This window comes from Nicotiana tabacum, chromosome 6, assembly GCF_000715075.1.
Source record: "Nicotiana tabacum cultivar K326 chromosome 6, ASM71507v2, whole genome shotgun sequence".
Lineage (NCBI taxonomy): Eukaryota > Viridiplantae > Streptophyta > Magnoliopsida > Solanales > Solanaceae > Nicotiana > Nicotiana tabacum.
In genome coordinates, this window is record NC_134085.1 from 144,636,443 (window position 1) to 144,707,649 (window position 71,207).

Below are 71,207 nucleotides of genomic sequence, written 5' to 3' on the forward strand. Positions count from 1 at the left end.
CCCCGGAAAATGAATAAAATTACTATTTGTTTTCCAAGAAAATATTTTCACCACGAAAAACATTTTCCTTTATACCAAACACACCCTTTTCCACGGAAATCCATGCCTTTGACATTGTGAGAAAGGGTACAGTAAAAAAAATTATGTGTAACTCGTTCTTTTGCTTAACAAATGGATAAGACGGTGCTTAACCCGCTCCTTTTTTTTTTCGTCACTCATTCCGTTACTCGATCGTATTAACAAAGTAATGTAATTAGTAATAAATGGATTAATAATATAGCAATTATATAATGCGAACAATGATTATTTTCTTGCTGAATGTTTAGTTGGATATACGTATATATTACTCCTTCCATCCGAAAAAAATGTTTTTTTGGATTTCGAGAGTCAAACTTTTTAATTTTAACTATGAGTTCAGTCATAAAATCTTTAAGTTGTTTTTTTAAAATAAAAATATATTTTTGCGAACCACATTAAAAGTATTATAAGTCATAAATTTACAATTCAAAATATTTAAAAGACGTATGAAAAAATGATAGTCAACAGAATAACTCGTTTGATTCTTGAAATTCGAAAAGTATCATTATTTTTGGATCGGAAGGAGTAATATACAACGTGTACTATAAAGAATTTATTTGCTTTAAGCAAAATAACCTCTCTTTTTTAACTATTATGCGAGTTAACTTGGTCATTCTAGAATCATTAAAATATGTATTACTAACACCAACATTTATATATATATATATGTGTGTGTATTACGGTCAAACCTCTCTATAACAGCCTTGTTTGATCCGATACTTTTTGGCTGCTATAGTGAAGTGTTGTCATAGAGAATATGTTATAATGTAATATTAAAATCGATTTCGAAAAAAACTTAGCTTTTATAATGAATAGTTGTTATATAGATATGTTGTTGATGACGTCCAAATTCACTACTAAAAAGTAAATGGATACAGTCGCATACAATATAATTTATCTAACTATGAGTCGGGGTCGAATCCTACAGAAAATAATATGTACGCAATTAGGCATGTAAGAGAATTATCACTTATTATGCTAAGTCAAACACTTAGAAAAGTTTGAGAAAATATTATAACTAAATGTGAAAATGAAAACTAACCTAGAAAGCAAGTAAAGTGATTAATGGTTACAAGTATGGATGCACGGAGAATTACACTCAAGTAACGATCCAATGTATTTTACGATTTTATAAATATAAGCGAGTTTATGTTAATTAGCCTCGGGTAATAATTCTATATTAGCATATTTCAAAAGACTAACAAGACTTCCTAATTGAATTTTTTCTAAAACAATTAAGAGATTAAGCACACTCTAATATGACTACAAGTAGTTCAATCCTATCCCTAGGTAGTGTTCTGAGGCCTTGAAAACCTCATTTAGAGTCACCTCGATTTGTGTGCGCAGTCCGGGCGCGTAACCGGAAAGCTTAAATATGAAATTCTGTGGAAAATGATAAAATTTGGTTATAAAATGAGTTAATTTGACTTCGGTAAACGTTTTGGGTAAACGGACCCGGACCCTGATCTGACGGTCCCGGAGGGTCCGTAGGAAAATGTGGGACTTGGGCGTATGCCTGAAATCAAATTCCGAGGTCCCGAACCCGAGAAAAGAATTTTCAAAGGAAATTTTTTTTTGAAATTGTTTAAGGAAATTTGAAATAAAATTTGATTAGAACATGATGGTATCGGGCCCGTATTTTGGTTCTGGCGCCCGGTACAGGTCTTATATATGACTTAAGACGTTTCTATGGAATTTGGTGAAAAATGGATGTCATTTGACGTGATTCGGACTTAAATTGCAAAAAATTAATGTTTAAAGAAGTTTTTAGAAAATTTCATTGATATTGAGATTTAATTTTATGTTCATGATGTTATTTTGATGATTTGATTACACGAATAAATCCGTAAAATATTTTTGAAGTTTTGTGTACACTTGGTTTGGAGTTCCGAGGGCTCGGGTGAGTTTCGGGTAGGTTTCGGAGTGTCTTAGGCCTAAAAAAACAGAGTTGTTGCAGGCCCAGAGGGGTGGAGGACCTCTGAATAGGCCAGTGCGGTCCGCACGATATGGACCGCGGCCGCGGAGGGGCTTGTGCGGCCGCACTAGATTATGTGCGGTCCGCGGTGAAGAACAAATTCACTGGTCCAACTTCGGAAGCCTATATCTTGTGATCTACAAGGAATTTTGAGATGATTCAAAAACAAAAGTTGTAGCACTTCGTGTCTAGTTTCCAGAAAGATAAATAATTTATAATTTGGATATTTGTAGAGAAAGTTATGGCCAAAATACTAAGATTTTGTATGGTACGCACAGGGCATCTGAGGGCAGTATATTTAGACGGAATTTTCAGTTATTTTTCAATTTTTAAGACCCCAAAAACATAAGAGGCAATTTTTCAAACAACATTTCTTCTCCAAATCAATTGTAAGTCGTTTTTAACTAGTTTTCTTCAATCATTAACATCCTTTTAACATGATTTCAACTTCAAATCAATGATTTTCATGGGGGAAATTGTGTGTTTTGGGTAGAACTTAGGTTTTTCAAATTGGGAATTTGGACCTCGATTTGAGGTCCGATTTCAAAACAAATTATATATTTGAGTTCGTGGGGGAATAGGTGATCGGGTTTTGGTTCGAACCTCGGATTTTGACCATGTGGGCCCCGGGGTGATTTTGACTTTTAGGTAAAACTTTGGAAAATCTATTTTTCATACATTCAAATTGATTCATTTAGTATTTATTAATATAATTAAGTAACTTGTGGCTAGATACGAGCGAGTTGGTGGTGGAATCAAGAGGTAAAGCGATAGTTGAGGCTTGAATTGCATTCGTGACATCGAGGTAAGTGTCTGGTCTAACCTTAACTTGAGGGATTAGGAGTTGAATCATATTTTCTATTTGCTTCTTGTTGAGTACGACGTATAGGCATGGTGACGAGTATCTATACGTTGGTGTCAAGCATGATCGTGACTCTTAGATTGATACTTGTTGTATTCTTGAATGTTACTATGGTTGAAATAGTGAGTAAATCCTTGATATTGAGCAAAGACTTAGTTTGTTTATCTTGAAATCTACTTATGATTGAGAAATGGTGGTATTTGAGACGAGTAAGAGTTGAGTTAAGATTGGTTATAGCTGATTCTCCCTTTTCGGGACGTATATACTTGTACTGCTGAGTTTCCTTGTCGGGATAGTGTAGTCTATTGTTGATCCTTTGTCGGGACAGTTAATTATGATTATTGGTGACTGTATAGTTGGAACGGGCTGCGCGCCGCAACAGATATTATATCGGATCGGGTTGCACGCCGCAATAGATATTATATTGGATCGGGTTGCACGCCGCAACAGATATTATATTGGATCGGGTTGCACGCCGCAACAGCTATATATATATGTGGATCGGGTTGCACGCCGCAACAATGTTAAATGATAAGGTATCGGGTTGCGCGCCGCAATAGTATTATTATTGTATCGTTGTAGATATTGAGTTGCCCTTTCATATTTTATTAAGTTTTTGTTGGTCTTGATATGTTTCCCCGAAGCATGTACCCCCTCCCATTTTTAATTGCTCATTCCTATTTATTTTTCGCCATATATTATATAACTGCACAGGTTTATCTGGAGTCTGGTCCTAGCCTCGTCACTACCCCGCCGGGGTTAGGCTAGGCACTTACCAGCACATGGAGTCGGTTGTGCTGATATTACACTCTACACTCTGTGCAAATACCGGAGCGGCACTTGATCATCAGTAGTAGGGGAGCCAACCTTCAGTCTACCGGGACACCGAGGTAGTCTTGTAGGCGTCCGCAGGCCCGGCGTCTCCTCTATCTTTTATTGTGTTTTGTTATCTCATGTATCCGAGACAAACAATGTTATTTTTCCTTCAAACTGTTGTATGTAGTACTCTTAGTAGTCCGTGGATATTGTGACACCAATTTCTGGGTAGAGGCATGTGTTGACTTTCGAAACATTTTGGTTTTATATCTATTTAAGACTTCCGCTTAAATCTCATATTCCGTTGTTATTTAGATGTTTATCACTTGTTAATATAAGTTGTAAAAAAAGGATTAAAATAGAAGAGTTAAAGATTTCTAAGTTCGTGGCTTGTGTAGCTTCTACGAGTAGGCGACATCACGACTCCCGTGAGTAGGAATTTCGGGTTGTGACAAGTTGGTATCAGAGCTCTAGGTTACATAGGTCTCACAATTCACGGACAAGCTCAGTAGATTCTGAGGGATCGGTACGGAGACGTCTGTATTTATCCCCCGGAGGCTATAGAGTTAGGAAAAACTTCATATTTGTTCTTTCATGACGTGCGGTTCTGTTTCTCAATGCTAATTGAATTTCTACTCTGTTCTTTTGCAGATGGCAAGAATACGCGCTTCCTCATCTACTGCTCAGCAGCCCGATCCCCCAGCAGCAGCTCCCATGAGGGGCAGAGGGCGAGGCCGTGCCAGAGGCTGAGGTAGGGGTAGAGCTCAGCCCCAAGCAGCAGCCGTAGTAGCGGAGCCTCAGGTTGACTTTGATGACGAGCTTCCGGCCCCAGCAGCTCCGGTGGGCTCAACTCAGGTCCCGGAGGGATTTATTGCTACCCTAGTCCTTCAGGATGCTCTTGTCTGATTAGTAGGCCTCATGGAGAGTGTCACTCGAGTGGGCTTGCTTCCTGTAGCATCAGCTGTCTCTTAGGCTGGAGGAGGGGCCCAGACTCCTGCTACTCGCACTCCGGAGCAGGTAGCTCCTCAGATTTAGACTCTAGCAGTTCAGCTAGTTGGAGCAGTTCAGCCGGGTGTGGTAGCTCAGACCGGTGATGGAGCGGCTATGTCTGTCGATGATTTGTGGAGGCTGGATAGGTTCACCAAGCTCTTCACTTCCACTTTCAGCGGTGCATCTACTGAGGATCCCCAGGATTATCTAGATAGCTGCCACGAGGTTCTCAGGAACATGGATATTGTTGAGACCAATGGGGTTGATTTTGCTATATTTCGCTTGTCTGGATCCGCCAAGACTTGGTGGAGGGATTATTGCTTAGCTAGACCAGCCGGATCGCCAGCCTTGACTTGGGAGCAGTTTGCACAGCTATTTCTGGAGAAGTTTCTCCCCATTACTCAGCGAGAGGCTTATCGGAGGCAGTTTGAGCGTCTCCAACAGGGTTGCATGACTGTTACCCAGTATGAGACCAGATTCATCGACTTGGCTCGCCATGCTCTTGTCATCCTTCCTACCGAGAGAGAGAGAGAGGGTGGGGAGGTTTATTGATGGTCTTATTCAGCCGATTCGCCTTCAGATGACTAGGGAGGCTGGGAGTGAGATCACTTTTCAGGAGGCGGCCAATGTGGCCCGTAGAGTGGAGATGGTCCTGTCGTAGGGAGGTGGTCATGGGTCGGATAAGAGGCCCCGTCATTCAGGTAGATTCAGTGGTGCCTCATCTAGAGGCAGAGATTCATATGGTAGAGACCATCCTCTTAGGCCCTTTTAGTCAGCTCTTCAGGTCTCTCACGGCACTTCAGGTAGTCGTGGTCTGCAGATGCAGTATTTCAATCAGTAGTCCTACAGTGCACCATCAGCTCCTATCAGAACACCGCCGCTCCAGAGTTTTCGGGGTGGTCATTCGGGTCGCCAAGGTCAGTCTCAGTTTCCTCAGCCACAACACTTAGGTGGATGTTTTGAGTGTGGTGAGTATGGTCATATCAGGAGGACTTGTCCGAGGTTGGTGGGTACTCAGTCACAACAGTAGGGTTCCCGTGCTATGGTCCAGGCACCAGGTGTTCCACAGACCGCCCAACTAGCTAAAGGTGGGGGTATAGGTGCTAGAGGTGGAGGTAGAGGATTTAGAGGTGGAGCTTAGGCCGCTAAAGGTGGAGGCCAACCAACTGCAGGCCATCCTAGAGATGGAGCCCAGGGTGGTGGGGCCCAGCCCCGATGTTATGCTCTTCTAGCCAGGACCGAGGCTGAGGCTTCGATGCGGTTATCACAAGTACTATTCTGGTTTGTGATAGATATTCTTCAGTGTTATTTGATCCAGGGTCCACCTACTCGTATGTGTCATCTTATTTTGCATCGTATCTGGTTATGCCTAGTGATTCATTGAGTGTCCCTGTTTATGTGTCTACACCGGTGGGTGATTCTATTGTAGTTGATCGAGTCCATCGTTCTTGTATTGTGGTGATTGGGGGTCTTAAGACTTGTATAGATTTGTTGCTTTTAGACATGGTCGATTTCGATGTTATATTGGGGATGGACTGGTTATCACCTTACCATGCTATCTTGGACTGTCATGCCAAGACTGTGACCTTAGCTTTACTGGGTATGCTTAGTTTAGAGTGGAGAGGGACTCCTTGTCATTCTACCTGTAGTGTTATTTCTTATGTGAAGGCTCGGCGCATGGTCGAGAATGGGTGTTTGGCCTATTTGGCATATGTTCGTGATTCTAGTGCCGAGGTTCCCTCTATTGATTCTGTGCCCGTTGTTCGTGAGTTTCCTGAGGTATTCCCTTCAGACTTTCCGAGTATGCCACCCGACAGGGATATTGATTTTTGCATTGATTTGGCTCCGGGCACTCAGCCCATTTCTATCCCGCCGTATCGTATGACCCCGCCTGAGTTGAAAGAGTTGAAGGAATAGTTGCAAGACTTGCTTGAGAAGGGTTTCATTAGGCCTAGTGTTTTGCCTTGAGGTGCGCCAGTGTTGTTTGTTAAGAAGAAGGATGGGTCGATGAGAATGTGTATTGATTACCGGCAATTGAACAAGGTTACAATCAAGAATAAGTATCCATTGTCGAGGATTGATGATCTGTTTGATCAGCTTCAGGGTGCCAAGGTATTTTCAAAGATTGATTTAAGATATGGCTACCATCAACTGAGGATTAGGGCATTCGATAAGATTGATTTAATATCTGGCTACCATCAACTGAGGATTAGGGCATCCGATGTCCCTAAGACAGCTTTCCGCACTAGGTACGGGCATTATGAGTTCTTGGTGATGTCATTCGGGTTGACAAATGCCCTAGCAACTTTTATGGATTTGATGAACCGAGTGTTCAGGCCTTATTTGGACTCGTTCGTGATAGTCTTCATTGATGATATTTTGATATATTCCTGCAGCCAGGAGGAGCACGAGCAGCATCTCAGAATGGTTCTTCGGACTCTGAGGGATAGTCAGTTATATGATAAGTTCTCGAAGTGTGAGTTCTGGTTGAGTTCAGTTGCATTTCTAGGTCATGTTGTATCAGTAGAGGGTATTCAGGTTGATCCGAAGAAGATTGAGGCAGTCAAGAACTGGCCCAGACCAGCATCAGCTACAGAGATTCGGAGTTTCTTGGGGTTGGAAGGCTACTATCGTCGGTTCGTGGAGGGATTTTCATCCATTGCAGCCCCGATGACCAGGTTGACCCATAAGGGTGCCCGGTTCAGATGGTCGGATGAGTGTGAGGCGAGCTTTTAGAAGCTCAAGACAGCTCTGACTATGACACCAGTGTTGGTTTTGCCCACAGGTTCAGGGCCTTATACAGTCTATTGTGATGCATCTCGCATTGGACTTGGTGCAGTGTTGATACAGGATAGCAAGGTCATTGCCTATGCTTCACTGCAATTGAAGATTCATGAGAAGAACTATCCGGTTTATGATTTGGAGTTGGCAGCCATTGTTCACATGTTGAAGATTTGGAGGCATTATCTGTATGGCGTGGTATGTGAGGTGTTCACGGATCACAAGAGTCTTCAGTATTTGTTCAAACAAAAGGAGTTGAATTTGAGGCAGAGGAGGTGGTTGGAGTTGTTAAAAGATTATGATATCACCATCTTATATCATCCGGGAAAGGCCAATGTGGTGGCCGATGCCTTGAGTAGGAAGTCAGCCAGTATAGGCAGTCTTGCTTATATTCCGGTCAGTGAGAGACCGCTTGCTTTGGATGTTCAGGCCTTGGCCAATCGGTTCGTGAGGTTGGATATTTTTGAGCCTAATCGGGTATTAGCTTGCACGGTCACTCGTTCTTCTTTATTGGAGCGTATCCGTGATCGGCAGTATGATGATCCCCATTTGTGTGTCCTTAGAGACACGGTGCAGCGCAGAGGTGCCAAGCAGGTTACCTTAGATGATGATGGAGTTTTGAGATTGCAGGGTCGAGTTTGTGTGCCTAATATGGATGGGCTCCGAGAGTTGATTTTAGAGGAGACCCATAGCTCCCGGTACTATATTCATCCGGGCGCCGCGAAGATGTATCAGGATTTGCGGCAGCATTATTGATGGCGGAGAATGAAGAAGGATATCGTTGCATATGTAGCTCGGTGTTTTAATTGTCATCCGGTTAAGTACGAGTATCAGAGGCCTGGTGGTTTATTTCAGAGAATTGAGCTTCCCGAGTGGAAGTGGGAGCGGATCACTATGGATTTCGTTGTTGGACTCCCGCACACTCGGATGAAGTTCGACGTAGTATGGGTCATTGTTGATAGGCTGACCAAGTCAGCGCATTTTGTTCCTGTGGCAGTCTCCTATTCATCCGAGAGGTTAGGTGAGATCTATATCCGGGAGATTGTTCGTCTTAATGGTATGCCTGTGTCTATCATTTCGGACCGAGGTACGCAGTTTATCTCACTTTTCTGAAAAGCAGTTCAGCGAGGGTTGGATACGCAGGTTGAGTTGAGTACAGTATTTCATCCTCAGACGGACGGGCAGTCCGAGCGGACTATTTAGATTTTGGAGGATATGCTTTGAGCTTGTGTCATTGACTTTGGAGGCTCGTGGGATCAGTTTTTGCCTTTAGCAGAGTTTGCCTACAATAACAGCTACCAGTCGAGTATCCAGATGGCTCCTTATGAGGCGTTATATGGTAGACAGTGTCGGTCTATGGTTGGATGGTTTGAGCCGGGAGAGGCTCGATTATTGGGTACGAATCTAATTCAGGAGGCTTTGGACAAGGTCAGGATTATTCAGGATAGGCTTCGTACAGCTCAGTCCGGGCAAAAGAGTTATGCAGACCGCAAGGTTCGAGATGTGGCTTTTATGGTTGGAGAGCGGGTATTGCTCTGAGTGTCGCCTATGAAGGGCGTGATGAGATTTAGGAAGAAGGGCAAGCTCAGCCCTAGGTTCATCGGTTCGTTTGAGATACTTGATCGAGTGGGAGAGGTGGCTTATAGACTTGCATTGCCGCCGAGCTTATTAGTCGTGCATCCAGTGTTTCATGTGTCCATGCTCCGGAAATATCACGACGATCTATCCCACGTGTTAGATTTCAGCATTGTCCAGTTGGACAAAGACTTGTCTTATGAGGAGGAGTCGGTAGTTATTCTAGACAGGCAGGTTCGTCAGTTGAGGTCAAAGAGTTTTCCTTCTGTTCTTGTTCAGTAGAGAGGTCAGCCTCCTGAGGCATCAATCTGGGAGTCTGAGTCCGATATGTGGAGCCGTTATCCCCATCTTTTCCCCAACTCAGGTACTCCCTTCTTCTGTTCGTTCGAGGACGAACAGTTGTTTTAGAGGTGGAGAATGTGTCATCACTTGTTTTAAAACAAAACTTCCGTGTTCTGAGGCCTTGAAAACCTTATTTAGAGTCACCTTGATTTGTGTGCGCGGTCCGGGCGCGTAGCCGGAAAGCTTAAATATGAAATTCTGTGGAAAATAAAATTTAGTTATAAAATAAGTTAATTTGACTTCGTTCAATATTTTGGGTAAACGAACCCGAACCCGTGATCTAATTATCCCGGATGGTCCGTAGGAAAAAATCGGACTTGGGCGTAAGCCGGAATCAAATTCCGAGGTCCCGAGCCCGAGAAAAGAATTTTCAAGAAAAATTGTTTTCTGAAATTATTTAAGGAAATTTGAAATGAAATTTGATTAGAACATGATGGTATCGGGCCCATATTTTGGTTCTGGCGCCCGGTATAGGTCTTATATATGACAAGACGTTTCTGTGGAATTTGGTGAAAAATGGATGTCATTTGACGTGATTCGGACTTAAATTGCAAAAAATTGATATTTAAAGAAGTTTTTAGAAAATTTCATTGATCTTGAGATTTAATTTGATGTTCATGATGTTATTTTGATGATTTGATTACACGAATAAATTCATAAGATATTTTTGAAGTTTTATGTACACTTGGTTTGGAGTTCCGAGGGCTCAGGTGAGTTTCGGGTAGGTTCCGGGGTGTCTTAGGCCTAAAAAAAATAGAGTTGTTGCAGGCCCAGAGGGGTGGAGGACCTCTGAACATGCCCGTGCGGTACGCACGATATGGACTGCGGCGGCACTAGATTCTATGCGGTCCGCGGTGAAGAACAGATTCACTGGTCCAATTTCGGAAGCCTATATCTTTTGATCTACAAGGAATTTTGAGATGATTCAAAAACAAAAGTTGTAGCCCTTCGTGTTTAGTTTCCAGAAAGATAAAGAAATCACAATTTGGACATCAATAGAGAAAGTTATCGCCAAAATACTAAGACCTATCACTGCAGAACACAGGAAGCCTGTGCAACCGCGGTTGATTTTGTTCGGTCCGCACAGGGCATCTGAAGGCAGTATATTTAGACGCAATTTTCAGTTATTTTTCAATTTTTAAGATTCCAAAAACATAAGAGGCGATTTTTAAAACAACATTTCTTCTCCAAATCAATTGTAAGTCGTTTTTAACTAGTTTTCTTCAATTATTAACATCTTTTAACATGATTTCAACTTCAAATCAATGATTTTCATGGGGAAATTGGGTGTTTTGGGTAGAACCTAGGTTTTTCAAATTGGGGATTTGGACCTCTATTTGAGGTCCGATTTTAAAACAAATTATATATTTGAGTTCGTGGGGGAATGGATAATCGGGTTTTGGTTCGAATCTCGGGTTTTGACCATGTGGGCCCGGGGGTGATTTTGACTTTTGGGTAAAACTTTGGAAAATCTATTTTTCATGCATTCAAATTGATTCATTTAGCATTTATTAATATAATTAAGTAACTTGTGGCTAGATACGAGCGAGTTGGTGGTGGAATCAAGAGGTAAAGCGATAGTTGAGGCTTGAATTGCATTCGTGACATCGAGGTAAGTGTCCGGTCTAACCTTAGCTTGAGGGATTAGGAGTTGAGTCCTATTTTCTATTTGCTTCTTGTTGAGTACGACGTATAGACATTGTTGACTAGTATCTATACGTTGGTGTCAAGCATGACCGTGAGTCTTAGATTGATACTTGTTGTATTCTTGAATGTTACTATGATTGAAATAATGAGTAAATCCTTGATATTGAGCAAAGACTTAGTTTGTTTATCTTGAAATCTACTTATGATTAAGAAGTGGTGGTATTTGAGACGAGTATGAGTTGAGTTAAGATTGGTTATAGTTGATTCTCCCTTTCCGGGACGTATATACTTGTACTGCTGGGTTCCCTTGCCGGGATAGTGTAGTCTATTGTTGATCCCTTGCCGGGACGGTTAATTATGATTATTGGTGATTGTATGGTTGGAACGGGTTGCGCGTCGCAACAAATATTATATCGGATCGGGTTGCACACCGCAACAGATATTATATTGGATCAGGTTGCACGCCGCAACAGATATTATATTGGATCGGGTTGCATGCCGCAACAGCTATATATATGTGGATCGGGTTGCACGCCGCAACAATGTTAAATGATAAGGGATCGGGTTGCGCGCTGCAACAGTATTGTTATTGTATCGTTGTAGATATTGAGCTGTCTTTTCATATTTTATTAAGTTTTTGTTGGTCTTGATATGTTTCCCCGAAGCATGTACCCCATCCCATTTTAAACTGCTCATTCCTGTTTATTTTCCGCCATATATTATATAACTGCACAGGTTTATCTGGAGTCTGGTCCTAGCCTCGTCACTACCCCGCCGGGGTTAGGCCAGACACTTACGAGTACGTGCGGTCTGTAAGCACGTGATTTTTGCCCAATATGAGAATTACTCCCAAAAAATTCAAAAATAAAATGATTCTTCTTTGGTGCGCAATTTTGTGATATTTTATGACATTTTTGAATAATTATTTGTATTTGTTTGTGCATGTTTATTTGCTAAATTAATAAAAAATACAAAAATATGTCGCATTTTGCATGTAGGATTTAATTCTACAATTTTTTAGTAATTAAGTTTGTTTTACAAAAAAAAATTTACAAAAATAGGCATTGTTTGCATTTTTAGCATTTAATGTCCAAATATACAATTTTATGCTTAATTATTACTTAATTGTGAGTTAATTGTTATTGGGAGTTAATTTGCGCTTTTATAACTTAATTTAGTTCTTAATAATAAGTTAAGCATTTTTATAATTTAGTTTTAGAAAAAATAAAAGAAGAAAAGAGAGCGAAAATATAAAGAAAGTCGGAATTGGGCCTCTTCTTCGATTTCAAGCCACAGGCCTAAAAATGGCCCAATCTTCCCAAACGACCCAGTCCATTTCGAACTGGGTCGACCCAGTCCAGTACCAACAACCCAACTCCCCCTCTTCATCCTATCATTTTTCATTTTTACAAAACAAAAAAAAAAGGCCAAAAACCCTAAAACTATACTAAGTCATCCGCCACCCCCCTCATTTTCCTTCTTCTTCCTCAAGCTCCAAAACACCCCATCCATGGCTGCCCCCCCACAAACCCCAGCCTGCAACGTCGACCACCCTTCCCCACAAACACCCCCTCACCCCGTCACACTCACGCACACACGCACCAACAACTCCATAGCTGCCCTCCTCCATCAAGCTTAGTCATCGTCGAGTTTGAGCTCATCCATGGCTTCCCCTACTGCGTTCAGCTGCTTCCCCTTCTTGCTGCGTTCAGCTGCTACTTCTTCTTCGTGTTTTCGTCGTCAACACGTCGAGCTGCTGCTCCGTTCTCCAAACAAACAGGCCGCCACTGCTGCCCGTTTCTGCTCCCCGCGGCTACGGCTTCACGCCGCTTCTGCCGATGCTTCTTCTCCCGACGTCCTCCTCGACAAATTGATGTTGCTGCTCGTCGCGGCAGTAGCTGCTGCTGTTACTCCTTTCCTCTTCGTTTCGTCAAAGTTCGAAGGTTTTTCGTTGAGTCGAAGCCCGGACAAATTTGTTTACAATCGAGTTCGTCGTTGATTCATCTCCGGTTAGTTATTTTTGAGTTTTATTTTTTGTCCATATTTCATTTTATATTTCTCGAAGTTAAAATCGTTAAATATTTGATCCTTGTTTTGTTCGTTGTTCATCGTTGAAATAATTTTCTAGTGTGTTCATGTGTTTTGATTGAATTAATTTTCAGATTTCAAATGGAAAGTTAATTAGTGGTTTTTCATGTTTATTTCATGTTTGTTTTATTGTTTAAGTAAGAATTTGTTAGTTTGATATTTGTTAGATTCAAATTGAAATTTAATTGATTATTTCTTCAATTTGTTTCATGTTGTTATATATGTTCCAGAAATTATTAATGTTGTTTGAGTCATTTAAATCCGTCATGTTTGTTGTTTTAAAAAAAAAATAGATTCATTCATGTTCATACTTTGTTTGGATGATCTTGAATCCGAATTTTATATAGTTTGATTTCTTGTTTATCATTTATGATTATTTCTTGAATTGGTCTCATAATCTTGTTTAAAGTTTAATATAAGAATTGTTTGTTGTAATGTTGTTAGAGTAGTTGATTTTAAGTTCAATAATATTGAATTTAGAAATCTAAATATACTTGTTTGTTGTTGTTGTTGAATCCGAAAATAGGATTGTTTGTTGCTAAAATATTGTTCAATCAAATTTTAGTTGTTCCTTGTTGTTCAATTTGTGTTCATGTGATTTGTTGTTGAAATGTTGTTGAAATCATGTTCATGTGATTTGTTGTTGAAATGTTGAAGAAATCATGTTCATGAAATTTGTTGTTTGAACATTGTTAGAAATTAATCATATTGTCTATATTTTGGTTAAGTTTGATTAATTGATGTGTTATAGTTGATGGGTAGTTTGGTAATTTGTAGTACGTTCAGGGGTAGTTTGGTAATTTTCAGTAAGGTCAGAGGGGTAGTTTAGGAATTGTACATTTTGTAATTTTTTATGTGAAGCATGGGGACAAAATGAAATGGGGTGGGTTGTGATATAGTTGTTTAATATAAAGGGGGGACAAGACAAAATTTAGTGGGGGGAATCTTGTATTTATTTATGTTAGGCATGGGGGACAAAATATAATGGGGTGGTGTGATATGTTTATTTAATGTAATGGGGATGAGTGGGAAGATAATGGGTTTGGTAGACAAAAAGTATTAATTTTAATTGATTGAAAGATTTATGGGATGGGTTATATATAGGAAGTCTTGAAACAAGATGATAGAGAAAAATACACACACAGATACGAGAGAATACAGAAGAGAAAGAACGAATCTGAACAGAAAGAAAATAAGAGAGAGAAAAAAAAGGCTGAACATTTAAGAGAGAGAAAATTCCGAAAAAATATTTAAACTTTCAAAAAAAAAACTAAAAAAAAAATCTTTTGATTTCTTTCATTGTTTGAAATCAGAATTAATTGTTGTTTCATCAAAGCTTGAAGCTTTTGTTTTTGGGATTACTACTTCACCGATTTGCAAATCCGGTTCCTGGGTTACTGTTGCTGGACTGTTTGTTGCTGCACTGTATTGTCATTACTACTGCTGATTCTTATCTTCATTTTCTTTTGCTTCCAATATCAGGTACACAACTGACACGCTGGTTATTGTAATCCGAAATATGAAGCATGAATACAAATGAAGAATAGAGTGTTAAATTTTTAATTTAGTTTTAATTTTTTTTGTATTGTATTTAGATTATTCATGTATTATTATTCTGTCAATCACTGTCATTTGGCATAATTAGACATGTTATAGCGATATATTAAATAACGCCTTAACCGGATTATTAGGAAATATATTCAAGACGGATTACTAATTAAAACTGTTTAATAATCAAAATAGAAGAAATAACGTAAAAAAATGGCGTTATTGAATCAGTTTGGCAAAAATTGATTAATTCCTTATTCATAAGGTTTTTTGTCAACATTAAGTTAATCGGAATCATGTAGTTAATTTCAGTTAAAACATGAATTAGTTTGCGAATCAAGTATTAGGACATGATGTGAATTAAAACAAGGTTAGTTAAGTTTAAATTGTTTAACTTTTAGAAATATGGTTTAGTAATCAAGTTTTTTTTAATTTTCAGTATTTGTAAATAATTAATTTCAATAAGCTTAAGTCATACTAACAATATGAATTTTAATCCAACTATGGGATAATTAGTTTTTATTTTTATTTTTGACAATTCCATGTTGTTTGAAATTATAATTTTAGTAATATTACTTTCCATTAATAATTGTTTTAAATTAGTAATTAATATGTTATTTTTAAGTATGTAGAGATTGACTTCATAATTATAGACAAACTTAGTAATAATAAAGACGTAGTCATTAAAGAGTATTCGTAAAATAAGGGAGGATCTCGCTAAAAAATAAATAAATATAAATAATACAAAAAATTGCAGTCCTCCAATCTTATTTATTTATTTAATATAAGAAAATATCTAGATTCCGAGATGGACGATTTAGTAAAATTCACAGTCCTACCTAATAGTACCATAATGCGTAGTATTTTGGCGCATATTTAATAAGGTTATTTTCTTAAATACGGGTGTACATTTATGTAACCCAAATCACGATCTTGACGAAGTCAAAATGCGTCAACAAATCACGTGTGCACTGGTTGTGGCGTGGTTCGAGATGCGTTTTCGCGACGTTGCAATTTTGTATAAAATAAATAATGATAAAAGCAGTTTTAAAAGTTAAATTTGCATATAAGTTCTTAATTGTTTAAAAATCAGATAAATGAGCCAAATATGACAATTGAGCGACCGTGCTAAAACCACGGAATTCGGAATGCCTAATACCTTCTCCCGGGTTAACAGAATTCCTTATCCGGATTTCTGGTTCGCGGACTGTAATACATAGTCATTCTTTTCCTCGATTCGGGATTAAAATTGGTGACTTGGGACACCCTAAATCTCCCAAGTGGCAACTCTGAAATAAATAAACAAATCCCGTTTCGATTGTCCTTTAATTGGAAAAACTCCCTTCACCCCCCGCGGAGGCAGAAAAAGGAGGTGTGACAGCTCTGGCGACTCTGCTGGGGATAAGAGTTCCAGAACCACTGGTTCAGGGTTCAAGAATTCGAGCTTAAAATAACTGTTATAGTTGGCTTTATTTTTTATCTGATTTTTACATGATATATGCCTAATGTGCTAAATGATGCTTTTACCGCTTTAATATTATCTGAATTGTGTATATAAAACTGCTACGAAACCCTTCTTCTTTCTGAGTCTTCCGAATTTATGGTGTACACGTGCGCGTGACCCACCTTTCTGTTAGAAGTCATACCAAATAAAACAAAGTTGGGACAAGTAACTAGGCCGGGTAGACTTTCGTGCTCCCGGTACGTTGCCCCCACTTCGGCTCAAGCTGTCCACTTGGGTAAGCCAGGGCTAGAACAATATGCCTCAGGTTTTTCACTTAGAATAACTCAGCTTCATGCCGGATCCCTAGTAGGAACGTTTGTTTGCATCACGTGCATTTGACTTTGGAGGCTCAACACAGGGGTTGGGTCTGTCTAGGACAAGTATACCAAAAAATGAAAATGACCATCTTGATGCATCTTACTTGTTGCTACTTGCGCATTTATTTGATCCGGATTTGTGTGTTGACTGACTTTTGAATATCAGGAATAATATTTTGAAATTGAAAAAAAAGAAATAGCGGTTAGGGAATTGATTGTTTATTTTTTAAAAAAAAACAATGCCCAAATACTGTCAAAACTCTGCCGAAATTTTGAAAAAAAAATGTTTTATTAGTTTGTTTTACTAAAAGCAAAGGAAAAATAGAAGGAAAATAAAAAAGTCGTTGTTCTATCTTGTTTTTTTTTTTCAAAAAAAAAATAGAAAAAATATATAGTTTGTCTTGCCATGAAAATGAAAATAAAAAAGAGTCTTATTTTTTAAAAATATTTTTTTTATTTATTTGTTTATGAAAATGCAAAAAAATTAAAAAATAAAAAGAGTCTTTCATTATTTGTCACAAATATATATATATAAGTCCAAAAATATATATATATATATATATATATATATATATAAGTCCAAAAAGTTTTTCTTTATTTCCAAAATATATATGTATATCTTTATTAGTTGCAAAAAATATTTGTCTTGCCAAAAGTCTAGAAAAGTTTTTTTTGACCCCCAATTTTCAAAACAAAAAATCCAAAAATATTTTCCATTATTGACTTCTTTAGAAAGTTTTTTTTAATTATTTAAAAAAAATATATTAAAATAAAAAATTCGAAAATATTTTGATTCTTCTTTCAAAATTGAAAAGAAAATTCAAAATTCAAAAAAAAAATATTTTTAGAAGCATTTCTTTGATTAAAGGTAAAATTCCGAAAAATATTTTCTTTTTTCTTTAGAATAAGAAAAAAAAAACAAATGAAAATTCAGAAAAAATATCTTAGAAGTCTTTCTTTTAAAAAGAAAATAAAAAAAAACTTCCTTTCCTCTTTTAAAGTAGTTCTTTCACAAATTCAAAAAAAAAAAAAGAAGTTAGTTCATTTCCTTATTCTTGATCAGCCCGAACTATGCGGGTTTGATTCTCACCGGATGTGAGATACGTAGGCAACCCTCATCGAGTCCAACCCCACCTTTTGCTAAAAAAACAAAAAAAAACATGTCAAGATTTTTAATTTTGTCATAAATAAGTCGGGTGATGTCCAACCTCCCCTTTTGCAAAAAAAAAAAGCAAATTATATATATATACATATATGCGTGTGTGTGTAAAATTTATTTTCATCATAAAGAAGTGGGGTGACGTTGTTTTTGCCAAGACATAGCCGAATGTTCCCGAAAGGGACGCCGGAAGGCTGACTTTGCATAAACAGCCACTTTTTGGGTCATGTTTAAGATTTGGTCCAGTTGACCCACACAGCTTTAAAAATCTTCGTCCCCGAGACGTTGAAAGGCCGTGTTTGCAATGTTGAGTTTTCTATTTTTGAAAAATGATAAAAAGAGTCATAAATAAGTCAGGGTGGTGCTGTTTTTGTCAAAAATAGCCGAATGTTCCCGAAAGGGACGCTGGAAGGCTGACTTCGCATAAACAGCCACTTTTTGGGTCATGTGTAGGATTTTGGTCCAGTCGACCCACACAGCCTTAAAAATCTTCGTCCCCGAGGCGCTGAAGGGTCGTGTTTGCAACACCAGGTTTTTATTGTAATTTGAAAGAAAGAAAAAAAAGTCAGCGGTAAGGTGAATACCGTTTGAGCTTTTGGTCAAAATAAGCCGAGCTAGCTTCGACAGTGTCTTAAACCGTTCTTGCCGAAATAGCCTTAGAGTATCTTTCAGTTGTCGAAAGGCTATTTTCGTAAAAGAATGGACAAGTTTGTAAAGTGTCATAAAATAATCCTCTCCGGCCTCAAAATTTGGAAGGGGCCACATTTGCAAAAAATAACCGTTTGGTTGCATTTGTCAAACGGAGAAAGGAAGCTGGCCGTTTGTTTTTGGAGTTTGTAAATCTTTTAATTAGAATATGTGGGTTGTTTGATTTTCGAGTTTGTAGGTCATCTTCAAACCTTTGAAACCCAGTTTATTTTAATATGAAAATTGAAAAAAAAATGATTAGTATTGTTTATCTTTTATTGGTCCGAACTACGCGAGGTCTGATTCATGCGGGGTCATGATACGTAGGCAATCTCCATAAGATTCGACCACAACAAAATAAAAAGGGTGGAATGGAGGGTTTCCGAAACACTTGAAAAGGCACGAGTAAAAATACAGCCGGGAGGATGCACGCGGTAGAAAAAAAACATGTTAGAAATGGTTAACTGCCTAAGAATATTACGTTCCCCAATATGCAATTGCAATATCTGTTAAAACTCTAACGCTAACAAGTTTGTCATTTGTCCAATTCCAAACAGTTAGTTGTTAAAGCGTATTGGCACCATACCATTATCAAACAAGATCAAAAGGGATTATACCAGAAAGCATGACTGGCTCAGAAAATAGTGTTGAGTCGGAAAGGACGGCACATCAGATGCTGAAGGAGGCGATGGCCAATATAGAAAAAATGAGATTGGAAATGCATGAAATGCAGCTAGCCATGGCTAAGGCGCAAAAGGGGCCCGAACCACTCGTCACTCCTACTTCTCCACCGGGACACACACCGAAATACCCTTCACCCGGCCCTTCAACGAGCTTCCCCGTTGCCCAATACTACCAAGGGGAAACTTCCTATAATCCCCAAGCTCCACCACCCAAACAAAACCCTCCTCCGCCAATCGTCCCCGTCTTCGGGGCACCTCCGCCAGCCACGCTGCAAAGATCCTCCAGCGAGCCGGTGTTTCAGGCTCACGATACGCAATACTATCCCCCTGAGCCCACATTCCATGCACCAGAACCCCATACCTACAACCCGCACTTAGAGGTACCGGCAGAGATCGAAAAGCCGGTTAAAGTCCTAGAACAAGATGAGGTGATGAGGAAGTTCAAAAGCCTGGAGCAGTCCTTCAGGAACCTGCACGGATTAGGCAACTAGGTCAGCGTGGCCTACACGGATCTATGCCCTTTCCCGGACGTCCAACTCCCGGTTGGGTTCAAGATGCCCAAGTTTGATTTATATAAAGGGCACGGTGATCCCATGGCGCATTTGCGGGGCTTTTGTAGCAAAATGAGAGGGGCAGGCGGCAAAGATGAGGTACTGATAGCTTATTTCGGTCAAAGCTTAACTGGATCGGCACTGGAATGGTATACCCGGCAAGATTCCAGCAGATGGTACACTTGGGATGATCTGGCGCAAGCTTTCGCGGGTCATTTTCAATACAATCTCGAGATAGTCCCTGACCGTCTCACATTGCTGAGGACCGGGAAGAAGCCCGGGGAAAGTTTTCGCGAGTTCGGGTTCCGCTGGAGAGAGCAAGCGGCCAGAGTTGATCCTCCCATGAGAGAGGGAGAAATGGTGGACTACTTCTTGCAAACACTGGATCCAACTTACTTTGGTCACTTGGTGACGACGGTTGGGAAATCCTTCAATGAAGTAGTAAAGATAGGGGTCATGATAGAGGAGGGTCTGAGGTCTGACAAAATCCTGAATTACTCGGCACTCAAGGCAACGATCCAGGCTATTCAGAGCGGCATGGGAGGTGCGCTGGGAAGAAAGAAGAAAGAAGAAATTGCCACGATTGAGGCAAGCAGTTGGTCCAGGTCTGGTAAACCATACTACAACCAACCCAGACCCCACAGACCAAACTACCCATACAGCTCACCACAGCACTACTATCCACCTCAAGAACCATACTTCTCCGTGCACCAAGCCCAAACATACACTCAGCCTCCGGTTCGTTCGCAATGGCGCGCGCCGGCTCCCCAGAACACACATACACCACCGCAAAACACCTATCCACCACCAAGAGCCTACAAGAACCCTCCAGGGGCAGGTTTCCGGGGAAATCAGGCTTTTAGAAATGAAAGAATACAAAGAACATTCACTGAGTTGGGGGAAACCTATACTGCCGTGTTCCACAAATTAAGGCAGTTAGGCTTGTTGAGTCCTGTTGAGCCCAGATTGCCAAATCCCCTTCCCAAAAATATGGACCACTCGGTAAGCTGTGAGTATTGTTCGGGGGCTCCCGGACATGATACCGAGAAGTGTTGGAAGTTGAAACATGCAGTACAGAATCTTATTGACACCAACAAGATTGAGGTTCAGACACCAGAGGCACCCAACATCAATTAGAACCCGTTGCTGGCACACCTTGAAACCCACATGATTGAGCAAGTGCACGAAGGAGGGAAGCTAAAGAAACCCTCACAAACAGTGATGACGATCCGTGTCGGTTCAAAAGAAATGTTAACCAGTGGAAAAGCGGTGGTATAGTTGGAAAAAGTGGATGCCAAGCCAGTTATGGTGTTGGGAAAAGGGTCCAACGAGGCAGATGTGCAGTTTGTGGGGTTGAAAGCAAAAATCAACAATTGAATGGCTACTCCTCTTCTTATACGAAGGGAGTCTTGGTAGTGGGCTCTGATTTTCTTTTTTGTTGTCTGGATTATTCCAGGGTTGTAATCCAGATCTTTCTTGTGCTCGCCAAAGTGTGAAACCTTGCTATCCCGTATTTTAATAAAGTGAAAGTTTTTTTTTCCTCATTCCTTATTTTGTTTTAATTTTTCTTCTTATTTTTCTCTTCTGAACAGTTCTCTTTCTACTGGTTCTAATGACATGGCATGCACGACGGATCTTCAACCTAGTCTAAAAAAAATCAATCTGATTTCGAACTTATAGTACAAGATTGTGATGATAAGTCGGAATACGATAAGGATGAAGCCTTCGAAGAAATTAACAGAGAGTTGAGCCAATTTGAAAAAAAGAGCCCAACTCAAATGACACGGAAGCCGTCAATCTAGGGGATGCGGATGACATCAGGGAAGCTAAGATAAGCGTCCACATGGAACCAAACATCATGGAAGAACTAATCAAAGCACTTACTGAATTCAAAATATTTTGCATGGTTATACGACGATATGCCGGGCTTAAGCACCAATCTAGTGGTTCAAAAATTGCCCACTGACCCGGCATTACCCCCCGTCCAGCAAAATTGAGGAAGTTCAAAACCAACGTGAGTGGGAAGATTAAGGAAGAAGTGACCAAACAGCTGAATACTAAGGTTATTCGGGCCGCTCGATATCCTGATTGGTGGGCTAATGTGGTGCCAATGAAAAAAAAAACAAAAAAAAAAGAAGAAGAAGAAGACGGAAAATCCGAGGTGTGTGTTGATTATCGCAATCTAAACAGAGCAAGCCCGATGACGCTTTATGATCAACAGATATTGAAGGGAAATGCGTCGACATGGCTATCAATTCTGACGCAGTTAAGAGATATTATGATTTCTTGTAATTGTAATTGTTGTTTGTTTGTACTTAGCATTTATCAGAGAATGAAATGACGGAGGCAATTCTTTCTTCTATCCAAACACTTTGACCTTTGCTTCCCCTTTTGAGCCTTATTTACTCTTTCATACCCCTCTTTTGGAACCAGTAATGAAAATGAAAAAAAAGTAATGATAATAAGAACAAAAGAAAAGTCACAAAAAAAAACAAAGGAATGGGGAACTACGTTTGACCTGATTCCTCAAAGAAGGATACGTAGGCGCCTCACGGCTCGGTCATAGTGTAACATAGTGTGCATAAGGTCATAGTGTAACATAGTGTGCATAAGGTAACATAGTGTGACAAAATAAAAATCCCCAAGCACGAAAAACTGGGGCAGAAGTTGGCGCTTGTAATTTTGGCAAGAAAGTTTGATTCCAAGAGTTGTACTATTTTACCCCTAAAAATTATTTCTGAACTTTTGATACCTCCTTCTCCTTTCAGCCATACACAAAAACCCCTATTGATGTCCAAAAAAGACCTCCCGATCAGTATCTAAGAAGTGCTAAGTCAATGCAAATGGAAGTCGGGAATAACACTCTGATCCCCAACAAAGAAGAAGATCATAAGCGGGAAATGAATTGATAGCCGAAAGAATCCCCAACAGAGAAAGTCATATCGGCAGCACTCCAATCCCCGGCTGAAAAATAAAATAAAATGAGAGAGTCTTATCGGTGAAGACCTTCACAAGCACCATAAGGCGACGGGAGTTGAGAGAAATGAGAGAGTCTTATTAGTGAAAACCCCTCTAAGGGCACTATGAGGCGACGAGACAAGATTGGCGGGAAGGATCCGCATTTGGCAAAGAGTTGAGTGCATGTTTATCCCCAGCAATATGAGACCATCCGAAAGGTTGATTGATACAAATAGACTGGGTTGATTAATCCAGAATGCGCGACATGATCATTGGAATCGGTTATATCATTCAGATAAGTTCTTTTCTTTCCTTTTCCCCAGCATTTGTTCAGAAAGACTTCTTCTTTTTCTATTTTTTGAAATCATCACTTTTTCATTTCTTGGTTTAAAAGACTTTACCTTCCCAGCAGTTTGTTTTTGAAAAGAATTTTCAGAGCCTACTACCAATTGCCAAAATGATGCAAAGCAAAATGCGAATAGGACATGCCAAAGATAAGGCGATAAAGAGAAAAGAAGTTGGTCGCAAGACTAAATGATGAAAGGGGCCTAGATCCCAATAGGACCAAATTTCCAAGGGAAGTTGGAGAAAAACAGGAAAACAACAGTTGAGAAAATTGTGGACCTAATTCCAAAAGGGCCCCCGGCAGATCATCGAGATGTAGGAGCATCCTCGACAGATTTTCGACCAAGTTCCAAGAGGATCGGACAACACAGAGTGGGGAAGGAAGAAAGGGAAAAACCATCCCTAGCAGGAGTGGCACGACCACTCACCATGTTTTAAAACTAACAAATTTTCTTTGATTTGAAACAGGAAAAGGAAATCTTATTAATGGCGGAAAAACATGCCACAAGGAAAAGCACCAAAACTGGGGCAGAAGATTTTCTGCCATTGTCGAAAATTTTCTCGGAGGAACGAGGAAATCAATTCAAGTTTTAAGAGATAGCAAGACAACACGATTCGAAGAAAAACAGTCGGAGGTAAGAAAATTCCAAGATTTTGAAAATGGGATCATCCGCCCTCGAATAGGATATTTTGGGTTCATCCGCCCTCGAATAGGATATTTTGGGTTCATCCGCCCTCGAATAGGATATTTTGGGTTCATCCGCCCTCGAATAGGATATAATGGGATCATCCGCCCTCGAATAGGATATTTTGGGTTCATCCGCCCTCGAATAGGATATGTTGGGTTCATCCGCCCTCGAATAGGATATTTTGGGTTCATCCGCCCTCGAATAGGATATTTTGGGTTCATCCGCCCTCGAATAGGATATTTTGGGTTCATCCGCCCTCGAATAGGATATTTTGGATTCATCCGCCCTCGAATAGGATATTTTGGGTTCATCCGCCCTCGAATAGGATATTTCGGGTTCATCCGCCCTCGAATAGGATATTTCGGGTTCATCCGCCCTCGAATAGGATATTTCGGGTTCATCCGCCCTCGAATAGGATATTTTGGGTTCGTCCGCCCTCGAATAGGATATTTTGGGTTCATCCGCCCTCGAATAGGATATTTTGGGTTCATCCGCCCTCGAATAGGATATTTTGGGTTCATCCGCCCTCGAATAGGATATTTTGGGTTCATCCGCCCTCGAATAGGATATTTTGGGTTCATCCGCCCTCGAATAGGATATTTCGGGTTCATCCGCCCTCGAATAGGATTTTATTTTTTAAAGTTGTTGAAATCAGGAGCCCCCTCTGAAGAACAGATTTCGGGTTCATCCGCCCTCGAATAGGATATTTTGGGTTCATCCGCCCTCGAATAGGATATTTAGGGTTCGTCCGCCCTCGAATAGGATATTTTGGGTTCGTCCGCCCTCGAATAGGATATTTTGGGTTCGTCCGCCCTCGAATAGGATATTTTGGGTTCGTCCGCCCTCGAATAGGATATTTTGGGTTCATCCGCCCTCGAATAGGATATTTTGGGTTCATCCGCCCTCGAATAGGATATTTCGGGTTCATCCGCCCTCGAATAGGATATTTCGGGTTCATCCGCCCTCGAATAGGATATTTCGGGTTCATCCGCCCTCGAATAGGATATTTCGGGTTCATCCGCCCTCGAATAGGATATTTTGGGTTCATCCGCCCTCGAATAGGATATTTTGGGTTCATCCGCCCTCGAATAGGATATTTTGGGTTCATCCGCCCTCGAATAGGATATTTTGGGTTTATCCGCCCTCGAATAGGATATTTCGGGTTCATCCGCCCTCGAATAGGATATTTCGGGTTCATCCGCCCTCGAATAGGATTTTATTTTTCAAAGTTGTTGAAGTCAGGAGCCCCCCTGAAGAATAGAATGGCGATTTGTTGGTTGAGGTCAGGAGCCCCCTTGAAGAATAGAATGGCGATTTGTTGTTGAAGTCAGGAGCCCGCCTGAAGAGAGGAATGGCGATTTATTGGTTGAAATCAGGAGCCCGCCTGAAGAAAGGAAAGACGTTTTTAAAAAAGGGTTGTTGAAATCTCGCCATCCAAAGAAAGGAATGGCATTTTTTGAAAAGTTGTTGAAGTCAGGAGCCCCCCTGAAGAATAGAATGACGATTTGTTGTTGAAGTCAGGAGCCCCCCTGAAGAATAGAATGGCGATTTATTGGTTAAAGTCAGGAGCCCGCCTGAAGAAAGGAAAGGCGTTTTAAAAAAGGTTGTTGAAATCTCGCCATCCAAAGAAAGGAATGGCATTTTTTGAAAAGTTGTTGAAGTCAGGAGCCCCCCTGAAGAACAGAATGGCGATTTATCGGTTGAAGTCAGGAGCCCCCCTGAAGAACAGAATGACGATTTATTGGTTGAAGTCAGGAGCCCCCCTGAAGAACAGAATGGCGTTTATTTTCCAAGTTGTTTATTGAAGTCAGGAGCCCGCCTAAAGAGAGGAATGGCGATTATTTTCAAAGTTGTTGTTGAAATCAGGAGCCCGCCTGAAGAGAGGAAAGATGTTTTATTTTAAAAGTTGTTGATGAAGTCAGGAGCCCGCCTGAAGAGAGGAATGGCGATTATTTTCAAAGTTGTTGTTGAAATCAGGAGCCCGCCTGAAGAGAGGAATGACGTTTATTTTTAAAAGTTGTTGTTGAAGTTGGGAGCCCGCCCATAGAACAGAGGCATACATTTCAGTCTTTATATTTCAAGCATTGAAGTTGGGAGCCCGCCCAGATAACAGAGGCATACATTTCAGTCTTTATATTTCAATCGCTGAAGTTGGGAGCCCGCCCAGATAACAGAGGCATATATTTCAGTCTTTTCATTTCAAGCGTTGAAGTTGGGAGCCCGCCCATAGAACAGAGGCATACATTTCAGTCTTTACATTTCAAGCGTTGAAGTTGGGAGCCCGCCCAGATAACAGAGGCATACATTTCAGTCTTTAATTTTCAAGTATTGAAGTTGGGAGCCCGCCCATATAACAGAGGCATACATTTCAAGATCAAGTCAGAGGACAATAAAACAAAGGGTTACAATAGGAATCCCCAGCAGGAAACAATAAAATTCCCCGGTACCGGGAAGCAGAAGGTTGCAACAAGAGGTCCCAGCACAAACTCAAGTGCATGTGTCAAAAAGAAGAAAAGCACCGGAAAAAATGCAAGCAGACAAGAAAGCAAGACAACAAGAAAAATTGCAGTCTAGCCTAGCTTCTTGTTTTCTTTTAAACACGATGTAACAAGGAGATCGGTAAGCAGTGGTAATAGCATGCAACAACAGTAACATTACAGTCCAACGGTAGTCCCAGCTACCAAAGCTTCCCAAACTACATTGACCTGATTCCTGTTTAGCCCAGGATATGTAGGAAACCTTTGAAGCAAAGGTTCGGTCAAATCTTTTTAAAAATAAAAAAATAAAAAAATGCTTCATACGGAGTACTCAGATGGGCAAAAATCGCTCGCTTTATCTTTGCACGAAAACCCTTCGTGTCTTCGAGCAAAGAGGGGCAGCTGTAAGCACGTGATTTTTGCCCAATATGAGAATTACTCCCAAAAAATTCAAAAATAAAATGATTCTTCTTTGGTGCGCAATTTTGTGATATTTTATGATATTTTTGAATAATTATTTGTATTTGTTTGTGCATGTTTATTTGCTAAATTAATAAAAAAATACAAAAATATGTCGCATTTTGCATGTAGGATTTAATTCTACAATTTGTTAGTAATTAAGTTTGTTTTACAAAAAAAAAAAAATTACAAAAAATAGGCATCGTTTGCATTTTTAGCATTTAATGTCCAAATATACAATTTTATGCTTAATTATTACTTAATTATGCGGTAATTATTATTGGAAGTTAATTTGCGCTTTTATAACTTAATTTAGTTCTTAATAATAAGTTAAGCATTTTTATAATTTAGTTTTAGAAAAAATAAAGAAGAAAAGAGAGCGAAAATATAAAGAAAGTCGGAATTGGGCCTCTTCTTCGATTTCAAGCCACAGGCCCAAAGATGGCCCAATCTTCCCAAATGACCCAGTCCATTTCGAACTGGGTCGACCCAGTCCAGTACCAACAACCCAACTCCCCCTCTTCATCCTATCATTTTTCATTTTTACAAAAAAAAAAGGCCAAAAACCCTAAAACTATACTAAGTCATCCGCCACCCCCCCCTCATTTTCCTTCTTCTTCCTCAAGCTCCAAAACACCCCATCCATGGCTGCCCCCCCCACAAACCCCAGCCTGCAACGTCGACCACCCTCCCCCACGAACACCCCCTCGCCCCGTCACACTCACGCACACACGCACCAACAACTCCATAGCTGCCCTCCTCCATCAAGCTTCGTCATCGTCGAGTTTGAGCTCATCCATGGCTTCCCCTACTGCGTTCAGCTGCTTCTCCTTCTTGCTGCGTTCAGCTGCTACTTCTTCTTCGTGTTTTCGTCGTCAACCCGTCGAGGTGCTGCTCCGTTCTCCAAACAAACAGGCCGCCACTGCTGCCCGTTTTTGCTCCCCGCGGCTACGGCTTCACGCCGCTTCTGCCGATGCTTCTTCTCCCGACGTCCTCCTCGACAAATTGTTGTTGCTGCTCGTCACGGCAGTAGCTGCTGCTGTTACTCCTTTCCTCTTCGTTTCGTCAAAGTTCGAAGGTCTTTCGTTGAGTCGAAGCTCGGACAAATTTGTTTAAAATCGAGTTTGTCGTTGATTCATCTCCGGTTAGTTATTTTTGAGTTTTATTGTTTGTCCATATTTCGTTTTATATTTCTCGAAGTTAAAATCGTTAAATATTTGATCCTTGTTTTGTTCGTTGTTCATCGTTGAAATAATTTTCTAGTGTGTTCATGCGTTTTGATTGAATTAATTTTCAGATTTCAAATGGAAAGTTAATTAGTGGTTTTTCATGTTTATTTCATGTTTGTTTTATTGTTTAAGTAAGAATTTGTTAGTTTGATATTTGTTAGATTCAAATTGAAATTTAATTGATTATTTCTTCAATTTGTTTCATGTTGTTATATATTTTCCAGAAATTATTAATGTTGTTTGAGTCATTTAAATCCGTCATATTTGTTGTTTTAAAAAAAATAAATAGATTCATTCATGTTCATACTTTGTTTGGATGATCTTGAATCCGAATTTTGTATAGTTTGATTTCTTGTTTATCATTTATGATTATTTCTTGAATTGGTCTCATAATCTTGTTTAAAGTTTAATATAAGAATTGTTTGTTGTAATGTTGTTAGAGTAGTTGATTTTAAGTTCAATATTATTGAATTTAGAAATCTAAATATACTTGTTTGTTGTTGTTGTTGAATCCGAAAATAGGATTGTTTGTTGCTAAAATATTGTTCAATCAAATTTTAGTTGTTCTTTGTTGTTCAATTTGTGTTCATGTGATTTGTTGTTGAAATATTGTTGAAATCATGTTCATGTGATTTGTTGTTGAAATGTTGAAGAAATCATGTTCATGAAATTTGTTGTTTGAACATTGTTAGAAATTAATCGACTTTTCTATATTTTGGTTAAGTTTGATTAATTGATGTGTTATAGCTGATGGGTAGTTTGGTAATTTGCAGTACGTTCAGGGGTAGTTTGGTAATTTCAATAAGGTCAGAGGGGTAGTTTAGGAATTGTACATTTTGTAATTTTTTATGTGAAGCATGGGGGACAAAATGAAATGGGGTGGGTTGTGATATAGTTGTTTAATATAAAGGGGGGACAAGATAAAATTTAGTGGGGGGAATCTTGTATTTATTTATGTTAGGCATGGGGACAAAATATAATGGGATGGTGTGATATGTTTATTTAATGTAATGGGGATGGGTGGGAAGATAATGGGTTTGGTAGAGAAAAAGTATTGATTTTAATTGATTGAAAGATTTATGGGATGAGTTATATATAGGAAGTCTTGAAACAAGATGATAGAGAAAAATACACACACAGATACGAGAGAATACAGAAGAGAAAGAACGAATCTGAACAGAAAGAAAATAAGAGAGAGAGAAAAAAAAAGCTGAACATTTAAGAGAGAGAAAATTCCGAAAAAATATTTAAACTTTCAAAAAAAAAAACTAAAAAAAAAAATCTTTTGCTTTTTTTCATTGTTTGAAATCAGAATTAATTGTTGTTTCATCAAAGCTTGAAGCTTTTGTTTTTGGGATTACTACTTCACCGATTTGCAAATCCGGTTCCTGGGTTACTGTTGCTGGACTGTTTGTTGCTGCACTGTATTGTCATTACTACTGCTGATTCTTATCTTCATTTTCTTTTGCTTCTAATATCAGGTACACAACTAACACGCTGGTTATTGTAATCCGAAATATGAAACATGAATACAAATGAAGAATAGAGTGTTAAAATTTTAATTTAGTTTTAATTTTTTTTTTTGTATTGTATTTAGATTATTCATGTATTATTATTCTGTCAATCACTGTCATTTGGCATAATTAGACATGTTATAGCGATATATTAAATAACGCTTTAACCGGATTATTAGGAAATATATTCAAGACGGATTACTAATTAAAATTGTTTAATAATCAAAATAGAAGAAATAACGTAAAAAATGGCGTTATTGAATCAGTTTGGCAAAAATTGATTAATTCCTTATTCATAAGGTTTTTTGTCAACATTAAGTTAATCGGAATCATGTAGTTAATTTTAGTTAAAACATGAATTAGTTTGCGAATCAAGTATTAGGACATGATGTGAATTAAAACAAGGTTAGTTAAGTTTAAATTGTTTAACTTTTAGAAATATGGTTTAGTAATCAAGTTTTTTTTAATTTTCAGTATTTATAAATAATTAATTTCAATAAGCTTAAGTCATACTAACAATATGAATTTTAATCCAACTATGGGATAATTAGTTTTTATTTTTATTTTTGACAATTCCATGTTGTTTGAAATTATAATTTTAGTAATATTACTTTCCATTAATATTTGTTTTAAATTAGTAATTAATATGTTATTTTTAAGTATGTAGAGATTGACTTCATAATTATAGACAAACTTAGTAATAATAAAGACGTAGTCATTAAAGAGTATTCGTAAAATAAGGGAGGATCTTGCTAAAAAATAAATAAATATAAATAATACAAAAAATTGCAGTCCTACAATCTTATTTATTTATTTTTTTTAATATAAGAAAATATCTAGATTCCGAGATGGACGATTTAGTAAAATTCACAGTCCTACCTAATAGTACCATAATGCGTAGTATTTTGGCGCATATTTAATAAGGTTATTTTCTTAAATACGGGTGTACATTTATGTAACCCAAATCACGATCTTGACGAAGTCAAAATGCGTCAACAAATCACGTGTGCACTGGTTGTGGCGTGGTTCGAGATGCGTTTTCGCGACGTTGCAATTTTGTATAAAATAAATAATGATAAAAGCAGTTTTAAAAGTTAAATTTGCATATAAGTTCTTAATTGTTTAAAAATCAGATAAATGAGCCAAATATGACAATTGAGCGACCGTGCTAAAACCACGGAATTCGGGAATGCCTAATACCTTCTCCCGGGTTAACAGAATTCCTTATCCGGATTTCTGGTTCGCGGACTGTAATACAGAGTCATTCTTTTCCTCGATTCGGGATTAAAATTGGTGACTTGGGACACCCTAAATCTCCCAAGTGGCAACTCTGAAATAAATAAACAAATCCCGTTTCGATTGTCCTTTAATTGGAAAAACTCCCTTCACCCCCCGCGGAGGCAGAAAAAGGAGGTGTGACAGCTCTGGCGACTCTGCTGATACTACACTCTGCACTCTGTGCAGATACCGGAGCGGCACTTGATCATCAGTAGTAGGGGAGCCAGCCTTCAATCCACGGGGACACCGAGGTAGCCTTGCAGGTGTCCGCAGGCCCATCGTCTCCTCTATCTTTTATTATGTTCTGTTATCTCATGTATCCGAGACAAACAATGTTATTTTTCCTTCAAACTGTTGTATATAGTACTCTTAGTAGTCCGTGGATATTGTGACACCAGTTTCTAGGTAGAGGCATGTGTTGACTTTCGAAACATTTTGATTTTATATCTATTTAAGACTTCCGCTTAAATCTCATATTCCGCTGTCATTTAGATGTTTATCACTTGTTAATATAAGTTGTAAAAAAAAGGATTAAAACAGAAGAGTTAAAGATTTCTAAGTTCGTGGCTTGCCTAGCTTCTACGAGTAGGCGCTATCACGACTCCCGATGGTGGAAATTCCGGGTCGTGACAGGTAGAATCTATAAAGTGAGGGTTAAAGCCTCAAGTTCTTGTTAATTAATCTTTCCCAACCCCAAATTATCTTTCCCAAAATTAATTCGAAGTTAATGAGCGAGTCCTAGAGTTAGCTAATCACTTTGGAAACATTAAAGAACAAGAATAATTAAATAAACAACAACTCACTTCATAATAAACAAAAATCGTTCAATACACAAGCACAACAAGATATTTAATCCATACTTTAAATATGAATATTCCCATAAACAAGATTCATGAGGTGGAATAAATACTACACACTTAGATATACAATACAAAGCAAGGAATGAATAAATGAACATAAATGGGTAAGAAATTCTCAACAAAAAGTTTCAAATCTTCAAAACCCAAGTGTGCGTGCAAGAACCCTAGCTTCAAAGCTTGTCTTCTCTAGTCTAAGGACTGAAAATAAGCCAAAGATCTGTTTCCAATAGGTTAGGTCGTATATTTGTGGGTTTGAAGTTGAGAAAATGTGAAATACCAAGACTACCCATAGTTGAAGCTTGTTGACCACACCTGCGGAAGTATCCTCGTAGGTACGGCTCCGCAGATGCGGATAAACTATCGCAGAAGCGAACTCTGGAGGGAAACACTAACTCCGCAGATGTGGACTTGCACGCGCAAATGAGCAATCGCAGATGCGTACTTTAAGCGCAGATGCGGTGAATCGATCACAGAAGCGGTTCCTACCTTCCAGGCCTTCTTCCGCAAATACGAACCATTCTCTTGTTGGTGCAAGGTCGCAAAAGCGACCAGTGTTCCGCATTTGCGGAATCACTGAAGGAATTTGCACTTGTTTTAATTTTTTTTGCTCAATTCCACTTCACTTGAATTCAAATCTCTTCATGCCATCATTTACCTGAAAATCCAGCAATGCACACCATAAATCACCTCATTTTATAATTAAAGGACACAAAAACTAAAGAAAAGAGACTAGAATAAATGGTAAAATCACCACTCATCAGTTGTTATAAAGAGGTCAAACTATATTCATAAGGAAAAAAAAAGAGCAATATAATATTTTATAATTAATTGTTATGAAATGTTATATTGATGTCTATAACTACTAAAGAAGTTACTCTCACTACTCTTCTCCGTTAACCTCCTACTTAGAGGTGTCAAACGTGCCGGGTTGATCCGGGACCGACCCAGTACTTAGAGGGTCGGGTGGGCTATGTTACTGGGGTTAGGGGGTTGGTCCGTTCACTTTAATTCATCTGGTTAACTGGACCGATCAAACCCAGTCAACCAAAATCCCTGTAGAACCGGTTAACCGGCCCGGCCTAGACCGGACCGGTTTAAAGGCTAGACTTCAATTTTTTTTATTTTTTTGTAAGGTTTTAGAGTCTAAGGCAATGCAAAACCTTTGAATTTACTCTTTTTTCGTTAATTTACTTGTTGTTAAATATAAACCTTTCAATTTGTAAGTTTGAATTTTGAAATAAATGTAGCACTTGCAATTTATAAGTGCAATTTTTTTCCATCTTCATTGTATTCTTTATATTTTTTACTTTATATTAATATAAATTACAATAGTTATACAAAATACAAAAAAAAAAAAACACTAACCCGGTTCGGCCCCTTGGACCCGTAACCCTTTACGGTTCATTTTTTACTCGGACGAACCCGAACCCGTTAAGCCCAATAACCCCTAGCCCGTAACCGGCCCGGTTCCAAACCCGTACGGTTCAAAATTTTCCCTACCCAGCCCGACCCGGCCCACTCGTTAGACACCCTTACTCCCACTATTTCTTACCATTGTGGTTGTAACTCCCACATCTCCATAACCTCCTCCATGATCTTCCCCCATGATCTTAATAGTTAGTACCATGTTTATGGCATCCTTGTGTATTACCTCAATATCATCCTATAAATAGAGGGTTTGTGCATCACATTGTACATACTTGAATACATGGAAGAAATAAGAATTTCTCTTTTCTCTATATATATCACTTAGCTTGTTTTTTCTTGTTTTATATGGTTATTTTGAGCTACATTTCTTAATACGTTATCTGTACGAGGCTCTAACTTTTCTGAGTTGGATAAATCCTTTTTTGGGAAAAGGTATGAGTTTGCATATCATTTGTTAATACTTAAAGGAAAGACGTTTTCTCCGTTTATGCTATATATGGGACCAACTATAAGTTTCTTTAAAAATGGCATTTGATTTACCGTCATTCAAATTACCCCAACACATTAGTCATCTGTGTATTTTTAATTAATTGAATCACGTGTGCTGATCCTAAAAATACTATAAAAATTATGTCCATGCTCCCAAGTTAGTTCATTATTCTTATTGATGACCTTTCATCAATTTGATCATTATCTAGAAACTTGGTGAGCGTTCTAAATAGGAGTACTTTGATTAATGTTTAGTATTTTCTCATTGACCATGACAATTATTATGATATAAGTTTATCCGTGAAAAAGACATTCATCATTAGGATAGCGTGACAAAAAATTTTGTAGTACAAAATCGATTAAGAGCCTGAAAGAACTAATTTGTTACTACCACGATGAATAAAATTATCTATGACATTGATATTGTAGTAAGTCTCAAAAAAAACTTTTTGAATTTCAAATATATTAGCTAAGTGGTTGGCATATTGAGACTATAAATGAAAGTAAGATTGAATATTTTCATATTATTATAATAATATGGGATAAATATAAAAGATTACCCGATTTTTTGTCTATTTGTGTTGTACGAGTATAAGCATGATGGTGCAATTACATGCCACAAGTAAACTAGAGGTTTAGTAGAACAAATATTAGTTGGCATGACTGGTTGGCCATCTCGGTTCAATTATGATGCGATAATTAATTGAGAATATACATTGGCATATATTGAAAAAATAGAAGATTCTTTAAGAATTCTGTTGTGCTGCTTATTCTCATGATATACCAGTTAAGGTTGGGATTGAATCCCTTGATTTCTGGAACGAATAAAAGGTGATAAATATATGGGTCCAGTCACCTGTAGAAATTGTATATATATATGAGCCCAGTCACCTGCCATGTGGACCATTTACTATTATATGATGTTAATAAATGCATCTATTGTATGGTCACATGTGCGTTTGTTATCAACTTGCAGATTGAATTTTGTAAGGTTGCTTGATCAAATTATTAGAGCACATTTTTAGAATGTAAATTATGATGATTTATCTTGATAATGCTGGTTTAAATCCAAGTTGGATTAGCAGAAATTGTATGTCTTCAATTATAGCTAAACCATTGATTATGAGAACAAAACTGTCAAAAAGACTTTTGGTATGAGGTGTCTTATTTAATATACAACACCACTTATACGCATCTAGCCAATAAGTTATGATAAATTCTCCCAGTCACAATTGGTTCAGAGTTAGGAACCAAATAATTTCCATCTAGAAGTATGGATGTGCTATATAATTTAATTATCCCACCACAATGCACAAAGATGGGTTCCCACTAAAGTGATGTTTTCATAAGGGAGTAAGATACGCAGTGCATTCTTTTTTCCCCTTACCTAAGGTTTTATCCCACTGGGTTTTCCTAGCAAGATTTTTAACGAGGCAGCAAACAATACGTATTACAAGATATGTGTACTCTTTTTCCTTCACCGAGATTTTTTCCCACTGGATTTTTTCTTAGTAAAATTTTAACGAGGCACATTTTTATAAATATCCACTATATAATATAATATTTCATAACATTAATGATAATATCTACGTGGAGATTAGATTTCCTCAAATCTCAACCAAACATTATATATCTTATACACCCAAACCAAAAGGCTCCAAACAACAACAATAACAACATACCCAATATATTTTTATAAGTGTGGTATGCCATATAGGGAGGGTAGTTTGTATACAATCTTTACCGCTATATTGTGAAGGTAAAGAGGTTTTCAAAAGACCCTCAACTCAATATAACAAAATCACAATAATTACGACAGAGAACAACGACAACGAAAGAGTAACAACAATAAGAAAAATAAAACGAAGTAAAGATAAACCTATCGATATAAAAATAATGAACACAAGGTAACACTAGTACTATAGCTAGGGAAGGAAGTACATGTATGAAAAGGAAATAAACTCGACCACTAACTAACCTATAACCTTAATCTTCGACCTCCACACACCCCTATCAAGGATCATGTCCTCGGTAAACTGAAGATGTGCCATGTCCTGTCTCATCATCTCTCCCCAATATTTCTTTGCCTACCACACCCTCTCTTTGAACCCGTCATAACTAACCTCCTCACAAGGGCATCAATGCTTCTTCTCTTCACGTGACCGAACCATCTCAGCCTAGCTTCATGCATCTTATCCACCATGCAGGTCACTCCCACCAATTTCGAATATTTTCATTTCTAATCCTATCCCTCATAGTGTGATCACATATCCATCTCAACATTCTCATCTCCGCCACCCTTAACTTCTGAACATAAGAGGTCTTGACTGGCTAACACTCCACGCCCCATAAAATATGATCGGTCTAACGACTACTCTGTAAAACTTACCTTTAAGTCTTGGCGACACATTTTTGTCGCATAAAACGCCGGATGCAAGCCTACACTTCATCCACCCTGCTCCAATACAATGTGTGACATCCTCGTCCATCTCTCCATCTCTCCATCTCCTTGGATTATAGACCCAAGATACTTAAAACTATCTTTCTTGGGTATAACTTGTGTGCCCAACCTCACTTCAATATCACCCCTCCCGAGCCACATAACTAAACTTGCACTTCAAATATTTTATTTTGGTCCTGCTCAACTTGAAACTTTTAAATTCTAGTACCTACTTCCAAACCTCCAGCCCAGCATTAACACTGCCTCGAATCTCGTCAATATTATTATTTTCTTAAACGAAAAAAAGATATTGATGCCATTTGTGATTCGGGCTTAATGAACCATTATACTCTACCCGGCCGGAAATCGGGTTTTTGGGAGAGCCGCTTAACAATGGCGGATTTACTTCTCTCCTTTCACTTGTCGGAACACTACCCAATAATAAATCCCTCCTCAAACATTCAACTCAAACCCTAACCCTAATTGTGAAAATTCCAAACTCACAAATTATAGTTCATAGATCAAACGAGATGGAAACTCACATGGCTCACCATCTGTTTGAGAGACGCCCCATATACAAGTCCAAAGCTCCTGCTGCCAAATGGTTCAAAGAATGGTAAGGAAAAAAGAATTTAAATGAATCTCAATTTCGCATTAATCACTTATTCAATCATATTTTTAAGTTTTATCAATTCCAGCTCCTTTGTTGTACCATATCTAGCCGGTCCTTGCCTGCACAAGCAATAATAACTACGAATTAAATTTGTTTTTTGTTTTTTTTCTTTCTAATTATAGTTAGATGTTATAGCTTCATCTTCTGTCTAATTGGGTTTGATTTCAGTCTGATGGTGCATTAATGGAGGAAATAGTTATAAGTAGCTTTATGATTATCCAAGGATATATCGAATCAATCAATCAACTAAGCCTCAATCTCAAAGAATTCATCATGGTTGAACTGGGTAACCTTTACGAAGCTCACATAGGGAATGCCAATTGTCAGGAAAAAAGCGTAAAGATGCTAAAAGGGAAGTCTTTGTGGTGAATAGAAAGATGATGAGATTCAGTATGAATCAGTTGTATTGTTAACTTGAATTTGCAACTTATTTGCTTGGAACTTTTCGTTAGAGGCTAAGGACCAATAATTCGTACATTAAAAGCTGCAATAGAGACCACAGGACAAATTGGTTTCTTTAGCTCCAAGCAAACTTGTCAGTTAACAATCATGTCAGGGAGGACTGGAGGAGCTACTACAAATTATAAACTAGAATATCACCTTGGATTCTGCTGCTTGTATTTCTAACATTCCATAACTGGCATGAACTTTTAGTAGTTCAGACATGTGTTTGATTTCATTTAACCTGTCCTTTAATTATCTCAGAGGATCAGTCATTCGTCACTGGGTGAGAAGAGTGTTTTTAGCCATGTAATTTCATTATAGTTCATACTGTGTTTTAATTCTCTTACTATTATCCTTTTTTCCCAGGGTCCCGCAAGATGTTGTAGCAACTGGTGGGAAGTGCTACCTCTTAAAGTGGGTGAATGGTTAGTTCAAATCTGAAAGCTCCTATACATCTTTTTTTAGTTTTATGTTGGTTCATTTTATTTTCTTTATTTTTCTGGATCTTTGCAGGATTTTTAACTGCTTTTTTTCGTCATATGCTGTGGCTTTTAGGTTGTACATTGAGTTTGACCTTATATTTCTCCCTGTCTACTTTCTTTATCAGAGGCCACATTAAAAGCTCTGAAGGAGAAGCCCAAAGAGCCAGAAGTACCCGTACCAGAGCCGGAGCCAACTACGGAAGTTCTTTTCCTTTGTAGCTATGATGGTTGTGGAAAGACATTTATTGATGCCGGGGCCTTGAGGAAGCATTCTCACATCCACGGGGAGAGGCAGTATGTATGTCACTATGAGGGCTGTGGAAAGGTAAGAGTATTGTCTTTGCATTAAGACTGCACTATATGCTATAGAACTTCAGGATGAGCTTGGCCATTTCATTTTATGATTTTTTTTTTGCAAAGAGCATCTCATTGTATTGCTCTTTCTTCTATTTTACTTATTTTGCTTTCATGACATTGTCCTCTGGTAGGGTTCAGTGGGGGAAAGAGATGGAACATGGAATTCATTCCTTGTCGCAAACTATATTACCTTTTTTATGTACCGTTCCTTTTAGAAGTCCGTAGTTCATATGGGGACTCTGTTTCTCGATGGATACCATAGGTTCTCCTTGAACTCATAAGATATTTTCGTAATGAGTTGGTTGGCAGAGGAGTTTATTGAAGTTGTATTATAGGAGTGTATTGTTTCATTTACAATTGAACCTTCTTCAACCATTTTTAGCCTCAGATTCAGTGTGTGTGCTAATCATGGGTAGATTGGATTTGTACTACTTTGTCATACTGTTTTGGATCAACTTAATCTTTTGTCTCGAGGAGAAAAAAATCCATCTTATTTCTATGATATGCAAGTTCAAGCATATGGTTCCTTCATTTATTTCTTGTGTTTTTTTTTTCTCTGAGTCCACTTGGGCTAGTTGTACAGGTCTTCAATTGTATCTCGTCTTCTTTTTGCAGAAATTTTTGGATAGTTCCAAGCTAAAACGGCACTTTCTTATTCACACTGGGGAAAGAGACTATGTATGTCCACATGAAGGCTGTGGCAAGGTAATAAATCATCAGCTATTCAAATAGTTCTTCCTGTTTATGTTTTCCCTTTACCCTATCCAGGGCCTCTCCCTCTTACCCACCAAAAGAAATAAAACGAAGAAAAAAAGATGACAAGAAGCGAAAAAGTGCGCCAGCTGGCCCTCAGGGATTTCTTGGTTATCAGGAAAAAGTGTTTCCAAATTCTCTGTTACTGTAGGAATTCTATGTTGTTTCTTCTTTCTTTCGGGATATATGTCCAGGAACACAGACATGCTTGCATGTATATGGGCATGTACACTACTATAGTTTTAGATAGCTTGTGCTATTTATTGTGTTTCGATTTTACCGATTTCCTTTGAAACCACTGCAGGCATTCTCACTGGATTTTAACTTAAGATCACACATGAAAACACACTCCCAGGAGAACTATCATATCTGCCCGTATCCAGAATGTGGAAAGCGATATGCACATGAGTACAAGCTTAAAAATCATATTGCATCTAGTCACCAGAAGGTTTGCAATTTCTCTACCACCCTTGTTTTGACCATGCAATACTAATACGGACTTTATAATTTCTCAATTTTGCCTCTTTGATCACAAACAAGGTGACACGTGTCCTGTTCTGTTCCAACTATTTTGGATTCTTAACATTTTTGGGTCAATTCCTCTCTGTAAACCAGTCTGTACTTTGGGTAATGTACACAAATAAAAATAACTTATTTCACATGCACATGTAAATGTAGTACTTTTTGAATATATATTTCTTTTATAAGATTTTCCTTGTTCATAATTTGCAATGCTTTGCGCGGCGGGGGTTTGGGGGGGGAGATAGAGAACTTTGGGTCCTTGTTGATATTTTCATATGTTTCAGATTAACCGCCACCCCTCCCTGCCCCATGTTCGCCCTTCATTTCCTTGTCAAATATCTTTAAAGGGAAAATACTCTTCTCACTGTGTAATCTTTTCCTTAATATGAATGTGTAGTTGGAACTTTGGTGTCCTGTCAATGGTTGGCTTTATGGCACTGTGAGCATACTGACCGTACTTATTAGAGAAGACAATAGTTTTGCAGGAATTTATGTCCTGTATTCCCTTGTGCATCACTAAGTAGATCCCAATTTGAAGTTTGACTTTTATGTTGACAGTTTCCTCTAATGATTTAGTAGATGTTTAAGCTAATATTTTCCTAAAGAAATGCCAATGTGGATGCACCTTTCTTTGCATCTTCTAAAGTAGCATTTGAAGCAGGATTTGACTATCGATTTTAAATCTTTTCATTTTGTAGAACTCTACACCAGATGCTCCAAAGTACACCCCACCTGTGGAGAAGCCAATGAAAACACCGAAATCTTCTTCAGCGGCGTATGCCTCATCATCGTCTGACCGCCCTTATAGCTGTCCGTACGAAGGGTGTGACAAATCTTACATCCATGAATACAAGCTGAATCTTCATTTAAGGAACATGCACCCTGGTCATTTTCCAGAGGATAATGCCAAAAATGCTCAATCTACAGCTGACAATGATATGGATGAAGGCAGTGACCAGGACGCGTATGCTGCAAAACGTGGAAACGGCAAAATTCAGAAACAGAGCAGGCCAAAACCAAGCTTAAAGCAACCACCTTTAAAAGTTGCACGCAAAAGCTCTAGTGCTTCTCCAGCCAATATCAGTATAGCAGCGAAGAAGCCCTGGCCTGTTAAAGAAGAGAACTACAATGAAGAAGATAGTGAAGAAACAGAAGAGGAGCGGGATGATGTTGGGGATGGATGGAGATATGGTGAAAACGATGACGACGACGAAGAGACTGAAGAAGATGAGTAGGCTTATTTCGTACATATTCGGGTACTATGTCTTGGGATAAATGGTTGTCACCGTCTAGAAAATGGAATAAGACCTTGTTATTGCTGTACAATCAATCCCTTTGACTTTTATGAAGCACAAGGTTTCGGTATTCGCACACCCCACCCTCTCTAATCCTCTCTCAGCATATAGTACATATGATGGAACTTGGAGCTTTGTGTTATTGTGCAAGCTTCTTACTCATTCAGTTATTTCATATATTGAAATATCCTATTTTGTTACGTACAAATTTGACCATATCGAGGACTTGAGATCCATAAATTGTCATACAATATAAAGTACTCTTAAATTAAAAGGAAACTCTATGTACATTTTAAAATGGTCAAAATATAGTTTAGACATTATCAATGAAAGATGCACCTAATGTCAATTTAGAAATAATAGTTAGAAATGTGGTCATAAATACACATTTCAATAGCTGTAAATGCTGTGTACTAAGTTGGCTACGACTACGAGTATTCGCAGATATTAAAAATTGACGAATTTTTAAAAAAAAATTAATTGAGAAATAGTTCAGATGAAATACTGATTTTTTTTTTATTTAAAAAAACTGAAATTTATATGCAAACAGACTTTATTATGGAGTATCAATTATTACCCTTTTCTGCTTCGAAAAAAAGTTTTCTTAATACTCCTCAGTCCTCACTATCCAACACTTTCATTGACAAAATAAAACCCAGCACGAAACACCTTCGCTTCCCTCTTCTCCGTCAGACCGTCACTATGCCACAAAGAGGATTTCATGCTAGAAAAAACTAAGTAGAATTTGCAGAGAAGGGTTTGATTTTCAAACACCACCTTCGGGCAGGTATAAATCCACTGTAGAATATCTCATCTTTCTATTTTTTGATTGCTAAGATTCTTGATGACCCTTTTCGATTTTTTATAAAATGCGTAGGTTTCAACCGGAATGAATAAAGGAGGGGTTGGTGGAAGTGGTGGAGGTGGCGGACCAACTGCTGCTGCTGCCGCCGCCGCAGCTCAAAAACAGAAGAGCTTGCTTCAGAGAGTGGATGCTGATATTGGCAATATTGTTGACAATTTTAGCTTCCTTGTTAACGTTGCGCGGGTATATATATCTCTATTTCCTTCAGCTTCTCCCTTTTCACATGTATACACACTAAAAAACAGATCCAAGATTTTTAAAACCAGTGGGTACTAAATACAGATAGCCCATTGCCCCTATGTGACAATGGGTGTAGACCTTTTCAACTGTTTATAGTTCTGAGTGTAAGGCCGAAAAGCTGCACCCTCACTGTATACTCATGATTTATAATTAGGTTGGTGCTCCATTAGGGTTGGAACTAGCACGCCAGTTACGGGTTCGGCTAACTTTAGCCTAAACCCTTGTCTTAAAAAAATCCGTTAAAAATGTACAAATTATTAATTCAAAACGCAATAACTTAAAAAGACAAAGAATTCTGAACCTTTTAGCTCCAAATCCGGGCTCCGCCTCTGGTCAAGGGCAAACACGAGACTTTTTCTCAGCGGAGGGTAATATTGGACCAAAACTTTAGTGGAGGACAAATTTGCTCAATTTCGGATAGTACATTGGCCAATTCGATCTTTTTCCCTTCTTATATTTACGTCCGTAAGACATAGAAATCTTGGGGAGAGATGATCAAGCAGGGACACAGTGCAGCTTGAGCTAACCGAGGACATGACCCTTGATAATAGGGGGTGGGGGTTGAGAATTAGGATATAAGTTTAGTATATAGTCGAGTGTTTCTCGTTGTCTTCCTTAGTGCAATAGTATTAGTGTTAGTATGGTATCACTTTTATCCATAGTTTGCTAGTACCACATATCTTGTACTGTTATTACTTGCCATCAGTACTTTTTTAGTTTGCTATCACTACATATCCTGCACTAATACTTGCTATTAGTACTTCTTTCATTTTCTCTTTTGCTATCTTGGATTTAGTTTTCTAATTACCCTTGTATTGTTATTACTTGCTATCAGTGCTTCTTCCATCTTTTCTCTAGCTGAGGGTCTACCGGAAACAGTCTCTCTGCCCTTCCGAGGTAGGGGTAAGGCTGCGTATATCCTACTCTCCCCAGACCCCACTTATGGGATTACACTGGGTGGTTGTTGTTGTTGTTGTTGTTGTTGTTGTTGTTGTATATTTACGTCCTTGCGGAATCTTAAACAGATGCTCGCCCACCCATGTGAGGAAAACCACAAAGATCTTTAGAATTTTTTTTCGTTTTTATCAGATATTAACTTACTTCTACAGAGCACTTCGTCGACAATTAACGGATTAAACTTCGAGATGGCATGAATTGGAAAAAGGAAAGAAGTGTGCAATTCTTTTTCTGTCATGAACACTTATTTTGCTGCCCATTTGTTCCATTTCAGCTCCAAAGGCCATTATGCTTGATTCAAAACTGTTAAAGTGAAACTAGAAGATAGTATACTTGTTTATCTTCTTGCAGGTGGTTAATATATTTGTTTACACTTGATGACAACTGCTTATAACAGGTGAATGATCCACCGGTCAGAAACTCGCAAGAAGCATTTATGATGGAGATGCGTGCATCTCGAATGGTGAGGATTTTTCGGTTCTCAGTTGTACATAGCTCTGATGTTCAATGAGATGTACATCTCAAATTACATGTGAATGTGCATACAAAAAGAATTCGTTTTGTATTACCAAGTTGACAATATTCATTGCAGGAAAAGTGGCCTACTGACCTGAATTTACATATTGCAAAAACTTTATCTTTTATCTTTTAGTACTCTTTTATTGAAATATGGCTGAACAGTGGAAACAAAGGCCTTCACCATGTTAAAATGGTTCTGTGAGTTATGGTGTTTTACTCATTATCCCCTTCTTGTTATACCACAGATACTTAGAATTCTCAAACTGGCAAAGAACCTAGCTCTTTGTCTTTTTTAAATGGAAACTCCACTTTGAGTGAAGAATTTAGGCTAAAGTTTCTGTGTTTCCTCTTAGCTTCGGTGCGTTTTTGTGAGTGCTACTCAGCTATCATCGGCGAAGAGCTTGTTCTCCTCTACGTTTCTGCAATAAGTAAGACTTGATGTGGGTTTATCCTTTCTGAGTTGATGCAAAGACCAAAACTGCTTTATGCTTGAATCAAAGCTGCTTTCAAAAACAGATTCTCCTATTCTTATATGCCTTTTTCTGATTTTGCACTTCCCTTGGTATCTCATATAATGGTATTGGATGCATAAACAACAGGTCCAAGCAGCTGACACACTGCTTAAGTTGGTGTCAGAGTTGAAGCAAACAGCTATATTTTCAGGATTTGCATCTCTAAATGATCATGTGGAGCAGAGAACAGAAGAATTTACTGAACAGGCTGAGAAAACTGAATGCATGTTATCTAGAATTGGAGAGGAAGCAGCTGCTAGCCTTAAGGAGCTTGAGTCACATTATTATTCTTCTGCAGAAAGAACCAGTAGTCTGCCTTCTTACAGCCAAGAAACAATGCCCTGAACATGGCTCTGCCAACATTGTTTCTTTCCCTTTGATTTTTCCTTTCTCTATTCCCGCTCCCAATCTATCATCTGGGATAATGTGGCAAGAACTTCAGCTGTTGCCCCCCATATTCTTGCTAAGTGTATTTGTCTTTCTTGAAGGGATAATTACCATGAGGTTCTTGAACAAACGATCTCTAATGATGAGAAATCCATTTTAATCCAACTTATTATTACTCCAAAGCCTTTTTCAAACGAGACGACATCATTAAGAGGTCATTTGGCTTAGCTGATTGTAAATAGCTAATAAGTTTTAAGTGCGGAAAAACACTTTTAAGTGCTAAAACTGATTTTATGAATAAGTAGTTATGTGTTTGGATAAAAGTACTGAAATTGATAATAAGCAGTTGAATGTTTAGTAAAAAGGTGTTGAAGCTGTTCTTTTATTAAACTGACTAAAATACCACTAAAGTTTTACAAATGATTATAAATTAAAAAGTTTATTCATAAAGAAAAGGACCAATGAATTGCAATAGCAACATTATTGCTTTGAGTATTTTATACGGATTGTTCCCTATTTTGATCTCGCCGTTACGTGTTTCGTCACAATTAACATGTGTTAGAGGGATTGTCAAGAGAATTGACTCAGGTTTGTTAAAAGTTATCTCTTCTTTCTTTTTGGCATGATCCATACGATACAAACGAAACGAGCAAATACACAACTTCCATAAATGATTCTATTCATATAAATACTAGAGATGTATATGTTCTTAATTCCCCATGTGTCCTATTATTCTATCATCTGTTCATGGGTCTCAGAAAAATATGTAAGTTGAAAAAAAAAGTTTATTTCATTATATTACTCAAAGGCATAATGATTTTATGACATTCCGAAAGATTTTATTCACGTACTTCTCATGCATTGCATTCACTTATATATGTACATTGACCCATGATCAAATGACGTTATATACGCGTATATATGTATATGAGATATGGGAAAAGGCAGAGGCGGATCTAGGATTTCTTGAACATGGGTGCACCATTAAAAAAGTAGGGAAAAAAAGTATTTAGTGGAAATCGATCCCTATTCCTTTGGGTGAATAACCCAATACTCAACCAAGTGCTTCAGACTTTTTGGAGCATGGGTGCCAACACATAATATTAGACAAATTTTAGAAAATACGTACATAAAATACCTAGTTTGACGGAAAGACCATTTTTTACACGTGCCTCGTGATTTGGGCTATACATCCTCCCCTAGGAAAAGGTTACGGCGTTATATCGCACCACCACCTGATCAGCTGGTATACGTTGATGATTTGCCCACAGTGGTTGAGATGATATGACGGGATGCCCTCAGAGGCTTGATGATGTTATGAACGCATATACCTATGCATGGCATGACATTTATACGCATATACATGACATTATGATATTAAATGATTCACAGAATTGTTTAGACATACATGTCGAGTCTTTTACTCCATAGTTCTCTCATGTCTATTATTTACTGATTTTCATTCCTTAAATACTCGGTACATTATTTGTACTGACGTCCCTTTTGCCTGGGGACACTGCGTTTCATGCCCACAGGTCCCAATAGACATGTTGAGAGTCCTCCAAGTAGGCTATCAGCTCAGCGGAAGATGTTGATGCGCTCCATTTGCTCCAAAGTTGCTTGTTTGGTCAGTATGATTTAAGCGCATATTGTTTGGTATGGCGGAGCTCTGTCCCGATCTTTATGTTAAGTGTGTACTCTTAGAGACTTGTAAACAGATGTCATGTATACGAATGCTTGTATGGCCGTGCCGGCCTATATTTTGAGTTTACAAATGATCATGTCGGCCTTATAGGCTCGTATATCACATGTATAAGTTTTTATATCAGGTTGGGTCGTCCTATATTGAGTATCCCCTATGTTTATTCTGGTTAGCCCATGATGGCCCGTTTGGCCCATTTGCCAATAAAAGTACAATAAGAAAGATATGTTATGTTGATACTCGGTTAAGCAAGGTACCAGATGCTTGTTGCGGCCCATAGGTTTGGACCGTGACATAAACAACCTTTACTTGATTCTAAAGAAGGGCTTAAATTTTATCTTTAATTTTATAACTAATTCATTTTATACATTGAATAGTGTATAAAATTCTAACACAACCAAGCTAGCCTACAGCAGGTTTGATTTTTCATAGCAAATTAGCCAAAGTATAAATAAATAAACATCACGCTATACGTATCTTAAATCATTTGGACGATTATCTTTTAGCAATTAAAGTAAAAGAACAGACAAGAAGGCATATAAACCAGAAGAGAATTTCTGATTTCCAATTAGTAAATCGATATTCTTTACAGATGAGAAACAAAACTGAACGGCACTACAACTGAAGGGTTTCTACCTAGTCTTAAAAACTTAAAATCAACTGCAGGTACACAACTAATGAGGGAAGCAGGTATGAGGGAACAGAGTTTCATAGGCAAAGCTCCATGTCAACAAGAGATCTTCATATACCGGGCCAATTTAATGGGACTTTACGTACTCCTGGACAATATGCAGACCCTCAGTCTCTTCCCCATAATCCTGCAAAATGATAGTAAGATTAACTAAGACGGAAAATCTCCTCTGTTTCCACAACTTATTAGGTTCTATTTATATTTCAGCATTTTTAAGACAGAAATCCAGCCCGAGTCATTTTCCTTTAATATATAAAGCCGAACTATACATGCTAGAACAAGATTATGATGCTTAGTAGTTCATGGATATACCTTCACAACAACACAGCCGCAGCCAACCACTTTCCTTGCTTTCCCTTCAGAGTCAATCTTACACAACTGTAAAATGGGCCCAAAAATAAGAATTAGAAAAGGACAGAACGTTCATACTCCAACGATTCATGACGCATGAAAATGCACATCAAGAGAAGTCGGAAGTTAATATTTTATCACCCCTCTAAGCCACTTAGAGCTAAAAAGTAGCAAGTGGCAAACAAAGTAAACTTACACCAGCCCATTCGCCAAGAGTTTTTGCATTCGGAACTGTGATCAAGCTGACATTGTGATCAGCACAGAGTGCTTTGACCAATTTGACATAATCTGGCTGGTCGCAGTCCTCTGCTAACACACAAAGCTGTGCTGCATGCTTCTCAATCACCTTTGCACCTTCATGTAGTCCCCGAGCTAGGCCTCCATGAGCCTTAGACTTCCTCAGCACCAGCTGCAAAGCAGTCATGATGTCCATGGGCTCTCCAAGTGCTGGAGCAGGAGTCTCGGCAACAGCAACTGCAACATCCTCGCTACAATCGAAGGGAATATTAAGTAGAGAACCTTATGGGTAAGTTAAAGGAAGTGAAAAACTAAAAGAGCAAAATTGATTAAGTAACTAATAACTTTCCAATGTGGCATGAATAATGGAAGAAAAGTAAAAAACCGATGTCCAGTTTCCGCGAAGGCAAACTGGAAGGGATATCCCTAACCATTAAGTGCTACATTACATGAAACTTGGGAGACAGTTTAACTTAGAATACCAAGTCCAATGTAAGGTTTGCCAGGGAATAAAGATACCTCCCTTGACTTTAAGTTTCAGAACATAAGCTGATTCACAAAATTTAGGACTAAACAAAAATATTTACATGATATGTAACAATGTCTGATACCAGCTGAGAACAGAAGTTGATCCAGCATTTATGGGATCTTTAAGACTTTTAGCATTGAACCCACAATATTTTTAAAGTTATGGGTTTATATCTACTATTTGTTGTAATTTTAGCGGGTTCAGCTGGTACCGGTACTCTACATCCGCCTCTGGCTGAGAACTATTTTTTTTATTGTTAGTCGAGAACTGTTATCTATGGCTCATTGTACAATTTTCGGAAACAAGGAAAGGAATGCCACTCCATATAAACCAAAGCCTTCATGGTGAGTCTTTCTACTTCGTGTGTTTTACATCTACTTAATAAAAAGATGGAAGGAGATTTCATGATATTCATGTTAAACAAAGGAAGGAGCTGATAAAGAGATGCTATGGAACTTGGAAGGATGAAGATGAGGGAGGAGAGGAAAAGAGAATGGAAGAAGAATTTCCTGGAGAGCTGATGACCATCTCAAGTCATTATCAAGAATTGAACTTGATAGGTTCCCTAAAACTATAGATTCTCCAAACTTATCCGACACTTACATACAAATCGCTAACCAACCCAAAAAGATTCCAAGCAAACACAGAACCTAATTTAAGCAACAACAACATACCTAGTATAATCCCACACCGTAGGGTCTGGGGAGGGTAGTGTGTACGCAGACCTTACCCCATCCTTGTGGATAGAGAGGCTGTTTCCAATAGATAGGACCTAATTTAAGCGTAGAAGAATAATTCAAATAGCACTCTGATAGACTATGTACTACACATACAAAAATAATTGCAGACTAAGTTGCAATAACTACTCGTAAAGCGATCAAATAGTTATATTAAGTTGTGCACTTCTGAGTTTTCACTTGTGTCTACATCATTACCAACAGAAATGACATCGACAGGAACATTTATTTATAATCAAGTAAACTAGAATTTGACAATAAAATTAAGGGAATTCATAAAATTCCACTTACCCTGACATTTTTCGAGCAATATGGTATACCAAAAGATCTGCAACCTGTTCCTCTCAAAGTAAAACACGGAACTTAGTCAGGTAAATAGAATCAATAATAGACTCCATAAACCCTCATCCCAAATATACCGTGCATATCCTGATCCAACATTTGGGTGCCAAATACTACTAATTTTAACAAGGGCTACATCCTTCGTATACATATATATTTCAAAATAAAATAAAATACCAGTCTCTATAAATCGAAGTGTGAAAACCCCAGAAATAATATTATGCAATGAGTAAAAGATCTAAGTTACGACTTCCCATAAAACAAAAAGAAAAACGAAACGTAAAAAAGAGATATAACTTTTTGCCAAGATTTAGAGATGGTAAAAAAGGGGGTCACCTCAAAGAATGTCGATGTTAAGCGCAGCTATTTGGCCTCAGTATTGGTGAATGATAACGGGATGAAGATTTATATGAGATGACCACTTTTGAACCCTAAAGCAGTGACACTCTAAATTACTAAACTACCGTTTTCGTAATTTTCTTTTAATAGTAGTATTAACATTTTTGGTTCCTTAGTTATCATAAATTTTAATTTAGGTCCTTGTAGTTATGACATATGACTAAGCATATTTAACAAGAATTTCTTCAGTTCATGGCTTTTTACGCCCAGCATTTGGCCTATACAAGTGGTCCACATCATCAAGTACATTTATATTCTTTGGCTAATCAAATTTATGAAGGAGTGAACTCTGTATTCTGTTGTTTTGGTTCGTGCTTAATGGTTGTGTGGTTGAATTATCATAGCAATGGAAGATACCATAATATGGTATCTTGTTGTTTGTTTTATGCTAATTGTTAAATGTTGAAAAGTTCTGGGCTTTATCTTTTCCTCCCGCGTATTTAAGATTTTTTTTCTAGTAGGTTTCTTTTTTTGAGGTGTGATAGTTTGTTATGTTAACTGTTTATTCTGAATTGAGAATACATAAATATCAAACAATTGCCAGCTTAGTTTGTTAACTTTGCTAGGGGAGCCTTGGAGCAATGGTAAAGTTATGTCCGTGTGATCTATAGGTCATGGATTCGAGCCATGGAATCAGCTGCCTACATCACACCCCTTGGGGTGCGTCCCTTCCCCGAATTCGTGCACCGGGGCTGCCCTTTTATTTAACTTTGCTACCCTCTGAAAATTACATGTGGGATGGGAAGGTTTTTATTCGCGACATCAACTTAACCTCTCTTGAAGTGCAACTTAGATAACATAATTTATTGGTAACTTCAAGAACAAAGTAATTAATGGTCTACAAAAGCATTTCAAGTCACTTAGTTGATCTCTGCAATAGGCTTGTAGCTGAGGCTAATATAAACCTTCTTCAACTTTTTATAAAACCTTTAGCTCTCCAATATGGTATCTTTCTTCTACTGTTGCCTCTGGAAATGTGTGAAGCGAGATCATGTCTGTAATTTTGCTAAGCCGTACCTTTGGATCTCATCGAATACTCCTTTATCAGTTTTGAGAAGAAAGAATCCTCTCTTTCCAATAGCTTTGCTGGTGAATCATATTCGGCTATTCTTCCTGTTCAGGGACAAGCAAAGGATATCATACAGTTAGGATGAAAAATTGGCAGTTCATTTAATTCAAGAGGATATAAAGACTTTAAATGTATTAAAAATCTTACCTTCATTCAAGACTAAGACAAGATCGCTATTAATGACTGTATGGATCCTGTGAGCTATTGTGATAACTGTTCGATTTCTGAACTCTTGACTGATAATCTTTTGTAACACTGCATCAGTTGCAGCATCAACTGATGCTGTTGCTTCATCCAAAACGAGAATGCTACTTTTCTTTAGCAAAGCTCTTCCAAGACAGAAAAGCTGCCTTTGACCCACACTCCAGTTTTCTCCGTTTTCAACCACTGTGAAAATGACCATATTAGTAGCTTTCAATAAGGAAATCGCCAGAGCTTTCATCGGAAAAGGCCACGGCTTAAGTTACTACGCCTAGCAGTATTTGAAACTTGTAGTCTAAAACAAACTATAGATATTTGTGTGGCTGTATGGTAAAAAGTAGGAATTCTAAAGATAAATTGTCTATAAACAAGGAAATGTGGCATTCTTTTAGGTACTGACTAAAAAGGAAATTGTACCATATGAATTGGGATGGAGAGAGTATTAATTAAGAAATTTATAGTCTGACCTGTAGATTCTAGCTTTTCTGGCTTTGCACGTATTATATCACCAAGTTGGCATTTGTCCAGAGCCTGAGAAAAGAAGATCATTGTACATTATTCACTAGCTAAGTCACTAATACTTAAGTTGATCTCAACTTTTTCCTTGGCTGCATGATATAAACTGGTTAAAGTTTACATTCCAATAATTTAGACTTGGCAAAACAATAATTTAGAGGAGTTAACAAGATATTTTTCTTTTGACTTGTTACCATGCAAAGATGTTGATTTATATGATAATATGCGAATTTAAGTGGACACACTTTTACATAATTATTTATTTAGAAATAAAGACCAAAATCGAAGTATTAACATCTTGCATCAATATGGATTGTGTATAATTGTTTGTGTAATGCTAAGTGCAATAAGTACCTCCCAGATTTCAGTATCAGAGTGCTGTGCTATTGGATCTAGGTTTCCTCTAACTGTTCCATCGAACATTGTTGGATCTTGAGGAATAATACTAAACCTTGACCTCAAATCATGAAGACCTATCTTGCAAATATCTATATTGTCAATGATAATGCTTCCTTCTTTGGGTTCTACGATCCGGAAAAGGGCTTGAGTGAGGGTTGATTTACCACTTCCTGTCCTTCCCACAACACCAACTTTCTTACTTCCCGGAAATGTGCATGTAATGTTTTTCAAAACAGAAGGGAGGTGTTCAGCATAACGTATCTGCAGATAGAGGTATTGTAATGATATCAGATGGTGCAAATTTTAAGCCGATCATGCTTAAAAAAAAAAGAAGAAGTAAAGATATCGTGCATCGAAGCAAATCTCATAACTGAGTCTAGTTTTATCTTAAGGCATGTGACTGTTGTCATTACCTGTAAATTTTGGAAGGAAATTGTTCCAGTTTCTGGCCAGGTGCTCGATAGCCTGCAGTTTTCAATCACGAGGGGTGCTTCACTGGCAAGGTCTGAATACTGGAGAATCCTTTCAACTGATATCATTTTGTTTTCAGTACCGCAAATATTCCATATTACTGCAGCTTGTGAATAGTTCAAATAGATGCCATATGTTACTGCTAATCCTGCAATGCCTGTAGAAAATAAAGCAACATCAGTTTCCTCCTCTGCTAAATAATATGCTTTTGACATCTTGGTTTCCTACTTCTGCTCTAAATAACATAAAGAAAATCCTAAGTAATTTCTGATTCTTACTTGGATTTATAATTCCTACAGGGAGTGTGACTAGCAGAACAAGGAAGAAGGCAAAAACAAAAGTAGAAAGCTGATTCAGTCTAAAAGATAGCCATTCTTGTGCTGATATATTGTGGAACCATGGCCTTGAATGACCATCTATGAGGCTAAGGTTTGCATGAGCAAAGCGATCTTTTTGGTTGAAAGCGCGAATTGTTGCTGCTCCTGCCAGTGATTCTGCAAAGTGATGGAGGATCGGAGCTCTTTGAACTCCAGATAAACGAGCAAGTTCCCTTGCGGTTGGTATGTAGTATTGCTGGCATTTTTAACAATAATATATCTTAAAAGAAAATCTTTGGAAACTTAAGAAACACAAAGTGTGTTGATCCTTTATCTTTAGATAAATTTTGCTAGTATTCACTTAATCATGTAAAGAAAAACTTTTAGAAAGGTGACTAAATTAGAGCAGTGAGCTTGTTTTATCACTGCGTCAGCCTCCCCTAACTTGACCACTAGAGTACTTTCCCCAAAACAAGCTGGCAACATCTTGTTTAATAAGTATATGAAATCTAATCATGTACAGCTTACTTACCTGGTACCAGACGTAAACTGCTGTTATTGGAATAAAGAGGACAAATACTTCCCATGCAACCTGCGACATGACAGCAATTGTCCCAAGAAGCTGAATAATGGAGAGAGCACACCAACCCAATTTGAGTGCAATTTCCAAGTCCACAACACTTTGATCTGTGGATGCCTGTTCATGTTATAACATGTTTTTCAGTGATTGATCGAATATAATTGCTTTAAACTGAATTTCAGCCTTAAGTTCTCTACGTTATGGCTAGATTTTAGACATTTTACTGTGTTTTTGTCAAGTTATTATCTTGATTTATCTTTATTCTGATGTTTTCTGCATATTAACTTGTGAGTTACAGTTGGTTGAGAGGATAAATTCAGATATTCGTGTCTATGAAGGATAACCAAAACTACCCGACCATTAGTACTTATGCTGTATGAATACTTAGCTAAATCAACACATCTCATTCAGATTAAGGGAAGTACACTAGAGCTGATCAATCTGCTGTCCCAACGAATCAGCCAATTTTGAGTTACTTACGCGGTTTAAGATTCGTCCAGTAGGAGTAGAGTCAAAGAATGACATAGGAGCACGAAGGATGCTGTGCAGCATGTTGCTAAAGAGCTTTTCTGCTGTTTGAAGGCCTATTATAGCCACAAATGATGCCCGCACTAGCACGCAAAGGGAACTTCCAACAGCGAGAAGCACAAAAACAACAAGTATGAAGTTCATCTTCTCAGCTATTGGTGCTGCATCATCACCTGTGGGGAATGCCGATGCCATCCAGTAGTTGCTGGCAATCTGAAGCACTTGAAATGATGATTGCGCTATAAGAATTATTGGAACAAAGGCACCACCTTTCATGGTGGTCAAGTAAGAATAGTAAACTTCCTTTCCAATGCTTCCTTTTACTCTCTCCTCATCCTGCACAAGTCTTCCATCTTTTTCTGTTATCTCTACACAGAGACTGTGTTCTGAATCCTGCTTAGTTTCTGTATTTATGTTACTATCTGTATCCATCTCACTACCAGTAATTGCTTCTTCAGATACTCTACTTGAGCTTTCAACTGTTAAAATTGATTCTAAAGCCTGGTTGTGTGCTCCAACTAGAACTTCAAATCCAATATTTTGTTTCAGTAGTTCTTCAAAAGTTCCAGCTTGTGCAATTCTTCCATTTTGCATCACCTGTTGATATTAAGGAGTTAGATTCTGGATTAAAAAATTTGCAACTCAGAGTCTTGAATGTTGGTCAAAATTCTATAAATCTTAAGAAGCATGAAGTATTTTCAATAAGAGTTTTGTTTGGAACTGTGCGAACATGTATACACTTGATGTGTTCATGTAGACATTTGTATATACTAAAAGCTCGCAGAATTCTTCTGTCGGAATCATCAACAGAATCACTGTATAGGCAGATCATTGTTTTGTGAGGGTGATGCTTTCTATTAGCTAAGTGACATTAATTGAGTGCATCGATAGAAAACTTTGAAACTTATGTCGCTTTCCTGCATACCAGAATGAGATCTGCTGCAGGAAGAAACTCAACTTGGTGTGTAACATAAAGTATGGTCTTGTCCTTGAGAACCCCCCTCAAGCACTCCTGCACCACGTGGAAAATGTATAAATATAGTACTACTTAAGTACCATAACATTACCTTCACACTAGATGGATAGTGAGGTTTTCGAAAATCCAATCCCAGAATTGTTCTTTGATAGACATGCTTAACTACACACCTGAAAGAGGTGCGTGCCTGTGTGAGCATCAACGGCACTGAAAGGGTCATCAAGAAGATATATATCAGCATCTTGGTAAGCTGCACGAGCTATTTGTATTCTTTGCTTCTGACCTCCGCTCATATTTATCCCTCTTTCTCCAATTTCTGTAAGATCACCGGCAGGGAATAGTTCAAAATCTTTTTTCAGCGCGCATGCTTCAACTGTTCTGTCATACTTGACACTCTCATAAGGTTTTCCAAATAGAATATTCTCCTTGATATTTCCACTAAGTATCCAAGGAGACTGAGGAACATATGCCACTTCACCACTGATCTTCACGTTCCCTGACAATTTTGGCATCTCTCCTAGTACACAAGAGAGCAAGCTTGACTTCCCTGATCCAACAGTGCCACAAATTGCCACCTTCATTCCCCTCTTAGCTTGTAATTCTATTCCATCAAGGGTTGGGGGAGTTCCTGATTCTGTGTCCCAGCTGAATCTCCCACTCTTTATCTCAACCCCATATTGCGTTTCAGCTTTGGGAACAAATTCAACTGCATCGGGTTGAATCTCATCTTCCTGCAGGTAGGAAGCAACTCTATCAGCAGAAACTTTCCCTCGTGCTATAATGTTTAGCAAATCTGGCAAATTGAATATAGGATCTTGAAGCATCCGAAATGTGGCCAATGCAGATAAGATTCGGCCTGCAGTCAGTGGAATGCCCATCATAACACATCCGGAGAAAGTTGCCACAGAAATAAATGCAGGTGATCCCCAGAAGAAAAAATCAGATAGGGCTGACAATCTTAGTGATTTCCATAGCCAATTATGTTCCACCTTTCTTAAGATTTCCAGCTTCTGGAGATAATAACTATCCCATGCCTGAAGTTTAATAGTCTTCATATTTCGCAGAATTTCTGAAGTAGCTTTCATTCTTTCATCCTTGGATTCCATTATCTTAGTTTGATATCCCTTTTGGATCCTTGTCAGGGGCACGTTGGCGGTCATCACTACCAGGGTTGCCCCTAACGCCACAAGTGCCCCGTTCCCTAGATTCATGTGTAAAACATAGATTGCCAATGATATCTGGATGGGTAACATCCACATTGAGTTAAGGTACCATATAAAATCCGTAATCCTTCCGACATCTACGCTCATGTAGTTGATTATCTCTCCACTGGTGTAGCTTTGGTGTGATTGACTTGATAAAGCTAGGCCCTTTTGGTAAATGTGAGATATCAGAGCAGCTCTGAGCCGAAGGCTTAGTTGCCGAGCTCCAAACATCCACTGCCTTTGTGTTGTTGTCTCAACCATTTTTGCACAACAAAAAGCTAGTGCTAAAAGATAGCCACTTTGTAACCCCCGAAGTTTCTTTTCGTTGAGGAAATTTACAAAGTCATCCATAAGGTATGGACCAACATAAGATGATCCTGCACTAATAACTGCAAAGACAGCGTTGATTGCTGCTTTCTTCCCTGCAAATACATAAATGGCCTTATAGATAGATGGGTTTTTGGCTCCATTCCTTCCCTTTACGTACTTCAGGCTTTCATCAAAGGAACCAGATAGAAATTTTGCGGAGTCCCTGAAGTCAACATCGGGGACTTCATCCTGGTCAAGGGGCTTCTTGTTTCCAACTTCAAATAGTGGATTGAGCCAAGAGAAGGTGATCAGTTGGAGAAGACTAGCTTTTCCATATGGACTGTCCCTTTTGTCTTCTGGATCCTTTTCATTCTTCCCATTTAAAAGTGGCTCAGTTGTACTGTCCGAGATGTCAAGAATTATGCCTGTCTTCCCTCGGATTGAGATACCGAGAAGACAGGCAGATGAAATAAGACCAATGATGTCCACATAGTCTGCTAGTCCTAGATGTTCATCGCTTGTGATGACAAAATGGGCATCAAGAGTCGCACGAGCAATAGACAGAAAGAAGCTGGAAATCCACCAGATTCTCAGAACCCAAGGAAACTTGATGTATTTCCTACTCCTGGTTCTGTAGAGCACGAAAAATGAGACTGCCCATGAAGTTGATTGCAGAATCTCAGAGGAGAGAACTGGAAATCTGAATTGGCAGTGAGCACCATTTCTCTTTTGCAATATCAAGAGCATTATGAGATGAGTGCACGATAATATAGTCGTGCAAATGATGCTCAATATGTAGGAGTAGGAAACACGGACTTCTGTTCCAACAGTGTACTTCTGATCAACTGTCATAACCTTCTTTCTGCATTTGCATAACAGTGAATCCAGCAGTAAGATTCCGAGGAATCCAAGAAAGACAATGATGCTGGCATCCTCCCAAAAACAGCGCGACATTGGCTGCAGCCACGCAGTCTTCAATTCGGGAAAATTTGTATCTGCCATTGATAAAAAATAGAAGCACCATCTCATCAATATAAAAGCAGACAAAACTATTATCCAACTAGCTAGCATCCATTTTTTCTGCAGTCCATGTTAAATTTTTCATCAAACTTCTATCCTCATCACTTGATTTTTATTCAGTTAAATGCACTTCATCACTTGACATAAACCTAAACAGAACAGATAAAGTTGTTGCCATGTGACCAGGAGGTCATAGGTTCGAGCTATGAAAATAGACTCTTGCATGCAGAAATGCAGGGTAAGGCTACAATAGACCTTGTGGTCCGGCCCTTCCCCGGACCTCGCGCATAACGGGACTTAGTGCACTGGGCTGCCCTATTACTGCTTTTATTTAGGCTTTAACTTGCAGTTTCTTGATTTTTTTTTCTTTTCTTATCTCAGGTAGAACAATAACTGCTAATGCTCATTAGTTCATGAATCTTTATCACTTTGTTTTCTCATGAAGAAGGAACAGTTAACAGATTCTTGATTCTAACATGCTTTAATTCTCCAGGTTCTTCAATAGAATCACATACCTTTAACCCTTTTCAGCTGATACTTGTCAAATTAGCTTGCAAATATATAATTATACATCTAAAAAAATGGCAATAATATGGAGAGTTTGGCATGTTAATAGACTGACATGCATGCAGTCTAAAACTAAGATCCTTCTGAAATGAGTTTGATATTGGAACTTCTAAAGTCTATATATGCAACAAATCAAACAACAGAGCTCTCAAGCAAGAAAATATAAAAATAAGGAAAAAAGGGCTTAATTTACTTGCTGTATTAGGGAGCTTAGAGATGGATTCTAACACCATAGTTTCCTTTTCCAGTCTCTCTTTACTTGTTATAAAAGAGAGAAATGAAAAAAGCTTATGGAAGTCTGGGATCCAATGCTATATTTATAAAAGAAAACAAGCCTTGAGTTAAAACTTCTAACCATTTTCATTAGTATATTATAAATTTACACTTAAATACACTGACAGTGTGAAGGTTTTTCTACTATCAAATTATTTATTAAATACTCTATAGTGGAGTATATAATTACCTATAAAAAGTACGTAATAGAATGTAAACGTCATATTTGAAATGTGATGAGAATATATGATTGCATTGAAACAAGGCTAAAAGTTAAGGAGGGCTTGGTTATGAGGCAATATATGGTTGAAATAAATTAAAGTATAGTAGATTAAAGTGTACGACCTAATCATCCCACTATAGTCTTTATATATTTGCTGACATTAAAAGACAAAAAAATAAAATAAGACAAAGACTGGAGTCTGTATACTTTTATTCAGACTAAGAAAGGAGTTTCAGAAATTTTAATGTCGCTACCAACTTTTGCTTTGTCCTTTTGTGTAAAAAGAAAAAGAAAAAGAAAAAGAAAGGATGTTGTGATTCAGAATACACTCAGTAATGAACTTACACAATACTTGCTCTACAAGTCTAATTATTGGTTATAATTAATTTAATTCCCTTGTGTGTTTACTTGTTATTATATTTTAAATTTCCTTATTTAAAATGTTAGCTGTGCCACTGGTTTGACCAAAGTTGTTGTGGACTTCTACAGGAGTGAGCTTGCAATAAGGTAGCAGCTGGCTTTATTTTTATTTTTATATGAATAAAAGAAACAAGCCTGCCTACCAACTATGACTTCAAAATTAAAAACATAACTTTCTAGTCTCATAACTTGGCATGCAAGAACCATCTATTTCATCTTTGATGTGAGCTAACAATAAAATTAATATACACAGCTTTACATGCCATCTAAATTTTTTGCACATCAGACATTAGGTCACACTTGAGTTATTATATATTCCAAACTTTTGTTGTTCTCCTTTTGAAGAAGGGTGGAAAGGGTAGGGCGAGTCTCTCTCTATATGTATGTATGTATGTATATAACTGTTTGACAAAAAAGTATTAAACTTTTTGTTAATCTAATTAATGAAACGAAGGGTGAATCTTAGTTAAATATAATAAATTCTAGATCAAATGTTATAGGATATCAACAAGATGAACGGTGTTTGAGAGCATTAAATAGCAGAATTGTACTTAATTATTATCAATAAATATTGTAACATGAACATGCAATAAATGTAGATAATGACAATAAATATAGTAAGAAAGAATCTATCACCAAATTATTATATGGTTTGGATGGTTCTTTCTCTTATCAGCGACGTGGAGAAATGAGAGGTGAAGATGGATAAGGAATCTTTGAATCTTGTAAACAAAGATTGAACAACGTGTGTTTCAATAAGATAATCAGTGAACAAGACAGCTTTTGTATATTCTTTCTAGTCAACCTTTTACAGTATGCTCTTGTCAAAAAGTGAAGATCCCCTTTTTGTTCTCTATCTCTTCCTATTTATAAGGAGTATTTCCAAGGAACCTTAACAAGCACAAAACAAAGAATATCCAAAGGAATATTCCCTGTATCCATTTCTAAACCTATCCAACCGTTATTTCTTTACTCCAGTTACTCGTCCTTGACAGTAGTCCTTCTGTATGACGACTTTCTACTATTCCATTTCTAAACCTATCCAACCGTTATTTCTTTACTCCAGTTACTCGTCCTTGACAGTAGTCCTTCTGTATGACGACTTTCTACTATTACGCCATCATCGACCTAGTCCTCGATCTTGTTTAACTATAGTTACCAAGTTGCCAAATTTAGACCAATACAGTTAGTCCCTCCGCTTGTTGAGGTCGTGGTCTTGTACGCCCTCGATAAGCGGACCTAGTTCGCATCCGTTTAGAAGAAATTTGGTCGTGTTGAATAAGTCGAATCGACCGAGGTCGAGAAAACAACGTAGCTAGCGAGGATGCGGTTGTTGTGGCTAACGTGAGGTGATGTCATGGCCACACGCATCATCATTACGCATCTTTCTGGTGCAGCGTCTGTGCGTCTACTATTTTGATTTTTGTGCCATTGACGGTCTTTTGCTCCGATTCTTGCGCCACCCAATCCTATAATAGGCGGGGGGGGGGGGGGGGGGGGTTCATTTTTCGGAAGTGTTCACCATTCCTCACTTTGCATTAGTATTTTTCTTCTCCAATTTCTGTTTTCAATCCCTCGCAGCTTCTTCAGTTCTAGTCCTTTCTTTCTTACCCAGTAGTTATCTCCTTCTTCAGACTCTGTTGCACACGTTTCATTGCTAAAATATGTCACAATCTCCTCATATTCACAACGAGGTTTCCGATGCCACTCCATTATCGGTGGCCCTTCCTCCTAGTGGTGAGGAATTCATGACTGAAGAAGACAAAAACTTCCCTACCGCGGAGGAGATAGTCCCCAAAAGCCCTTTGGTTAGGCATGATTTTCCAAAGGAGCCTGCTCCTGCTCCTACTCAAAGACTTTCTGAGACGGGACCGCCTACATAGCCGACCTCCGATCCAAATATCGCATTCCTCCCCACGTCGAAATTGTTCCGGCCGGAAGCGACATAGTTGAAGTTCATCGACCCAGATATTGTGCCTTCTATGTCTATCCATTATTAATTGGTTATACTCTTCCTCTCCTTCCGCTAGCAGAGGAGTTTTGACGATTTTACAATGTTTGTCTGGCACAGCTCTCCCCCTATTTGTATAAAGTTTTCTTGATGCTGACGAAGTATGCAGAGTTGGCTGGCTGCGAGGTCAATGTTTGCCACCTACTACATCTATTTTCTCCTAGTTTTTATAGAGGTACTTTGATACACCTACGGTATCGTGGGACCAGAGGGTTGGTGGTCGGAATGGACGACAAAACGAATCGGAAGTTCTGGCATAAATACTTCTTCATCAAAACCGAGCACCTGGTAGCGGACCCGACTGGGTTTCCCGAGCAGTGGAACTATAATCTTAAGTGTCTTACTATACGCTCATTATCTTCTTTCATCCGTTCATTTTCAGCTCACTCTTGGCTTCCTTGTTTTTCAGCTGAGAGGTGTGCACCTCCTCATGTCTTTGATATTGAAGATTGGGTAGCTTGCGTGTTACCTCATATCATGGGAATTCATGATTGGCATCTTTTCACAAGCGTTTTGGACCCAAGATCATGTCCAGTAAGTGTCACTTTTACTTCAGCTTATTATTGTTTACCATTGCTCTTTGATGTGGCTTCCCTCTGGTGCTAGGTCAGCGAATTTCCAAGAAGAAGGCTACAGTGTTGGCATTCTGCTAGAACATTGCATCGGCAGGGATGCAATTTACTTTAGCCGAGTCTGCTCGAGGAGGTCGTACTCAAGCTCAGCCGATGAGGGATTCCGCCCCTCAAGCTTTCGCTGTGCGGGATGAGATCTCTTCCCAGCCCATCTATCATCTTATAGACGAGTTGTCTAATGATGAGGAATCGCTGTCGAAGAAAAGGTGAAGGATGGAGACCGGGAAGGCCGTCGTCGCTGACATCGAGCCGGAAAAAGTCATTACTTTGGAAGCAACTTCTATGCTTTCACCAGACGTAGAGACCGTTTTCACGGTGGATGCCATTGTGGAAAGGAGGCACTTTGGGGTCGAGGGGGTTCGTGATGGCGGAGAGCTTGTACAGGTCGCAAAAAGTGGCACGTCATCGGCGGCTGGGGGAAATAGAGTAGTCCCTGCGGGGGACGACGGTTCTGACTCGGACGTCAACCCTGAGGAGGTACGGGCCTTCCTGTAGAGGAATACTCGTGTGGAGATAAGGACGGAGGGTCCTAACCAGCACGCAATCATTCCCGTGGGTTACGACCTGCAACCTCAATATTGCATCTAACTCAGGCTTAAATAATCGTCAATATTTGAATCAAACAAGAAAGAATTTCCTTGAAAGAGATTCCATCCATGTTGACAAGTAAGTGCTTTTTAATGTTAGGATTTGTTTCACATGTATAATTTTGCTCATACTAACTCCTTTCTTTTGCATGCCAGACTCTCATTATGGGGATTGAGTGTGACCGGCGGGAGGAGCGGAGAACACCCATCTTTAAGAATATGACCTCCAAGTACAAGGAGTACCGTAATAAGCACCTAACGCTGGCCGACGTCTTTACCAGGATGGCGAATTTCAGTCGCTTTATGACAAGCTTAAACAGAAAGATGATGAGTTGACAAAGAAAGATGAAGAGCTAAGGGAGAGGGATGATGAGCTAATGAGAGACATCGGTAGGTGCAGTGAGCTTGAGGCAGCTCTAAAAGCCAAGGAGGATGAGCTTGAGGTAAGTAAAGGGGTGATGGCTGAGAACGCTAAACTTCAAATGCATGTGGCATCCTTAACGGCCGAACTGGGGCAGAGGGAGGCAAGGGCTGTCGATCTAAGGGGCGAGCTGAGCGCCAAGGTTGACGAACTGAGTCGTGCCGAGAAAGGCAGAATGGCCGCTATGGCTGAAGCGGTGGCCTTAGAAGATGCCCTCCGTGTTTGTAGGTCTGAGTGGGATAATGAGGTGGAAACATCGACGCTTAGAAGAATGGATCCAAGGTTTGGAGGCGGAGCTGTCTGGGTTGAACGAGCAGGTCGTTGTCTTGAAGGCCGATGAGGTACGACGGCAGTCACAACTGTTTACGTCTCATACTTCTGCTAATCCCAGTATGCAGTGGGAGTTGTACGAGATGTGGGTTCATGCCGAGGCTCAACTTGACGTGTATAAGTCTTTGAAGGCTGTCGGGAAAGTTTCTGAAGTAAAACTTGAGGGCGTCCGTGTCAAGGTACGTGTGGCCCATGAGGCTTGTGGTTACGCCCCTGGTACGCTTGGTAGGGATGAAGATGACGACTACACGGATAATATCACTTATGATCCTTGGTATGATGATGAATACATTGATGGGGATGATGCGGCGTGAAGCTGTTTGTACTTAGTTTTTATTTTGTTTTGCTATTTTTGTGAGGTGTTCTCAAATCCCTTTGTAGAAAGTTGTAATTTGAAAATTGAAATGGAATGATTGCCTTTTTGCTATGTACTTCTGGATTCTCATTCTCTCTTTTTTTTGTTTGCTATGCGGTGAAGTCCCCAAATTTTTGGCTGTTTGCATGTAGTGTTCGAGCGTAGTCGAATGTAAGGTATTTCGAGCTTGATCGAATGTAAAGTAATTCAATCGAGGTCGAATGTAAAGTAATTCAAGCGAGGTTGAATGTAAAGTAATTCAAGCAAGGTCGAATCTAAAGTAATTCGAGCGAGGTCGAATGTAAAGTAATTTGAGCGAGGTCGAATTTAAAGTAATTCGAGCAAGTCGAATGTTAATTCATTCGAGCAAGTCGAATGTCAAAAAATTCGAGCGAGATCGAATGTAAAGTAATTCGAGCGAGGTCGAATGTAAAGTAATTCGAGCAAGTCGAATGTCAAAAAATTCGAGCAAGTCGAATGTCAAAAAATTCGAGCGAGGCCAAATGTAAAGTAGTTCGAGCGAGGTCGAATGTAAAGTAATTCGAGCGAGGTCGAATGTAAAGTAATTCGGGCAAGTCGAATGTTAAATAATTTGAGCAATTTGAATGTCAAAAACTTCGAGCGAGGTCAAATGTAAAGTAATTCGAGCAAGGTTGAATGTAAAGTAATTCGAGCAAGATTGAATGTACGGTGTAAAAAGGCTTGGTGGAGAGTAAAGATGCTGCTTTATTTCATTCATTGGAGAATATTACATGTTTATGTTTCATACATATACTAGAGAAGTTCCTGTGTACCTAGTCCCTTCATCGTTAAGCCTGGAGAAGTAGTTGGCAGGCGGGGCGATGAACTATACTTGAACTTCGAGATGTCCCCTTTGTCGCCTCATTAAAAACCTCCCTGAGAAAATCCAATTGGGACAAAAACCGGGTGAGGGAAAAAGAGTACGACTTGAGGGGCGTCTATTTTCATAAGTTTAAGTATTTGAGGTAGGCGACGTTCCAATTATTTTGCAGTAGCTTTCCCTCCATTGTTTCTAGTTGGAATGATCCTTTATTTGCTACAGCCGTGATTTTGTATGGCCTGTCCCAATTGGTTCATAGTTTGCCTTCTCTTGAATCTTTGCTTGCCTGTGTTTTGGCCTTGAGTACATAGTCTCCGACTTTGAGTGGTCGTACTTTGGCTTTTTTGTTGTAGTACTGTTCTGCTGTTTGTTTTTGGGCTACCATTCTTATGTAAGCCATGTCTCTTCGCTCCACTGCTTCGTCGAGTTCTTGTTTCCTGTTCTCGTCATTGCTTGATCCTCTTTCATTGGAGTATCTCAAACTGGGTTCCCCAACCTCGACCAGTATCATGGCGTCACTCCCGTAGACTAATGAATATGGCATTTTCGGTGCTTGTTTTTGGCATGGTGCGGTATGCCCACAATACTTCTGGTAGTAATTCTGGCAATAGTCCCTTGGCGTCCTCAAGCTTTTTCTTCAAGATATTCAGTATTGTTTTTGTTGGAGGATTCGGCCTAGCCATTTTTGACAGGGTGATATGGCATGGAGAGTATTCTCTTGATGTGCCATATTTTGAAAAATTCGGCGGTCTTTCTTCTGGTGAACTGGGGTCCGTTGTCACAGCTTATTTCTTTGGGGATACCGAAGCGGCATATGATGTTTCTCCATATGAATGTGATAACTTCCTATTCGCGTATTTGGGTGAACACACCTGCTTCTACCCACTTGGAAAAGTAGTTAGTTAAAATTAAAAGAAATCATATGTCACCTCGCCCTGCCGGAAGGGGCCCGACAATGTCCATTCCTCATTTGATGAATGGCCATGGTGATGTAACCAAGTGGAGGTGCTCGCCTGCTTGGTATATCATAGGAGCGTATTTCTGGCACTGCTCACACTTTTTGACGTAGTCAGCTGCTTCCTTTTTTATTGTGGGCCAATAATACCCCGCTCGAATGAGGCACCTGACGAGGGCTTGGTTGCCGGTATGGGCGCCGCAGTGGCCTTCGTGTACCTCCTCTAGGACCCGTCTTGTTTGGTTCAGCCCTAGGCACTTTGCTAAGGGGCCTCCAAATGTTCTTTTGTATAGGTCGTGGTTTATGATGTTGTACCTGGTCGCCTGCATTCGAAGCTTTTTGGCTTCCTTTTTGTCCAATGGGAGTATTCCCTCCTGCAAATATGTTATAATACAGTTGCGCCAATCCCAAGTAAAATTTACAGAGTGTACCTCAAGCTGGTCTATTGACGAGTAGAGGAGGGTGACCATATTTTCTTTTGTAATGCTCTTGGTGGCTGCTGCTAACTAGGCGAGGCCATATACTTCGATGTTTTGTGCTCGAGGTATCTGGTCGAGTCGACATTCATCGAATTCAGGCAGCAGTTTATGAATCTCTGCCTGGTACTTTTGTAGACTCTGCTATTTGATTTGGAAAGTCCCTATGACTTGGTTGACAATGAGTTGTGAGTCGCATCTGAGGACGACTCGTCGTGCTCCGTATTTGAGAGCTAGCTTAAGTCCTGCAATTACGGCCTCATACTCGGCCTCATTGTTAGTCATATCGGGGCACCGTATGGATTGGCAGATAACTTCACCTGTTGGGACCTCGAGTACGAGTCCCGATCCAGATCCCGACGCGTTGGATGCGCCATCGGTGTATAGGACTCATAGGGGGTAGCCCGGGGGAGGTACGAGAAGTTTCCTGCTCGACCTCGGGCATTATTTTGGCACTGAAATCGGCGACGAAGTCGACAAGCACCTGCGATTTTATTATTGTTCACGGCTAATATGTTATATCGTGCTCACTAAATTCTATGGCCACTTAGCCAATCTCCCCGACAGCTCGGGTTTATGTAGGATGCTTCATAGAGAGAAGGTCATTACCACTGATATGGGTGGTATTGAAAATAGGGTCTAAGCTTTCGTGAAGCTATAACCAATGCTAAGGCTAATTTTTCGAGGTGGGGGTACCTCGTTTCGGCGTCGACCAGGGTTTTGCTAATGTAGTAGATTGGAGATTGTCACACCTCCTTTTTCTGCTCCCACGAGGGTTGAAGGGAGTTTTTTCCAATTAAAGGACAATCGAAACGAGATTTATTTATTTATTTCAGAGTCGCCACTTGGGAGATTTAGGGTGTCCCAAGTCACCAATTTTAATCCCCAATTGAGGAAAAGAATGACTCCATATTATAGTCTGCGTACCAGAAATCCGGATAAGGAATTCTGTTAACCCAGGAGAAGGTGTTAGGCATTCCCGAATTCCGTGGTTCTAGCACGGTCGCTCAACTGTCATATTCGGCTTGATTATCTGATTTTTATACAAATATGAACTTATGTGCAAGTTTTAACCCTTTACCGCTTTTATTATTATATTTTTAAAAGAATGTGAACATCGTTTAAAACGTGTCTTTGGATTGCGTCACATGAAATGCACCCGCAATCTGGAACACAGTTTTATTCAATGTTTTGGGATTTGGATTTGGGTCGCATGAAATGCGCACCCGAGTTTAAGAAGGTAAGATTAATTAAATCGCGCCTAAAGCGATTAGCGTATTTATTATTTGGGGACAACCGTGAAGTTCGCTAAGCGGCCGATCCCGAGTTCTAAGTAATTAACACATACATTTTATGAGGGCCCCGCAATCTATACATTTTATTAAGCGAGGATCATCTCATTTATTTTAAATGGCCAAATCTTAAAGCGACTACATTTTTCTATTAAAATTAGTCTCTAAAATAAAGAAAGAAAATCCTAATTAATTACTAGCTTTTTTTTTATTATTTTAAGAAAGTATGGCATGCTAATTGCTAGATTAATACAAATATTGATGAAAAAGGAATTTTACTCAAAATTTCGAAATTATAAATAAAATAAAAATTCGACAACTAATATTCAAAAGAATCAAATATAGCTAAATTAAAACTCACCATTGTTATAAAAAATTATTGAGATTAATTATTCACAACCATTTGAAACTAGATTTAACCATAATTACTAAATCTTATTAGAAAGTTTATTAGACTTGAACGTTCTTCTAATCTTGCTTGAACTCAAATCATGCTTTAATGCCTAATTTACGAAATTTAATTTAAATTCATGCCTTAACTAAATTTAGCTACTTATTCATGATTAACCTACTGTTGATAACCTTGAAACCTTCATAACTAGTGAATTAACCCGTTTTGCCAAACCGATTCATTAAAGACTAACTTATGTTATTTTTTCTTATTCCAATTATTATTCAGTAATACATGAAATAGCTTAAATACAATCAACAAAAGGAACAAAAAAAAACGAAATTAAAACTTCAAAATTTCATTCTTCATATGTATTCATGCTTCCACATTATTAGCTTGCAATAGCTAGTATTACAGTCGTGTACCTGGTATTGGAAACAAAAGAAGATGAAGATAAGAATCAGCAACAGTAATAACAATACAACACAGCAACAAAAGCTCAGCAACAGTAACAACCCAGGAACAGAGTTTGCAAACCGGTGGAGTAGTAATCCCAAAAAAAAAGCTTCAAGCTTCGATGAAACAACAACAATTAATGCTGATTTCAAACAATGAAGGAAAGTAGAAGATTTTTTTTCCAGTTTTGTTCTCTCCTTTAGTTTTGAAATTTCTCCAATCTTTTTATTCTCTCCTCTTTTATTCTGTTAAAATCTTTTTTCTGTATTCTCTCCTTTTCTTGTGTATTCTCTCCTTTTCTTGTGTATTCTCCTCTCTAAAAATCTGATCAAGTTTTTTTATTTATATCTCATCCCAAAACCCTTTAATCAATTAATAAATCAACCACTTTCTCCTACCAAACCCATTATCTTCCCACTCATCCTCCACTACATTAAACAAATATATCAACCACACCCCATTATATCTTGTCCCCCATGCCTAACATACAAACAATTACAATATTCCCCTCCACTACATTATGTCTTGTCCCCCATTATATTAAACAATTGTATCAAACCCCACCCCATTACATTTTGTCCCTCATGCTTAACATAAAGAATTATTCAAAATGTTCAATTCCCAAACTACCCCTCCGACCTTATTGCAATTACCATTTTACCCCTGAACGTACTGCAATTTACCAAACTACCCCATCAGCTATAACCAATTCACCTAATCAATCTCAACCAAAATATAGCCAATATGACCAATTTCTCAACAAATTCAACAACAAATCATATGAACACAGATGAACAACATCAAATTAATAGAAATAAGTTAACCATATTGGGAATCAATCCTGGTTAACATAGACCAAAAATGGATGAGCAAGGAAACAACAATATTAACAACACAAATACATGATTCAAATTAAATCAACAAATCAAAAACCAAAACAAACTCAAATTAAATTACTGGTTGAACTTCAAACAAAGAATAAACATGCATTAAAATCTATTTTAAACAACAAAACATGACGGATTCAAACGATTTAAACAACGTTAACAATTTCTGAAAAAATACATAAAACACATGAAACAAATTGAAGAAATAATTAATTAAATTTCAATTTGAATCTAACAAATATTAAATTAACAATTTCTACCTAAAAAAAATAAATAAACAAGAAAAATAAAACAAACATGAAACAAACTGAAGAAAAATAAGAAAAATGATAAACACGAATTGAACAAAACAAATCTGCCCGGAAAGAATTATCGTGCCAACATAACCCGACAAACTCGACCCGTGTATGAACTGTTTCGACAAACTCCGACCAAAGTGAAGTAGCAGCGCCATGAAGACGATGAAGTGAAGCAGCAGCGCCATTTGCTGTTGCTGCGTTGCCTGGAGGTCGTCGAAGATGAAGGCAGAAGCAGCTGGTTTGGATAAGGTCGACGAACTAGCAAGAGTAACCACACGCAGCCACGGATGAGCTTGGGACAGCTGCGCGTGGTTGAAGACGAGGGCGCGAAAGCTGTGATCGATGAGGCTATGAGGACGATGAAGTGAAGTAGCAGCACCGTATCAATGGAGAAAGAAATGCAGCAACAGTGATGCGGGACGGTGGTGAGGCAGCCATGAGAGCTCGAGTTCGAGCTCGACGAAGACGAAGAAGATGAAGCAAACTGCTTGGCTTTTGGTTTGGAGCTACTGTTCGACGCAGAGGTAGCAGGAAGCAGCTGGGGACGACGCTGGTCGTCGAGAAAGAAAATCGCCATGGGAGCTCGAGCTTGAGCTTGGCGACGAAGACGACGAAGCAATGGCAGCGGGGTCGTTTGGTGTGGCTATGGAGGTTCAACGTGAGGGGGGAAAGGGCAGTCGATGGAGGCTGGGTAGCCATTGGAGGGGGCTTGGTGGAGCTTGGAGAAAAAAAATGGAGAGAAAGAGAGGGTAGGCGGATCACTTTAGGTTTTTAGGGTTTTTTTTTCTTTTTTTGTTTTGTTTTGTGAAGTGTAAGTTAGGAAGATAGGGGTGTTGGGTATTTGGGTTAATGGGGCGGACCGGGTCGACCCGTGTGGAGATGGACCGGGTCATGGGGAAGGTTGGGCAATTATTTGGGCTTGTGGTTTGAAATTGAAGAAGGGGCCCAATTCCGATTTTCTTTATATTTTCGCTCTCTTTTCTTCTTTTATTTTTCTAAAACTAAATTATAAAAATACTTAAATTATTATTAAGAACTAAATTAAGTTATAAAAGCGCAAATTAACTCCCAATAACAATTAACGCACAATTAAGTAATAATTAAGCATAAAATTGTATATTTGGACATTAAATGCTAAAAATGCAAAAGATGCCTATTTTTGTAATTTTTAATTTTTGTAAAACCAACTTAATTACTAACAATTGTAGAATTAAATCCTATATGCAAAATGTGACATATTTTTTGTATTTTTTATTAATTTAACAAATAAACATGCACGAACAAATACAAATAATTATCCAAAAATGTCACAAAAATTCTTAAAATTGCACACCAAGGAAAAATCGTTTTATTTTGAATTTTTGGAAGTAATTCTTTCATAGGAAAAAAATCACGTGCTTACAGAGATTGCGGTTTGCTTACAGAGATTGCGTGCCTTTATTTTCATGGACCAATACCGCGCTTACCGCGGCCTCTGATATGACCAAGTATACCAGGAGGCATTCGTTAGGTTCTGTTTTGGCGAGTAGCGGGGGCGAGGACAAGTATGCATTTAGTTCTCTTAAGGCCTCAATGCATTCTGAATTCCATTAGAGCCCGTTTTCCTTTTTGAGCACGTTGAAGAATTTGTGGCACCTGTCAGAGGATCGTGAGATGAACTTTGACAGGGCGGCTGTACGGACCGTTAGCTTTTGCACTTGTTTCTTTCTGGTTAATACTTCAGGTATTCCCTCAATGGCTTTGATTTGGTCGGGGTTGACCTCGATGCTTCTTTGTGATACCAGGAAGCTGAGGAACTAGCCTGAAGTTATGCCAAAGGCACATTTTTCGAGGATCAGTTTCATGGCATACTGCCTTAGTATACCGAATGCCTCTTTCAGGTGGTCGATGTGATCTTCCTTCTTTCTTGATTTGACCAACATGTTGTCGATGTAGACTTCCATTGTTTTGCCGAATTGATCCTTGAATATCTTGGTGACCAACATTTGATAAGTTGCCCCTCCGTTCTTCAACCCGAATGGCATGACTCTATAACAGTATTGATAGAAACTAAGCGTCCACCAAACTGTATAGAGAACCAGGTTCTCTATCAGTTCCCATTGTAAGCAACAGACTGTCAGTATAGGGAATCAGGTTCTCTATTTGTTCCCACAGTAAATCGGCAGTAAATACAGAACACAGAGGAATTTTACATGGAAAACTCCCAGCTCAACGGTAATAAAAACCACGACCTACCCTTGTAGGATTTCAACTTCACTACTGAGCAGTCTTTAGATTACAACCTATTATAACCTAGGAATTAACCTCTTAATCCCTCACTAACTTGTAACTATACTATTACAAGCCATTTTGTAATAACTCTATTATAAAGACTTCACAACTCAACTAACTCTAGACAACACACAAACACAAGGGCTTATGATTTACAAAGGGTTTCCTACATAATGCTTCTAACTAAGTTAAGTAGGCGTTACAAATAAATAACAAATAACAGAGATTCAACAAACCTAAGGACTTAAGATATCTTCAATCTTTGGATCTGGTTCTTGAGGTTGCAGCAGCTTTGTTCTTGAGAGAGGTTGTGGCTAGCACTTGAGAGAATATTTTCTTTTGATTTTGCAAGTGTTCAAGTGATTGTGTTTTACTCCCTTGTTGTTAATAATACATGTGTGACCTCACATACAATGATGTAAGCAAGGTAGGTAAAAAGTTTTCTGCAGAAAGGTGACTACTGCACTGTTCCTGCACTGTAGCGTGTGCAAACAGCACTTTCCAACTGGATAGTTGACTTCGTACAGTCACCTAGGGAACTGGTAGGGACCTGTTCCCTCAATTGTTCCTTCGACTCTGAAGAATTGATCCATATCCCAAACTGGAACGTTGTGATCTTAAAGTCTTGAGAATGTTTAAAGCTGTAGAGTTGACTATACGACAACCAGGGGAGCTGATCCATATCTGTTCCCTTTGATGTTCCCTTATCTAATTTTGTTGATAATTGAACCAGACATCTGACTGGTTACTTTTAATGCAAGAGAACTAATTGTATCAGGTTCCTTATCTGTTTCTCTCATAAAGTTTGTCAAATCATCAAAACAAAATACGCATAACTTATCAAGTATGTTCCTATATGGGTAATGAAAGTAGTCTTTTCCTGGTCCTCTTCCTCCATGAGGATTTGGTTGTAACCTGAGTAGGCGTCCAAGAAGCTCAGCAACTCATGCCCTGTTGTTGTGTCGATGAGTTGACCGATATGAGGCAACGGAAAGGAGTCTTTCGGGCAGGCCTTCTTTAGGTCCATGAAATCCAAGCACATCTACCACTTCCCATTTTTCTTTTTCACCATAACTACATTAGCGACCCATTGGAGGTATTTTGATTCTCGGATGGAACCATTGGCGAGTAGCTTATCTAACTCATCGCTGACGGCCTCGTTGATT

General features: G+C 38.7%; 4 protein-coding genes across 7 annotated transcripts; 2 read left to right on the plus strand and 2 right to left on the minus strand.

Moving 5' to 3' along the window:
* Nucleotides 1-36,259: 36,259 nt before the first annotated feature.
* On the plus strand, nt 36,260-40,500 carry LOC107822382 (uncharacterized zinc finger protein At4g06634-like). Its single transcript, NM_001326094.1, has 6 exons — nt 36,260-36,385; nt 37,253-37,311; nt 37,494-37,693; nt 38,341-38,430; nt 38,783-38,926; nt 39,699-40,500. Exons 1-6 carry the CDS (start codon nt 36,300-36,302, stop codon nt 40,233-40,235), a joined length of 1,116 nt encoding a protein of 371 aa, NP_001313023.1. The 5' UTR covers nt 36,260-36,299; the 3' UTR covers nt 40,236-40,500.
* A 380-nt stretch (nt 40,501-40,880) lies between these two features.
* Nucleotides 40,881-43,950, plus strand: LOC107822383 (mediator of RNA polymerase II transcription subunit 22a-like). The gene is made up of 4 exons (XM_016648916.2): nt 40,881-41,082; nt 41,173-41,343; nt 42,755-42,820; nt 43,476-43,950. Exons 2-4 carry the CDS (start codon nt 41,185-41,187, stop codon nt 43,731-43,733), a joined length of 483 nt encoding a protein of 160 aa, XP_016504402.1. The 5' UTR covers nt 40,881-41,082; nt 41,173-41,184; the 3' UTR covers nt 43,734-43,950.
* Nucleotides 43,951-46,016: 2,066 nt separating this feature from the next.
* LOC107822385 (small ribosomal subunit protein eS12-like) lies at nt 46,017-48,817 on the minus strand. 4 transcript variants are annotated; one of them, XM_075255542.1, is made up of 6 exons: nt 48,701-48,809; nt 48,314-48,357; nt 47,960-48,057; nt 46,716-47,007; nt 46,481-46,546; nt 46,017-46,295 (listed from the first exon to the last, which is right to left on the minus strand). In XM_075255542.1, exons 4-6 carry the CDS (start codon nt 46,950-46,952, stop codon nt 46,236-46,238), a joined length of 363 nt encoding a protein of 120 aa, XP_075111643.1. In that variant the 5' UTR covers nt 46,953-47,007; nt 47,960-48,057; nt 48,314-48,357; nt 48,701-48,809; the 3' UTR covers nt 46,017-46,235. The 4 variants fall into 4 exon arrangements, with proteins under 4 accessions (XP_075111643.1, XP_075111641.1, XP_075111644.1 ...); XM_075255540.1 differs by lacking the exon at nt 47,960-48,057; XM_075255543.1 differs by lacking the exons at nt 47,960-48,057; nt 48,314-48,357 and having other exon boundaries at nt 48,701-48,817.
* Nucleotides 48,818-49,510: 693 nt separating this feature from the next.
* Nucleotides 49,511-57,348, minus strand: LOC107822384 (putative ABC transporter C family member 15). Its single transcript, XM_016648917.2, has 11 exons — nt 57,115-57,348; nt 53,991-56,329; nt 53,770-53,856; nt 52,797-53,441; nt 52,269-52,433; nt 51,698-51,992; nt 51,362-51,576; nt 50,904-51,209; nt 50,501-50,564; nt 49,980-50,219; nt 49,511-49,876 (listed from the first exon to the last, which is right to left on the minus strand). The coding sequence occupies exons 1-11, from the start codon at nt 57,152-57,154 to the stop codon at nt 49,770-49,772; spliced, it is 4,503 nt and encodes a 1,500-aa protein (XP_016504403.1). The 5' UTR covers nt 57,155-57,348; the 3' UTR covers nt 49,511-49,769.
* Between the last annotated feature and the right edge of the window lie 13,859 nt (nt 57,349-71,207).

Excerpts from the sequence above, each read along its gene's own strand:
- LOC107822382 (NM_001326094.1), top strand. The coding sequence starts at position 36,300 with ATGGAAACTCACATGGCTCACCATCTGTTTGAGAGACGCCCCATATAC. Across the intron at positions 37,694-38,340 it reads ACTATGAGGGCTGTGGAAAG|AAATTTTTGGATAGTTCCAA; the intron begins GTAAGAGTATTG and ends TTCTTTTTGCAG. Across the intron at positions 38,927-39,698 it reads TTGCATCTAGTCACCAGAAG|AACTCTACACCAGATGCTCC; the intron begins GTTTGCAATTTC and ends TTCATTTTGTAG.
- LOC107822383 (XM_016648916.2), top strand. The coding sequence starts at position 41,185 with ATGAATAAAGGAGGGGTTGGTGGAAGTGGTGGAGGTGGCGGACCAACT. Across the intron at positions 41,344-42,754 it reads TCCTTGTTAACGTTGCGCGG|GTGAATGATCCACCGGTCAG; the intron begins GTATATATATCT and ends TGCTTATAACAG. Across the intron at positions 42,821-43,475 it reads AGATGCGTGCATCTCGAATG|GTCCAAGCAGCTGACACACT; the intron begins GTGAGGATTTTT and ends CATAAACAACAG.
- LOC107822385 (XM_075255540.1), bottom strand. Across the intron at positions 46,547-46,715 it reads CTCTTGGCGAATGGGCTGGT|TTGTGTAAGATTGACTCTGA; the intron begins GTAAGTTTACTT and ends CCCATTTTACAG. Across the intron at positions 46,296-46,480 it reads GCGGCTGTGTTGTTGTGAAG|GATTATGGGGAAGAGACTGA; the intron begins GTATATCCATGA and ends ATCATTTTGCAG.
- LOC107822384 (XM_016648917.2), bottom strand. The coding sequence starts at position 57,154 with ATGGTGTTAGAATCCATCTCTAAGCTCCCTAATACAGCAA. Across the intron at positions 56,330-57,114 it reads TAAGCTCCCTAATACAGCAA|ATACAAATTTTCCCGAATTG; the intron begins GTAAATTAAGCC and ends TATCAATGGCAG. Across the intron at positions 51,993-52,268 it reads CAGTTTACGTCTGGTACCAG|CAATACTACATACCAACCGC; the intron begins GTAAGTAAGCTG and ends TAAAAATGCCAG.